A 63,035-nucleotide genomic window follows, 5' to 3' on the forward strand; every position below is an offset into this window, starting at 1 on the left:
GTGCTGCGGAGCCTGTTGCGTCCCTCTGCCCCTGGGCATCCATTTGCCCTGGGTCCCTAGTCACAGCCCCAGGGAGACACCCACGAGGGCCAGGTGAGAGCAACTGCAACCACCCAATAGTGCCCCGCTCCGGTGATGATTCGGCCCTGGAAAGCAGGCGCATAGTTGGTGCCCCCATTGGGTCCATAGATATTCCCCATGTATTCTAATCCTTTCTCAGGAGCCTGACGGTTCCAGGCCCAATGGTAGCCAGAAGAGATGGTGTAACCAGACACAGAGCAGGTGAGAGTGACGGTCTCTCCAGGCTTCACCTCCCCCAGACCAGACTTGAACAGCTGCAGCTGAATGAAGACACCTGGGAAAATCAAAGCTGAGGAAAGCAAGAAATAGCCACATAACTAATGTCTGGTTCTGCCCTGAATTCTCTTACGTGCCCCCACGGACACTGACAGTGGGGGGCGGCGAGCAGGGCCAGGAAAAGCAGCAGAGGTTCCATTCTCATTCCCAGGCACTGAGGGAAACTCCCCAGCGGGCTGGGCCCAGCGAGTCTGTGTCTGGCCAGAGACTGAGGCTCCTATTACCAGTGGCTAGAATTTAACAGGAACCCCTGTGACTTAGTGGGGGTACTTGCTGGGCTGTGGTGACCTCTGCTGTCTGGAGCAAGACCCAGCAGGGAAAACCTCATTATGCAAAGGTGACTCAAAAACCTGTCTGACCTGCGGCCCCCCATGGGGAGAAACAAAGGGAGGTGGAATGCTGCCCTGGCTGTGGGCAGGGCTGGAAGAGGGGAAGTTAGTTCCTGGCTGGAAGGCAGGGAAGAAGGAGCTGGGGAGGGGGCTGGGACTCCCCTATCTCAAGGGGGGGGGGCACTGAGGCCTCTTAGCCCCAGTTCCTGTAACCAGATTACATCTGTGCTGCGCTGTGCTGGAGGAACAATAAACAACCTCCATTCTACTGGCTGGTGAAGTCTGTTTATGCCATTTCCGGGGTGCAGGAGATGGGAAAATCCCGACGCCTCATCACAACCCCCAGCAGAGATTTGCATGCGGGTTCCCCCAGCGGGTATAAGGGACGGCAGAGGAGTGTGTGTTGGGGGGGAGGGGGTTAATGAGAGCTCAGTACATCGCGATGTCCCCGTGGCATCCTAGAGAGGCCTGTCGCTAGGCTCAGCGCACAGGGAATGGCAGGAGCGGGCTGTGAGATGCAGTTCGGAGGGGGCAGAGGACCGGGTCCCGCCGTGGGTCCCAGGATACGCCTGTGATCAGGTATTTGCTGGCGGGGACTCCTGTAACCCCCTTCATCTGTGGGGGGAACACTTGTTACCAGGCGGTGTCTCTGTCTCGGCGCATTGGCTGCTCCAAAATGTGCCGGGCACCTGCCATGCTACAGACGATGCCCAGTTGGTGCCCAAAGGCGGGAGTCTGTCTTGGGAGGGGCAGTTGGGGAAGGAACCGCAGCTGCAGGGAGAGAGGCTGGTTTCCGCCCCAGAGAGGGACAAACCGCTTTCTCGAAGGGGAGTCGGGGGGATTAAGTTGTGTCTCATGGAAGCTGCGGCAGAGAGTCGTAGGAGTGGAAGGGAGAGTGGGGGTACCTGGCTGGTTTCTATGCTGCTGGCTCTGGGGGAACCCCCACTGGCTGCCGTGGGTACCACGACCCAGCAAAACAGGATGAGTCACTATGCAAACCAGTATGGCCAGACACCCCCCATGGAGAGGAACAAAGGAAGGTGGAATGCTGCCCTGGCTGGGGGGCAGGGCTGGAAGAGAGTTACTTGGTTGGGGTGGCTGTCGGTGAGCATGGAGGAGGCAGCCTAGGGAGAGGAGCTGGAGTTTAGGGGCCCAGTCTCCCCCCAATTCAAGGGGGCCTGAGGCATCCTAGCCCAGCTCTGTGACCAGACTACATCTGTGCTGTGCTGTATCCTGGAGAGGCAATAAACTTCCTCTATTCCACCAGCTGATGCGGTCTGTTTGTGCCATTTCGGGGTGCAGGAGACAGGGGACCCCCAACGCGCCATCACACTGGTGTCAGAAGTGGGATGCACTGCACCCCGTGGATGGAGCTTCCAGCGGCAAGTGACAAGGCGCAGTAGAAGCAAGAACCCTGGAGCCAGGCGTGCTGGAGACAGAGCGAAGCGGTTCCTGGGAAGCATGGGGCGCTGCAGCACTAGACTGGTGAGTCTGCACCGAGGGGCCCAGCGGGCAGATGGCCTACGCCCAACTCTTGAAGGCAGAGCTGGTGGGACTGTGCAGAGAGAGGGGCTTGCCTGTGCGGAAAGCAACCAAGGCCCAACTGATTACCCAGCTGGAAGATAATGACCAGCCACAGGGCCAGGATCTTGTCCCCAGGGGAAGCAGCCAGACCCCCCCTGAGAGTGTGTCAGACTCAGAGAGGGGGAGGAGCGCTGGAACCCAACGGAGAGATGAGACAGCGTCTCCCGGGAGGCCTGCAAGTCATAGCCCATCTAGGGCAGGGGCCAGACCAGCGGAGCTACGGCGGCTGGAGATCCAGCTGCGGATCAAGGAATTGGAAGTAGAGGACCGAGAGAGGGACCGCCAGGACCGAGAAAAGGAGTGCCAAGATCGAGAGAGGCAGCGGCAGCATGAGCTGGCCATGGCAGAGCGGAGAACCGGCGGGGCACTGGCTGCACCAAGTGTGGATGGGCCCCAGGGTCCCAGGACTGCCAGACGCTTGGAGAGGCTCGTGGTGGCCCAATTGAAGGACATGGGCGACATAGACGGGTTCCTCAGCTCCTTTGAGAGGGCCTGTGGACTGCAACAGGTTCCCCCAGCTGACTGGCTGCAGGAGCTCATCCCCGCACTGAGCCAGGAGGCGGCCGGAGTGCTCAGTCAGCTGGAGGACCTACAGCCAGGGGATTACAACCGAGTCAAGGAGGCCCTGCTGCACAAGTTCGGGCTGACCCCCGAGATGTACAGGAAGAAGTTCCGGGAGGTACAGAAAGGGCCACGGGAGACCTATGTGGACCTGGCCTCCCGCCTGACGCAATACGGCCGCAAGTGGGTGTCTGGAGTCGGAGCCCAGACTGCAGAGGAGCTGCTCAAGCTGGTCAAGATGGAGCAGTTCTATGAAGTGTGCCCACCCAAACTGAGGCTGTGGCTCAAGGACCGGAGACCAGAGAACCCCCAGAAGGCTGGGAGACTGGCAGATGAGTTCACGGAGAGCCGGTCCGGATGTGAACGGGAGTCCCGGAGAGAAAGGGAACCGCGCAGAGACCGGATCTCGGCTGAGCGACGGAGGGAGTCAACTACGGGGCGAGACCAAGGAACAGGTCGTCTGCGCCCCAGAGAACCAGCCAGGGCCTGGACAGAGACAGCCCAAAGCCTAACTTGCCATCGCTGTGGGCAAAAAGGCCACAAGAGGGCTCAGTGCACCAGGTCCCAGGACCGGGGACTTTCCAGGGTTAACTGGCTGGGGCGGGAGGAAGGGCAGGCTGCCCCAGAAGCTGGGGCTGGCAGGCAAACCTCAGCTCAGAGAGAGGGGAAGGATGCTCAGTGCACCTCCCCTGGGAGGTCTGACCCTCGGGAGGCAGATTTCTCCGTGTACCGGGTGGGGGCAGGATGGCCCCTGCGGAGCGAGTGCCTCATACCCCTGGAGGTGGATGGTAGGAAGGTGACGGGCTTCTGGGACACGGGGGCGGAGGTGACTCTGGCCCGATCCGACATAGTGGCCCCAGAGCGGATACTACCCCACACGCAGCTGACCCTGAAGGGCATAGATGGGTCCCCGTTTAAGGTGCCTGTAGCCCGGGTGCATCTGAAATGGGGGGCGAAGGAAGGCTTCAAGGAAGTGGGGCTGCACCCGCACTTGCCCACCGAGGTGCTGATGGGGAATGACCTAGAGGAGTGGCCCCATGAATCCCAGCGGGCTCTAGTCACTACCCGGAGCCAGAGCCAGCGGGGGGCTGACAACGTGGGTCCAGGGAAGGACTCCTGGCAGCGTCCTCAGGGTCCCATCCCAGTGGACACGGGGTCCAGCCAGGCTGGGACTCCGGACCTAGGCAGAGGTGGGGGACAGGTCCCGATCCCTGACTCAGCAGCTGAATTCCAGGCTGAGGTACAGGCAGACCCCTCCTTGCAGAGGCTGAGGGACCAGGCTGGCCTCCGTGCAGCTCAGCCCCGTGGGAGAGGTGGCCAGGAGAGATTCCTGCGGGAGCGTGGACTCCTGTTCCGTGAGTGGCTTCCCCCCAGGAAGGCGAGGGCATGGAGGGTCCAGCGGCAGCTGGTCGTTCCCCGAAAGTATCGCCTCAAGCTGCTGTATTTGGCCCACGATGTCCCCGTTGGGGGCCACCGGGGGATCCGGAGCACCGGGCTGAGGCTGCTCCAGCACTTCTATTGGCCGGGAATCTTTACAGCCGTGCAGCGGTACTGCCGGTCCTGTGACTCCTGCCAGAGGGGCGGGAAGGCCCAAGACAGTAGGAAAGCGGCTTGGGGGTCTCTACCCCAGATAGAGGACCCTCTGTGTTTGCTGAGAGAGTTATGGGAGCGGAAGTCCTCCCTGGATGGAGCATCGGGAATGGAAGCCGCCCTGGCTGTCCAGAGAAGGCTCGCTGGGCTCATGGCCCCGGCCCGAGAGACCCTGGCCAGAGATCAAGGCCAGCGGAAGGGTGGGTGTGACCCCTGAGGACAGGCCTGTGCCAGTCTCCCCGGAGCGGGGTGGCGAGTGGACAGAGGGAAGCCAATTCATGTGGGGCCTCACCACGGCCGGCCAAAGTCAAGGGGAGCACCCATGTCCCCAGGGCGGGTTCCCACGCAGAGGACCCGAACTTCCCTAGGTCACGAGCGGAGTGACCCTGCTCAGTTCGCTCTCGGAGGGGGGAGAACTGTGACTTAGTGGGGGTACCAGGCTGGTTTCTATGCTGCTGGCTCTGGGGGAACCCCCACTGGCTGCCGTGGGTACCACGACCCAGCAAAACAGGATGAGTCACTATGCAAACCAGTGGCCAGACACCCCCCATTGAGAGGAACAAAGGAAGGTGGATGCTGCCCTGGCTGGGGGGCAGGGCTGGAAGGGAATTTGGTTAGTTCTGTCTGAGAGCATGGAGGAGAGCCTAGGGAGAGGAGCTGGAGTTTAGGGGCCCAGTCTCCCCCCAACTCAAGGGGGCCTGAGGCATCCTAGCCCAGCTCTGTGACCAGACTACATCTGTGCTGTGCTGTATCCTGGAGAGGCAATAAACTTCCTCTATTCCACCGGCTGGTGCAGTCTGTTTGTGCCATTTCGGGGTGCAGGAGACGGGGGAGCCCTAACGCGCCGTCACAAGCCCAAAGAACGCCCCGGGCACAGAGTCACTGACTGACTGCTAGAGTCACTAACATGCCTCCCCTCCATGGCGCCTTGGGCAGGACACACACGGGTACCGGCAGGGGGGGAACAGGACCAGAGTCGCCCCCAGGTTCACAACTTGCTCTGAACCCAAAACCCCACCGCGCTGGGGCAAAACCGCTTCCCCTTTTCTATCAGTCCCGGAGTGGCGCTGTGTCCCTGTGTCTCTCGGAGCAGCACTAGGGGGCGGTGTCCGCAGCTGTCAGCGAGCGGAGCTGCAGCGAGACCTGGTTCCTGGCGATATCCGGTGAGACGGTCACTCGGCTCTGCAGCGCTCTCGGATACTCAGTGAACCACCTACCAGACCGGTACCATGAGCACCCAGCCAATCCGGCCGCGGGCTGCCGGGCCCAGTCGCAGGCGACTCTGGTGCTGGAAACCGAGTCTCCGAGATGGTGCAAGTGAGTGTCAGGGACTCCCCGGGCTTCGCCGCTCCCGGCCCGTTTCCTTCAGCTGCACTTGGGAGAGGACACCTGGGAGGGAAACACGGAAATGACAGAGTGAGCCGGGCCCTGTCCTCTGGGAGCGGGGAACATGTGAAGATCAAACATCCTGACACTGCACCTAAGGGAGTGAGGCACCCAACAACCACAGAATTGCTTTCGAGTCCGGGCATCTCATTCCCTTAGGCTGCTTGAACAGCTCCTCTTCTGCAGTCAGTGCAGCAGGGATCAGCCCGGATCCCCAATAGTCACGTAGCTGAAGAAGCCTCCAGCAAGAAGAGGAAAATCAGTAGCAGGTTCATCTCCAGTGAAGGTGCAAACGGGCCCCCAAATTTAGGACCCGGCATTTTTCTGCCTAGGGGGAGACTGAGGCTCCACCCAGCAGAGGCCAAGGGCTCCGGGGAAAGGATTTGCATGCAGGTTTCCCAAAGTGACCATAAGGGATGACGGGGTGTGAACTGTGTCCACAGCTGGGGATCTGTGTCTCGGACGCGTTTTCCGCGGGGACAGGGAGCTCAGCTCAGCAGCGGGTGTGTGAAAATGTTGAAATTGCCTCAGGTACCTGGGAATCCGAATTCAGGGTGTGTAAATGGAATTCGGTAGTTTCACACTAAAATTCTCAGCCGCAAAGGCAAGCGCAGGAAGGACCCTTGTGCTGCATGAAGGTATTTACGGTACATGCCACCTCACTTGTGATTTTCGCTCGTGTTGGGAAGGAACACGGGGGAGTTAGGAACCCTGCGACACACAGTTAGAGTTCGGCCACCTAATGCACGTCTGTGGGCGCGGGGCGGGGAGAAGGATGAGGGGAGTGACAGAAATCAGGGGGGACATCACAAAACGGGTGACGTCACCGCAGCGACTCAGCGAGTCTCCTGCTTGTGCGGTGGATTTGCCGAGAAACCCCCCGGCCCCCTGCCGAGCCGCCGTGAGGAAGAGTCACCGGCCCGAAGTCTCATTGTCCCTGCGGTGCGGGAGGGGAAAGTTCTGGTGGCTGCACAGAGCCAGGGGGCTGAGGGTTGTCCCTGCCGGTCCCTCGTGGGTAGGGAGCGAGAGCGATTCCGGCAGGAAACACGCACTGGCCAGGAGCACGCTTGGGAGCCGCCCTGGACCGGGCTCTAGCTGGCGGGTTAGTTTGCCGGGCTCACTAGCAGGTGTAGAATGGAGGCCGGGAGGGCCTTGCCGCTAGAATCGATCAGACATGGACAAGGACGGATCCGAGAACAGCCAGCCAGGCGCCCGGCAGTGGATCTGGTTTGTGTCTGAGCTCCCAGCGGCTTCCCCTGCCTGTGTCCGGCGCAGCGGTAGCGGGCGGGGTCCTCGAGCTGCAGGACGGTCAGGGCCGGGCACAGAGGGGTTAACACGGGCGGGAGGTTTTTGTGACATTCACACCGGTGCCTGGTCCCCTGCCAGAGCTCGGAGGGGCGGTAATTCCGAAGCCTGAGTTTTTGCATGATCGCAGCCTGGTTTCGTGTCGCTGTGTCTCTCGAACAGTGATAGCGGGCGGTGTCCTCGGGCTTCAGGCCGGTCATTTGAAGTTGCACCGTGCTCTGGGAATTGTCCCTGGAGATGGTGAATCGGCCTTTCACGGAATCCGCGTATGCGGTACCTAAACTTGGGTTTATATGAGCGACCCATTCAAGCCCCTTCCCGGGAGCCTGCCGGATCCAGTCTATGTTGTAGCTAGTGAAGGTGAAGCCGGAGGGTTTGCAGGAGAGGCGCAGCGAGTCTCCGGGCTTCTTCACATCCCCTCCGGACTCCACCAGCTGCACCTGGCACCGGGCACCTGCAAATACAGACCGGATCTTAATGTTACTATAAAATCAGCCCTAACGCACCATTCCTCCAGCTGGGCCAGTGACTCAGAGGCAGAAAATACCTTCCAAAGCTGCTGCGACGAAACACAGAAGGAGCCAAAGTGCCATTGTCGCTAGTGCTGGAGGGGAAAGTTCTCAGCGTGGTAAACGCACAGACCCAGGGAGCTGCGGATTGTCCCCGCGGGTGCAGCCTGGGCAGAGGCGGGACAGATTTAAACAGGACGCCGACTCCCTCATTTGCATACCCCGCCTCATAAAAGACACGCGCTGCTCCTGCCAGGGATCTGAGTGACTTGCCCAAGGGCCCGGGGGTAGGAGTCAGACCGCCCAGGCCTGGGTGTGTGTTCGTAGCGCAGGGCACTGGGCGCTGGGACGCTCCTGACGCTTTCGGACCTGGAGGAGCGAGCAGCTCCCTGCAGTGACTGTGTCTCCTCACGCAAGGGAGGGAGGGACTGGTGACTCTCAGGGGTTGGGGGGTGATCTCTGGAGCCCCCTCCCATGCGCAGAGGGCCCATGGAAGGCCGGGCGGTGGCTCTGTGTCCGGGAAGGAGCCGTGCCCACGGAGCCACCGGGCCGACACCCCGCTGGAGAGGGGAGATTTCCAGCCCCACGGAGGCATCTCATTCCCTTAGGCTACCTGGAACAGCTCCTCTTCTGCAGTCAGTGCAGCAGAGACGCCCAATAGCCACGCACTTGAAGGGGCCTCCAGCTTAAAATGAAAATCAGCAGCAGCTTCATCTTCAATGAAGGCGCAAACTGCTCAGCAGCCAGGCCCGGCCAGGTCTGTGTCTGGGGGACACCGAGTTCCTAGGGCCAGGGGTTGGTATTTAAAGAGGAACTTCCCTGGAAAGGTTCCCCACAATGAACATAAAAGGGGGCAGGGTGTGAGCTGAGTCCACAACTGGGGTCCGTCCCTGGGACGCGACCTAGTCCCAGCCACTGTGTTCAGGTCAGCACAATGTGAAGCCACGTGAGGTATTTGGTCGCTCAAACTCAGTTAACAAACATTTAACCCTCTGAAGAGTCTTTGAAATTTTCCCCCAAATGTAAGCGCTGGGGGCGACTTCTTAGGAATGAAGGACATTTCTGAGAAGAGAAATTACACCCCTTCTCCTGTGGCTTTGGTGGGCATTTCAAATCGTCCCACGGAAATTAAGAACCCAAATGGCATCGAAATTCAGTAGGATCTGGGACTTCAACTCTCAGTCTCAGTTTTTAAACATTTTGTTCAAAATGTCTCCATTTGTGCATCCCAAAATGTCCAGGCAATTCACAATCACCATTCGGAAGATTTGGCCTCGGGTCCTTATCTGATCCCTACCGCTACGGGATCCGCACCCTTCACAGGCTGTTACGGGTGCAGGCTCGCTACACCCCAGCCTCCGGCGCGCTGTTACTCCCCTTCTGCGGGGAACTCCTAAGAAGAGTAAGGAATCGAACCCGAGAGCCTATTTCATGCACTAACCATTAGACCGTTCTCCCTCTCCCCAGGGCAGGGCACTGCGATGAGAGCCGTGCGTTCTATGCATGCTGGAAGAGGCTAGGACAGACATTTGCCAAGGCAAACAGTGTTTATTTGGAGCTGTCCGGAGTCTGCGCTTACTTTGCGCTCCAGTCACCTGATCCAACGCCCGTGGAACAGAACGGGGGTGCCTGATTCAACGCCCGGAGCAGCTCCCAAGTCGCAGAGGAAATGTGTGTGAACAGGTCTCCCCCCGCAGGGCAGAGCGGAGCGGAGCTTCCCCTGCAGCTGCCTGAGAGGAAACAGCCCGTGACTCAGCGACGGCTCTGCCAGGCAACGCGGGTTTCTGTACCAGCCCGGCGGGGCTGTCACTCACTGTGTCTCTCGCGCAGTAATACAGGCCCGTGTCTTCTGCCTTCAGGCCGGTCATCTGCAGGCTCAGCAGGCTGTTGGCGTTGTCCCTGGAGATGGTGAATCGCCCTTGGACGGCCTGGGAATAATATATATTTGATCCACTGGGACCACTAATGTAGGCGACCCAGTCCAGTCCTTTCCCGGGAGCCTGCCGGACCCAGCTCATCCCGTAGTCTGCGAAGGTGAAGCCGGAGGCTTTGCAGGAGAGGCGCAGAGAGTCTCCGGGCTTCTTCACATCCCCTCCGGACTCCACCAGCTGCACCTGGGACCGGGCACCTGGGAACACAGACCGGTTATAAATATTGGGATCACACAAGGGGAATGTAATATGCTCCCACCTCTGCCGTTATTCAGAGGAAGAAAATACCTTCCAACGCCGCCACAGCCCAAACTACTAGGAGCAAAAGATTCATTGTCCTCGGCGCTAGCGGACAAAGTTCTGCGGGGAGTAGCCGGTCACTGCCCAGACCCAGGGGGCTGCGGATTGTCCCTGCGGGTGCAGCCTGGGCAGAGAGAGGCACAGATTTAAACAGGAACCGCTCTCCCCTATTTGCATGGCCCGCTGCTTATAACCGACCCATCCTCCTTCCCTTAACTCTGAATTTCTGGCTCGGGGCACAGGGCGGAGTCAGATCCTCCCTCGCTGTGTCTGTGCAGCACCAGCTCAGGGGCGCTGGGTTAAAGGGGAGAGAAGCAATTGCCGGGAGTTCCGCGGTATTGAATTTAGGGCCCGAATGTCAACTAATTATCCCGTCGTGGGGAGTGAGTCCGGGACCCTGCCCGTGTGCTCATGGCGTCAGGGGCTCAGTGCCTGACGATGGGGGGTCGGGTCACTGGGTGGCTCGGCGCTGGGACACTCACCGGAGGGTTACAAGTCTCGGGCTGGCGAGCGCGGTGTGTCCGGCAGCCTGTCCCCAGGTGCGGGCGGGGAATGAGGATTTGGAATCAATACAGGGGGGTGACCCGGGTTCTCATAAACCGCCGGGGAAGGCGGCAAAGGGGAAGCAGCAGGAGTTGGTCACTGGAGCGGGGATTTGTGCAAAGGGGATTCGAGGGGGGAGGGTCTGTCCAGCTGAGAGGCCGCCCAGTGCGACGGGCAGAGCGAGACAGGCTGCATTTTTCCCAGTGACAGCTGCGAACAGCGGGAGGGAGGGGCGCGGTGAGGCTGGAAAGTTCTGGGCTGTAGCCAAAGGAGGCCTGGGATTGTGGCAGGTCAGGAGCGGGCCTGGGACACACACTGGTGTGGGTGGAGCTTTTGGCAGGGGTGTTAAACCTTTTCCTGCGTTGCTCGCACCTGTAACAACGCTCAAGGTTTCAGGAGGCAAATTAGCGATCAGAGCTGCCCCAGCGAGGCACAGTCGTCTGAATGACGGGACATGTATATATAGAGAAAAATATTGATATAGAATATAATAATGTATATTGCCCAGGTCCAGATTAAGAAAGGCGCTTCAGTGGCTTCAGCCCAGAACCCTGGGGGTGCGGTGGGGTGGGGAGAAGAGACATTTCCTGGCCAACAAAACTGCAGATCTTTTTGCAGGCGGCCCTTATGCTGGGTCTCTGGGCTGCAGCCACTAACCCCTAGAGCGCGCTGCAAGCTGGAGCCGCACGACCCGAGCGCCAGGATAACTCTGTCCCCTCTCTGCCCTCACCTGCAGGCTCCGCCCCCGCAGTTCCCATTGGCTGGGACTCATGGAGCTGTCCCGGGAACCACCTCGCACCTCAGCAACCTATCCCAGCCCTGAGCCCCCTCCCGCACTGCAAACCGCTTGGCCCTAACCTGGAGCCCCGTCTGCACATTAGAAATATCACCCCAACCTCAGTGCAGAGCGTGCACCCCCAGTCGGAGAACTCAGCCCCTCCCTCACACACCTTCTGAGACAACGCGGTTGGGGTTCCCCCATCCTGCACCCCCATAGCAGCGAGAACAGGCTCCATCAGCCAGCGGAATAGAAAGGGGTTTATCGATTTTCCAGAATACAGCACAGCACAGACGTGATGTGGCGATAGGAGCGGGGCTAAGATGCCCCAGACCCCTTAAGGCAGGTGCCTGAGCCCCTAGTCTCCAAGCCCCCTCCCTAGGCTGTCTCCATCATGTTTCCAGTCCCAGACTAACTCTTCCCCCCTCACATACTTCCTTTGTCCCAAGCTCCTTCCCTCACCCCAGCCAGAACCGGTCAAGCCAGTGTCTGGCCCCCCTCCTGGGCGTGCTCACAGACAGGACCAGGAAGGACAGCCCAAGCCTAACGACCAGCAAGACACCCCTCTACATCGCACCCTCCTCCCTCCAGCCACAGTCCCGTCTCTCTAAACCCCGCATTTTTGGCCTTCCCCGCAGAGCCTAGGAGCTCCCGGGAACTCGCATCGCCCCGGGCCCCAGAAGAGTTTTTCCTGCTCTGCCTCCGCCTGTCACGTTCTCACCGCCAGTCCGTGTATCACGTGGTGCGAGTGGGTAACTGGCCCGACCAATCAGCGAGCGAGATCATCCGGGCAGGTTACCCGGGTTGGTAAATAATCCGCTCGCCCCGCGTTCTAACAGCACGTGCTGCAGAGGGCGGCGGGAGACACGTTTTGGCGCCACCTGCCGGGCCAGCCCCGCAGTCTGAGCGACGCTGGTTTCAGCCGGGCTCTGTGGGAGACCGGGCCAGGCCCGATGCGCAGGGCGGAGCGTCTCAGTCAGACCCTCAGTGCGGGGCCCTGCTCCGAGACAGGGGATTGGGCTCCGCGGAGCTTGACTCGTCTCCTTTCCCTTCCCCTCCTCACCCCCTCGGCCAGTGTCTCCCCGCTTCTGATGCGGACTGAGTGTGACCGGGCCCCAGTGACCCCAGACAACGCGCCTCCCCTTTCGCACTAGCCCCGCTGAGCTCTGTGTCACTGTGTCTGGCTCAGTAACGGGGCGGTGTCTGCAGCTGCAGGGAGACCTGGTTCTTGGCGATCTCTGCAGAGACGCTGGTCCGGCTTTGGAGAGACGCGGCAAACCACTTGCTCCAGTCATCCGAGCTACCCACTCCAGCCCTGTCCGGGGGGCTGCTGGACCCAGTTCCATGCGGAGCTGTTGCTAGTGATAGAGACCCGGTCACAGCGCAGGTCAGGCTCAGGGTCTCTCCGGGCGTCACTGCGCCTGGCCTGATTCGACCAACTGCACCTGCGAGCGGACATGTGGGGACAGGGAAACAAGACCATGGAAGAAATGAGCCAGCCCATGAATCTCTGGCCCTGACCCCAGTTCTCCTGCTCCCGAACACACACTCACAGCCGGGGTCCGAGAGCGGGGAAAGGAAAAGCCACAGAAATTTCATTCTCGCTTTCGTGCACTGAGGGAAACTCCCCAGAGGCCTGTCCCGGCAGGTTTGTTTTTGTTCATTCCCTCTGGGGCACCTCGAACTGGCCACTGCGGGCAGACAGGACACTGGGCTAGAGGGACCTTTGGCCTGACCCAGTCGGGCCCTTCTCCTGTTCTTAAGAGACAGAATCTTGTCGCAGCGCGTATCACGGTGGGTCCCAGCGGGTGCAGTGATACGTGCCGGTGTCCTCAGCGCTCCGCGAGCTGAGCTGCAGGTAAAACTCGTTCTTGGCGTCATCCTTGGAGATGGTCGCTCGGGATTTCAGGGCCGACGCGTAGTTTGTGCCCCCAGAGAAATGGACGCGCCCGACCCATTGCAGCCCGTGGCCGGGCAGCTCCCGCACCCAGTTCCACCAGGCTTGGGTGGAGATGGAGTCCCCGGATACCGCACAAGTGACTGTCAGGTCCCCGCCAGGGGCCACCAGTGCCGGGGCGGACGGGACCAGCTGGATCCCGGAGAGGACACCTTGGAGAGGGGAGAGACACCGAGAAGTGAGGCCTCAGGGAGAATCCAGACTATAAGCAAAAAAACAGAAAGAAGGTGGAATCCTCCCCTCCCTGCCTCACCCCCTGCTCTCTCTCTCTCTCTCTCTCTCTCTCTCTCTCTCACACACACACACACACACTCACAAGGCCACAGCAAGGGGAGGAGAAGGGCAGTGACCGGAGCTTTCCTCATTATTCAGCACGCGGATGGAGAGAAACCTCTGGGGGTTTCTGTATAAACACGACCCCAGGTGGCTGATTTGCATGAAATGTTCGCGCTTCAGTGGCGGGTATAAAAACAGGCCAGTGACTACTTTGTGGCTACCCCTCCCGCCTCCTCCTTCTGTGCTTTATTGGACGCATCTGGGCCATTCCCAGGGAGACAGGGCTGGGGGTGGCTGGAGAAGGGGCCTAAGTCTCGTCTGTTCTCAGTGTGGTCTGGTGGCTCTGACCCGGGGGCTGGGAGTCAGAATCCAGGTTTCTCCTCCCGTCGGGGCTGGGGTCTCACAGAAACCTGGCGTCTAACTCCCTTGGAAAATTGAAGCTCTGATTTCAGCATACCCCCTGCACCACTCTCAACCTAACTTCCTAAGGTCCCTGGGAAATTCAAGCTCTGATTTCAGAACATCCCCTTCAGCACCCTCAACCCCCTGCCTTGGAGGATCTGAGCAATGCTGGATAAATACACCCGATTTTAAATACAGTGTTTAAATACACCCGATTTTCTTTTTTCTTTTCTTTTTTCTTTTCTTTTCTTTTCTTTTCTTTTCTTTTCTTTTCTTTTCTTTTCTTTTCTTTTCTTTTCTTTTCTTTTCTTTTCTTTTCTTTTCTTCAGAGACTACGTTTGAAGGAGGAATGTAGCCTGCTGAAATAAATGGATTTTGAAGATAATTAGTTCACTGAAAGCCTCTTAAGCCATTGCCCAGATATACACAAATCTAAGGTTAAAAATCTCAAAAGCATCTAATAAATTACAAGCCTAAATCACGTTTTCAAAAATGACCTTTCATTTCGGAAGCCCTCAGTGACCTAAAACACTTTGTCCCATTTTTCAAAGGTGAGTTTATGATTTAGGGCCTTAAATACCTTCGATTTATGTAAGAAACCTTCTGCAGAGCACCCCCGTGAGTCAGTGCTCTGTTTGGAAGGCAGGGGACTCTGGAGAATATGGCCTATGGGGTCTAGGATCTGGTCCACCAGGCATAACTGCTGCTGGGCCCGCACACTGCTGCATTTACCTGCGCCACTGCAGGTCTGGGGGAATTTGAGCCCCATTAGCCACTATCAGCCCTTCCCAGCCAATGGGAGCTGCGATCGGCCGTAGCACAGCAGCAGCGGACCACCAGGGGCTAACTCTGCTGAACCGCCGCCTTTTTTGATCCACTCTTTTCGCGCGGCCTGTTTTTGTGCTAACGCGCATCACTGGGGTTTATTCTGCCGGTAGGTGCTCCTAGCGCAGTAGTAGGTTCCTGTGTCTTGTGGAGTCAGATTCTCCACTCGCAGGGAGAACTCGTTCTTGGAAGGGTTCACAGTGATGGTCGCTCTTTTGTGAATGTCAGGGAGATAGCGGGTGTTTCCATACCTGTCTATCAATCCCAGCCACACCAGCCCTTTCCCTGGAGGCTGCCTGAGCCAATGCCACCAGTCTGAGCCAGTGGAGAGGGCAGAATCCGAGACAGCGCAGGTCAGACTGAGGGACCCTGAGACCGTCACCTCTCCTGACCCGGACTGGGTCATCTTAAAGCCCAAAATGGAGGCTGCCAAGAGAGAGAAAAGCGTTAATGGAAGAGGTAAGGAACCAGAAATGAAGGGGGTTTCTCTAAGGCAGACCCTCAAGGTCCCACTGCGACTGACTGGGAACCGGGCACCCAAGTCCTCGACACCCCGCCCAAGTAGCTATTCCTCACAGTCAGCCCCCAGATACTCACAGGCCTGGAAGGCCGAGATGAAAACGCAGAACAAGCACATGTTCATGGTGTTTCTTCACTGAAAACCCCACTTCTGCGCAGCGAGTAAGCAGCTCAGTTCCCTGGGACTGACTCGGGTCCTGTCATTCTGGAGTTTCTCTTTAAAGAGGGACCCGGGGGAGAGGTTTGCAGACAGGTTTCACAGAGCGTCACACCCCGGATGGGGTGGGGCTGAGCAGGAGAAATCGGTCGGTAAATTCCTCCAGAATCTCAGTCTCTCGAGGGGTGACACTGACCCCTGTGCTGTGTGCAGAGGGGCAGCGCAATGCTGGGAGGTTTTGCACGAGAGGCGCAGAGAGTCTCCGGGCTTCTTCACATCCCCTCCGGACTCCACCAGCTGCACCTGGGACCGGGCACCTGGAAACAAGGATACACTTGGAAATTAGATTAACAGCAATAACACCAGACCGTGCTCCCTCTCCCGGTAATTTATTTGCACTGGCTCGCACCCGCCTGAAAATCGATGACTCAGTGGGATCTCCTAGTTCCCAGTGGAGAGCCCGGTCCCCTGCCCCCGTCCATCCACCTTCTCCCAGCCCCTTCGTGCCGCCCTCCGTGTGCTGAGTTGAGCGCAGCATCTTTCTTCCGTAAAGGAAGGGCATAGGAACCAGGGCCGGCTCTAGAATTTTTACTTCCCAAGCAGAACATTTTTTGGCTGACCCCTCTTTTTTTGTTGGCTTTTACACGTTTGCACTTTCTAATTTTTTGACCGTTTAATTTTTTAAAAATAAAAACAGAAAATTTGTAGTTAGTGAAATAAATCAATTTTAAGAAATCACAATTATCAAAACCAAATTGATAGCCTGGAAAGGGAGGTCCAAAAGGCATGTTTACAGAAAATGGGCTAATAAGGAGACATCCTGTGGCATCTTAGAGACCAATAGATTTATTGGCACACAAGCTTTGCTGGGCAAAAGTGGGTCTTTGCCCACGAAAGCTTGTGCTCCAATAAATCTGTCAGTCTATAGGCTGCCACAGGATTTCTGGTTGTTTATGCAGATTCAGATTAACAGGGCTACCCTTCTGATTCTAATCTAATAAGGATTGTGAAACCTATTGTGTCAAATGTATTGGTAAACTCTGTGGGGAAGACTATATGGATTTTCTATACCTGGTACATACAGTGCCCAATAGAGAACACATCGGTAGATTATCAAGCACAACAATAACAGCAATCCATCATTGCCCATTAGAGGGCGATCAGTAAATCTACCGCCCACCTAGAGATGTTTGTAGGCGCAGCTCAGGATGCATTCAGTGGTTATAAAGTCCTGCAGACTAGCTGGTTTATCTTCTTGTTTAAAAGACTGTGTATAGGTTTTAGCTGGAAGGTTCCCTAGGCTGCGTAGGTGAGTTTCCCTGTATCCAGCTCTTAATCATTCGCAGGAGGAGTGATGTTTTCTACGGAGGGAATCGGCTTGCCTAGCAACCTTTTCCAGGTTGTGTAAGTCTGGAGAATATTTGGGCTTTTATTTCCGAACTCCGAGTAGTGAGAGAAAAAGGAACTCGGGGGTCCTACGGCCCGGGTGTGTCCTGGGACCCATCAATCTCTGTGCACCAGAGCAGAAAGCTCCTCTCTCTCTCTCTCTCTCTCTCTCTCTCTCTCCTTCGCGGCTGGGGATTCACTTTCACCCAAAGCAGCTCTGTGTCCGATACAGAAGGAGGGGGATGGCAAATAGGGGCGCAGGTGGGGTTTGCCGGTGGACACCGGTTTCACTCCTAACCTGTGATATTCATGCGTCGTTGCTTGTGTGAACTTTATGAAATCTGGACTCTTAGAGATTCGCCCTTCTCTGCTCCTGCCCCTCTCTGAGGAGAGGAAATTGAGGCGCTATGGCTGCGGAGAAACCTCTTCCCGTTTTTGTACGGGCCTTGCTGCGCTCTGTGTCACTGTGTCTCCTTGCGCAGTAATAGGTGGCGGTGTCCGCAGCTGTCAGCGAGCGGAGCTGCAGCGAGAACTGGTTCTTGGCGGTGTCTCTGGCGATGGTGATCCGGCTCTGGAAGGCCGGGGCGTAGTTCGTGCCCCCGCTGGGTCCATACACATACCCCATGTATTCTAAACCTTTCCCAGGAGCCTGCCGGATCCAGCTCCAATCGGAGCCAGAAGAAATGGAGGAACCAGACACGGCGCAGCTCAGGGTGAGGGTCTCTCCGGGCTTCACCGCGCCTGGCCCGGACTGGACCAGCTGGATTTGGGACCGGACACCTGCACAGACACGAACCGTTACAGTTAGATCCTCAGCTCGCTCCCTGGGGCTTTGATCATCCCCCGGGTTTCCCCTCCCGACTCACAGGGCGAGAGGGCGAGTAACAGCAGCAGCGACACCGCGGGGTCCATCCTGGGAAACGGAGCAACGAGAAGGAGGAAAAACTGAAACTCGCTTCAGCCTCTGGGCAGGCGGGTCCCGGGGAACCCAGGGGCTGCGATTTAACCCGGGCCCTGGCGGGGAGATTTGCATAAAGTCCGACACCCCGGTACCGCATGAGGGGGGTTTGGTTGGGGCCAAACTAATCTCTATTGGTAGGAGGATGGTGGGGAAAGTCCTTAGAGAGGGGTCACATGACACCTTTTACTTCTGGTCATGTGTCCATCTTCAGCCGGGGATATAGTGCAGGAGGAGCGGGGCGGTTGCTCTGGGCCCCATGCTTCCAGAGGCCCTGCGCATGCACTGTGTCAAGGGGGGGCTGGGAAATTGTGTTGTCCTGAGCCCCACAAAACCCCCATCTGCCCCTGTCCATCTTGTCCCAGAGTGTTACCTCCAGAGGGGCATGGTTAAAAGTGGTCAGGGGTGTGGCTAATGGGGGGGGTCAAAGAGTACATTTAAAAAAAATTCTTTGATTCTCAACCCATTTCCTGGTCCATGCCAGTGCATGTTGCTTAAGTACAAAGGCCCGACGGGGCTGGTTTCTCTGTGATGCTGTGGACGGAACGCCCGGTCCCAGCCTTTGGGGTGTTTCATTCTGAACACGATCCAGACATCCAGCCCCGGAATGAAAGCGAGGCTCGTAGGAATTATGGTCCCTCCTGACTGTCGATGTCCTTCAAAGGGACGTAGCCTGAATAGTGACACCGGAAATGACGTATTCGGAGCTGGCTGTGCTCTGGGAGGGGGAAGGGCTCCTTGACGTGTGTCATTCTCTGGATGTAAATTCCTGAGTCCAGTTTGGTGTTCTGAGAAATGACTTTGTCTCATTTCTCATCGTTCAGGTAATTGTGGTTCATGTCCACGTTCCAATAAACACCCTCTTGCACTGCCGGGTCTGCTCCCCTTCCCGTTCACACCGATGTTTGGAGGATTCGCAACCACTGCGCCTCTCTCCGCCCATCCCCGAGCATGGGACGCTCAGACGCTCTGCCTCTCGCTGCTGGTGGGAATGTGGCTCTGGGCACCAGCCCCTCCTATAGCGCTACGCCCTGAAATGCCGCAGGCAGCAGGTCCGCAGGAGATGGGGCTGCCCCTCTGCACAAGGGCTGTCGCGGTTTCATGCAGACAATTCTCAATGGGCAGGGGGTAGGAGGAAGCTGCCTGAGGGACAGTGACCCCACTTCCCTGTCAGCAGCCTTCACTCAGGGCTCAGCCCGTCCCCTGATTGCCCTAAGGGCCCCGCTTCCCCGCTGCCTTCCTTGGGAGGAAGGAGCCTCACACTGGACAGGGTCAGAGGAACGAGTCCCTGGGGCACCCACAGCTCAAGGCCGGATGCAGCTGTTAGTTCTCCCTGCGTCGGGAATCAGCAGCTGGGTATCGGCTCCCCGTGCTCCCTGGGGAGCTGGGCTCAGCAGCGCCTGTCTCCCCTCCCAGCTGGGCGCGGGCCCCGTTGGGAGAGACAGGGGGCACTGCCCCTGTTATTGTGCGGGTTGTGAGCGCCACCTCCAGGAAATCCCGACTCTGATGCTCCCTTCGCATTCATGTTAAAAGAAGAGAATGACTATTGGGTGGGGTAATTTATTCATTTAAACCGCGATCTTTTGATCCTAGGAAAATGCTCTTTGCCGGAAAAGCCGGTCCGGATGGGAATTATTCAGCCAACCCGAGAAACAGACAAAGCAGCAAAGCAGCGCAGGGAAGCAAACAAAGGCGTTTGGGGAGCGGGGAGTTAGTGCCCAAAGCGGAGAGATCAGAGTCTCTGCTGGGATGGGTCCGGCCGGGTGACAGGAGGGGGGATCCCAGCCTGGGGAATGGAGGAGGGGCCTGCGCTGAACCCCAGTGAAGCCGGTGGGGGAATCTGTGGCCGGTGTTACTCAGGGAGTCAGGCCAAATCCTCACACTGCTCCTTTCCCCCCTTCATCTCTGGATCTCCCCCCCTCCCCGCTCATCCATCGTCTCCAGGAGAGCAGGGGAGGGGGAGGGGCTCCCATAGGAACGCGCTGGCCTGGGGGGGCTCGTGTCCCTCTGTCGCAACAATCGCACCGGGGCGGGGGCAGAACGTGAGAATTCGAAGGGTTCGCTGCTGCCGGCGCGTCTCTCAACCCCGAGCCAGTTCTCACTCACGGGCCTTGGGCGCCCCCCGCGGCAAACGGCTTCTCCGGTCCCTGAAGGGAAACGTTTCTGCCTCGCTCAAACCGGCTTCTTCTCACTGTTGTGCCAGAACAAACAGTAACAGCGGGCGGTGTCCTCGGGCTTCGGGCGGGTCACTGGCAGGGACAGCAGGCTGTTGGGGTTGTCCCTGGAGATGGTGAATCGGCCTTTGCCTGTGTCTGCGCAGCTTGGACCCGACCCACTTGCCGGGAGTCTGAGGGGCTCAGATCATATTGTAGCTGCTGAAGGTGAAGCCGGAGGCTTTGCAGGAGAGGCGGAGAGAGTCTCCGGGCTTCTTCACCTCCCCCCCGGACTCCACCAGGGTCACAGGGTTCCAAGGGGCGGGAGTCGGGGTCTGTGAGTGGAGGCCTGAGGCGATAGGACCTAATCGCCCTGCTCTGCCTTGTAACCTTGGGAGCTGATCATCACAAAAAATATTTCCATCCCTACAGACACCTCCCCCCCCCCGGAGAATTCACCGGACACGCCCCGTTCCAGCCCCATCTTCAGGCTGTTCTATCCCCGGGCTCATGGTCACACGCACTGAGGTTCCCGTTCGCACTCATGCCCCAGCGTCCTTCTCACCCGCACGCACCTGCTCCGACCGCTTGTGATGGTGGTTTGGGGTTTTCCAGTCTCCTGCACCCCCGTAATGGCACTAACAGAGTCCACCAGCCAGTAGAATAGAGGGAGTTTATTGCTTCTCCAGGATACAGCACAGCACAGATGTAATCTGGTTACAGGGCAGGCCTAGGATGCCTCAGCCCCCCTTGAGATGGGGGAGACTGGGCCCCTAAATCCCAGCCTGTTGCCTAGGCTGCTTCCTCCGTGATCCCAGACAGAAACCAACTCTCTTGCAGCTCTGCCTCCCCCCCCCTCCCCCCCCCCAGCCAGGACCAGCTTTCCACCTTCCTTTGTTTCTCTCCCTGCGGGGTAGCTGGTCAGACAAGTTTGGAGCCCCCTTTGCATAATGACTCATCTCCTGCCCTGCTGGGCCGTGCTACAGACAGCAGCCAGTGGGGGTCACCCACAGCCCACTGCCCTGCATTGCCACCAGCAAGGTACCCCCCACCACGTCACACCCCTACCAAACTCCTCCCCTCCTCTCTCTCCGGATTACCGTCCCATTCCTGTCCACACGGACATTCCTAGGCCCCTTTCCACTCCGATTGCCAGCTCCACTGTAAGGATGTGAGCCTGGGTGTGTGATTCTGAATTAATTCTAAGCGCCAACAGCATCTGGGCCCGGGGTGTGTATGTATGGCCCGGGTAGCGCCACCAATAAGTTCAAAGGTCACTCCCGGGGAACAAAGTGGCCTCTTCGATAGGGTGCTGCACGGACCCAGAACAGCCCAGGTTGGGTTTCTTTGAAAGGGGTGGGATTTGAGGAGTCAGGACACTGTGTTAGGGCCAGGGAATTGCAGATAGAAGCAGTCTATACGAAAGACTTAACGTCCGGGATTGAACCTCTATATCCCTATATGCCATGCTCACCGACGGGCTGTGGACAGGCTGTTTTTCAGGGACGGCGCAGCGTGCTCAGACGCAGCGCTCAGCAATAGCTCAGGGCGGGCGAGCTGTCGCAGAGATAATGTGAAAGCCCCCAGGAGACCGGGCTGGGATATTCCGCATCGTTCGGGGGGATCTCAGGTCAGCGGCGATTTCAAGGACTCAGAAGATTTCAGTCCCCCCCTCCCCCCCCCCACACACAGAGACCCCGGTACAATGGTTCAGACCTTGATTCAGGGAAGCATCGAAGAATTTGCCGAAACCCGGCTCTGGGCGGGACAGTTTTACATTTCAGCCCAGTTCTCAGTCTCTGGCTGCACGTTGCACTCTGCTCTCAGCGGTGTCACTGGCTGCGGGAGACCTGCGGGAATATTTGTCTCGTGTCCCTAGAACACAGAGAGTTCCCGAAATATTCACCCGCTGCTCTGGCACCGACCTGCCCTTTCACACCGATCCAGGCGCTGACCGGTCAGAACAGCCTGGAACTGCGAGTCGCTGCTGCCCCCTGCCGGGCGCTGGCAGAGCGGCTCCAGCTGCAGCTCGGTTTGTGTTCTGGGCTGGGCAGCTTTCTGCTCGCTGTGTGCCCGGCGCAGTAATAGCGGGCGGTGTCCTCGGGCTTCAGGCCGGTCAGTTGCAGGTGCAGCAGGTTGCTCCGGTTGTCCCCGAAGATGGTGAAACGGCCCTTGAAGGCCTCGGCGTAGCTGGCGGAAGCCGAAGTTGGGTTTATATCCCCGATCCACTCCAGCCCCTTCCTCGCAGTTTGGCGAAAACATCGAATCCCGCATCTGCTATAGGTGAAGCCGGAGGCTTTGCAGGAGAGGCGCAGAGAGTCTCCGGGCTTCTTCACATCCCCTCCGGACTCCACCAGCTGCACCTGGGACTGGACCCGGCACCTACGAATAAGGGGATGTTAGAAGAACCGGTATAAAAGCAGCGAGAATTGCCTGGGCTTTTGGATCTGCCATGGGATCAGGGGGACAAAATACCTTCCAAATCCGCTACAATGAAAACCGTCGCGACCCAAAGTCTCATTGTCCCTGGTGCTGGAGGGAAAGTCCTCCGGGGACTGGCTGGTCACTGCGGATTGTCTCTGTGGGTGCAGAGTGCAGAGAGAGGCACCGATTTAAACAGGAACCGCTCAACCCTATTTGCCTGTCCCTCTGCTTAAAAGAGACCCAAGCGCCTTTCCCCCAGGCTGCGAATTTCTGGCTTAGGGTCCTGGGCGAAGTCAGACCCTCCCTTGCTGTATCTGTGAAGCGCTCAGCCCCAGGGCGATGGGGTGTCAGGTGGAAACGAAGCAGCTGCCGCGTGTGAGCCCAGTTTCTTGATCATAAATCGAGGAGTTGATTTTCATCAGCTCATCTGGTCCCGGAGAGGAAGGTTTCCGGGTCCCCGCCCGTGCGGAGATGGGGTCAGTGTGGTCACAGGGTTGCACGAGACTGGGACACTCACTGGAGGGTTACACATCAGGGGCTGGAGAGCGCGGTGTGTCCGGCAGAGACTGAGGCTCCTAGACCTGGGGGTTTGTATTTGAACATCAAGGCCTTGGCCGGGATTTGCATGCGGGTCGCACCCCGGATATATAATGTGATAAAGGGACGTCTAAGGGGATGGGGGAAGCGGTGGCTGGCGGAGCATCACGTGCGAGCTGGGCTGGGGCGGTCACAGGGCTGTAGGAAAAGCCTTTCCCCTGAGTGCCACGGGCCTTAGGACAGGGCTCCGCAGGGTCGGTGGATCCCAGCCCCCCAGCTCCTGGGAATGGACAAGAAACAGACACAGAAGCAGCCAGTCGGAATGAGCTGCCGCGGGGATGAGCGGAGGGGAAGGTGGTTCCTTCTGTGTAATCATAGAATCATAGAATAATAGGACTGGAAGGGACCTTGAGAGGTCATCGAGTCCAGCCCCCCCCCCCCCCCCCCAAGGCAGGATCAAGCTCCGTCTACACCATCCCTGACAGATGTCTATCCAACCTGTTCTTAAATATCTCCAGAGAGGGAGATTCCACCACCTCCCTTGGCAATTTATTCCAATATTTGACCACCCTGACAGTTAGGAATTTTTTCCTAATGTCCAATCTAAACCTCCCCTGCTGCACTTTAAGCCCATTGCTCCTTGTCCTGTCCTCAGAAACCAAGAGGAACAAATTTTCTCCTTCCTCCTGAATAATCCTGAAGGGCTCAGACCGCAGACACCGCCAATGGGAAAAGTGGGTGGAGGGCGGGGGGGCGCTGGGCACTCGGCAGCCGCTACAGACAAGCAGCTGCTGTGACAGAGGCGGAAATGGCGACTCGAAGGGGCGGTGCCGTTTGGGGGTTTGTGCCCTGAAGAGCTTTGGCTGCACCCGGGGAGGCGTAAGGGGCTTTCAGATTCTGCCCCTTCCAGTTTATGGTTTCGCAGGGACAGTTAGAACGACTTGACCTGACTCCCCACCCTCCCCCTGTCGAGAGCGGCCCCTCCCCCGCCCCCCGGAGAGCGGGAATCCCCTGGATAGGTGCTAATCGTGAGGCGAAGTGAATTCAGTCCCTAATGAAATCTGGGCAGTGAACTCACTCTGACCAGGTGTTTGACTGGGGCAATATGGTCCCGGCTGCAGAGCTGAGGGAATTGGTGGAGGTTCCATCATTAATGTAATGAGCGGCAGGGAGAAGCTTTCATGGGACACAGTTGGGAGAGTCCCCACTTGTGCAAGGGCAACACCAGCCAGAGATTTCCCGCTTGTCACAGCATGAGAGAGCAAGTGGAGCCCAGGCCAGTGGGACCCAGGACTCAGCAGCCCCATGGCTCAGGCTGCATCCCGGGCATCCCCTCCCAGCCTTTGAACAGCCACTGCAGATGTTCCCTGAGACAAGGCAGAAATGCGGAGCAGGAGCCTTCCAGGGCAGCAGGCATCGATTGCTCGGAATTCACACCCAGAGAGCAAAAGGCCTTTGGAAAGACACATCTGTTCCCAGCTCTGGCCCTGCAGGGCTTAGTGCTCTGTGCTCTGGCTGCAGGTTCCACGCAGGTATGTGGAGTTACTGGGTCTTTTCCTTGTCCCCATGTTTCTTAGGTGCCTCCTTCTGAGTCTTGAGAGGAGAAAACTGTTGGGATCTTTTGCCAACACTTGCCTTGCTGTGCACATGCAGAACTGTCTGATGCCTTAGGAGATGGAGGAAATGATGGGAAGAACAGACACATTTGCCCAGGCACCACTGGGTGCTGCATCCCTCCCCTCCACCTCACCTGACAGGTGCCTTGGCCAGCTTAGCCTGGTGCTGCCCTCTGGGACTTGTCTCCCACATGCTCCATGTGTTGTCAAAGAGAGGAGAGGAGAGTAACTCTCCATTGCTGCCCGATCTGCAGAGGTTGCGCTCTCAGGGTCTCTGGGCACTCACACCCCCAGGGAATCACAACGGTCTTCCAGCTTGACAGTATTCTGAGAGTATTTTGAAATAACTGTCTGCTGTGTACACTTGGACTAAATTATTTCAGAATCATAGAATCATAGAACCACAGAGCTGGAAGAGACCTCAGAAGGTCATCAAGTTCAGCCTCCTGCTCTAGGTAGAACCAATCCCAACTAAATCAACCCAGTCTTGTCAAGCCGAGACTTAAACACCTCTAGGGATGGAGACTCCACTACTTCCCTAGGGAACCCATCCCAGTGCTTCACCACCCTCCTAGGGAAATAGTTCCTAATATGCAACCTGGATCTCTCCCACCGCAACTTGAGACCATTGCTCCTTGTTCTGCCATCCATCACTACTGAGAACAGCCTCTCTCCATTTTCTTTGGAAACTCCCTTCAGGGATTTGAAGGCTGCTATCAAATCCCCCCCACTCTTCGCTTCTGCAGACTAAACAGGCCCAAATCCCTCAGCCTCTCCTTGTAGGTCATATTCTCCAACCCCCTAATCATTTTAGTTGCCCTCTGCTGGACCCTTTCCAATGTGTCCACATCCTTTTTGTAGTGGGGGAGGGGGGCAGAACTGGACACAATACTCCAGATGTGGCCTCACCAGAGACGAATAAAGGGGAATCATCACATCTCTGGATCTGCTGGCAATGCTCCTCTTAATACACCCTAATACGCCATTAGCCTTCTTGGCTACAAGGACACACTGTTGACTCATATTCAGCTTCTCATACACTGTGACCCCCAGGTCCTTTTCTGCAGGACTGCTACTTAGCCAGTCCTCCCCCAGCCTGTAACTATGCTTGGGATTCTTCGGTCCCAAGTGCAGGACTTTGCACTTGTCCTTGTTGGACCTCATCAGATTTCTTGTGGCCGAATCCTCCAATTTGTTCAAGTCGCTCTGGACCCTCTCCCTGCCCTCCAGTATCTACCTCTCCCCCCAGCTTAATGTCATTCGCAAATAGCGCTAGTTATTTCAAAGTAGCGTTGCAGTGTAGACCAACCCATAGACAAACCCTGGGGATAGAAACATCCCTTAATTCAAATTAATATTCAGAGTAATATATCTGTTCCCTTGCTGTAACAGTGCATGTCAGGGGAGATGCGACCTTCCAAAGCCGCTGGCATGAGCACTAAGTGGAGCCAAAGTCTCGTCCCAGGTGCTGAAGAGGAAAGTTCTCTGGGGACTGGCTGGTCACTGCACAGACCAAGGGGCTGCGAATAGTCCCCGCGGGTGCAGCCCGGGTAGAGTCAGATTTAACCAGGAAACTCGCACCTGGTTTGTGTATCACGTTCCCTATATTTCCAGCCCTCCAGCTCGATTCCGGGAAAAGCTTGGGAAATGGGTGTTTCGCTCTTTCCGAAATCCCACTAAAATCCTAGGGGAAATTAAAGCGGCTTCTATTTAAACGGAATCAGGTGCCACGAGTTTGTAGGGAGCCCTGCACAGTGGGAACGCGTCCCTAACCGGCTCCGGAAAGGGGCTGTCAAAACAGAAACCGAGGGAGGGAGAAATGGAGGAAGGAGCATCCGGAAAGAGAGAACAGAGGAAAGGACGCTGCAGCCTACGGCCGCCCAGCACCTCTTGGTCCCTGCGGATCGCTTTGGTTAGGGGATGCCGCAGAGAATAATTCCTTCAATTCGCTTTTTAAAAAACATATATTGTGCAGGTTTTCTCTTCCTATGCGAATCTTTCTCCCGCTCCCTGCTACAAGCTGGGAAGGGCGGAGGGAGAGTCAGAGAGGGGAACATGTGATATCGGGAACAGCGGATACATTGACTTGGACACCTCCTGTCTCTGCCGCGAGTTCTGCCTGTGAACAGGGCCGCATGTGTCAGCAAGAGAAGGCAACACTCCCTGTGAAACCGGCCTTGCCACGCTGTTCAGAGGCCGCTTTCACTTTTTGTTCGGGCCCCGCTGCGCTCAGTATCACTGTGCCGCGGTTCCTGGCGCAGCACTAGGGGGCGCTGTCTGCAGCTGTCAGCGCGCGGAGCTGCAGCGAGACCTGGTTCTTGGCGGTGTCTGCAGAGATGGTGACTCGGCTTTGGAGAGACGAGGCATATTCTGTTTCCCAGTTCTCGTTGCTTAAGTCATCGAACACCACCCCCATCCACTCCAGCCCCTTCCCTGCAGGCTGCCTGATCCACTCCCAACTATAGTCACTATCCACAGTATCTCCAGCGACGACGCAAGTCAGGGTGAGGGTCTCTCCGAGTTTCTGTTTGAGTGAAGAGTCACTAGGGGCCCCGTGGGCAGTGCTCCTGCCTCGGGGACATTTCCCCTTCTCTGTGTGCGCTGAACGGTTCCCTCCTAAGGGCCGCACGTTCCTTTGTCCTTATTGATTTTGATCCTCTGTATTTCAGACCACTGTTCACGCTGAAGTACAGTCCTCTCCGGCAAAGCACTCGCGACCCCCTTCTGATCTTGCCCTCGCACTTTATCAGCGCCCTCTCTCTGCCATTTTCTAAACCATTAATCAAGCAAATTAATCCGGCTCTGAAATTCATGGCAATGGCGCACAAAACTCAGCTGGTGCCAACTGCCAGTCATGTCTGAGCCTGGCACCCAGCGCAGTAGGCTCCGGCCCCGGAACCGTTAGCAATGCCAATATTTTAATTAATCCCAAGGCCCCTTCCACCCTATAGGGTGCTGAGCCGCTGCGGATAACACATCGACAGAGATTAGTCACCACGTCTGCCCCGCATCCTGGCTCCCAAACGAGGTGCCCACCAGGGAAGGGAAAGAAATGCGACTAATTAGAGAAATCCTTGGGGGCCTCATTAGACCTGCAGGGCCGGGACACCAGCAAACATCTGGATGAGCTCACTGCTGGAAACCACGAATGTCGGGACACACCCAGGAGAAAGCTGTTCTGGACTCACAGGCCTCCAGCCCAAGCTCTGGCCCAGCCTCTGCTATTTCACTCCACGGGGGGATTCTCTGGCTTGTGTCACGGGGCAGCAGAGCCCAGACGAGCATCAACGTCCCAACCCCCCTTACAGCGCAGGGCGTGGAACAGGCATCTCCTGGCTTCGATTTCAGGTGGAAACCTGCCCGGCTCCTTCGGTCCCGATGGCGTTTCTCCTGCCTCACCCCCGTGTGCAGCGCTGGGGAAAACAGCCCCGGTGAACCCAGCGGAGCCTCTAGGTGCCAGGCCAGGGGGGCGAGAGCAGAATCCGGGCCCGGTGGAGCTGGGGATCGGGCCCTGCCAACTCCATGGCCCTGCCGGTAATTACCGGTCTGAGGGCCTGGCCCCGGGGGTCTCTGGGCGTCTCCAAAATGAGGCTGAATCTCTGTTAATTGGCGACTCTGCCGAGGGCTGAGCCTGGAGCCCGGCGGGGATTCAGGGTTGGTCCCAGGGGCCCCAGAGGGGTTTTAAGGCCCAGGCGGAGCCAGGAGACTGCGGGAAGCGGTGGGAAACTGTGAGCTTGGCAGCAGCGCGGGGGCAGCTCTGGCCACCTTGGCAGCGGTTTAGGATGGCCAGGTGTGTCCTACTTTCCCCGGCTGGGCCCCTTTCCCGGGCGCTGGGCTGGGCTGGGGAGGACGCAGGATGGGACCAGGGGAGTCCCGGCCGGGGCAGAAGGGAAGAATCCCAGTCAGCTGGAGCCGCCTTTGCCCCTGCAGCCAGTGTAAGGCGCCTGCTTTGGTACCGACCATCTCGGTCTCTGTTTGTCTCTGGCCTGGCCCTGCCGCCCCCAGGGCCTGTCAGCCGGGGGTGTTCTGTAGAGAACGATCCACCCAGCCCCCTGGCCCGGTCTGTGCAGCGCCTGCCTCTGGGCTGCGTCTCTGTGTCTCTGATCTCTCGCCATGTCAGAACCCCGCCCTGCAGCCCTGCTCTCCCGCGTGGGGAATGTCCCCGCCAAACGCCACCAGACACTGCACCATCGCCCCTCAAATCTCACTGTAAAAGTCCCATCTAAGGTGACAGCTGCAGAGCCCAGCACAGCCCATCTGACCACAGCGGAGCAGATGAGGAGCCGCGCCCGGAGCGGGGGAGGGTTGTTGGAGGGGAGGGGGCGCGGCTGAGACATGCTGAACCCAACTGTGAACGTTGCATTTGATGGGAACCGCATCAAGTTAGCGTCTCTCTCAGCAGCCCTGGATCCAGCCCCTCTGGCTGGGGCTGCCCCCTTTTCCTTCTCTCTCTAACCTCAGAATAGCCCCCAAGACTCGTATCTTCCCCCACCCTGGGGCAATTGTTCCCCACATTCATCGGTTTGCATGTTGCCTCCTCCTCCCCCTCCTCCTTAGCAGGGCCAGCCCACAACTTTTGGGCACCTGAGGCAGGGAGCTCAAATGACGCCCCCATGCCCCCTTTTCTCCTGCCTGCATGTTGTGTTTCTTGTGCCCTCCTTCCTCCAGCACAGCCCTCCACCCTCTCTGTACCTCTAGGGCAGAGAGAATACATAGACACAATGTTTTACACTCTGGGTCCTAGTGGTGCCCTCCCCCAGTCTGGCACCTAAGGAAGCCGCCTCAGTTCGCCTCATGGTAAGGCCAGCCCTCCTCCTTAGCACCGACTCCTCACAGCGTGTGTGCTTCTTCCAACAGAACCTTGCCCTAGACAAACCGTCCGCTGTGCACCAGGGCCAGCCCTCTGGGGCAGCTCTGTTGGTCTGTGTCTGCAGAAATGAGGAGTCCTGGGGCTCTGGGAAGACTGTCCAATTTATTTGGGAATAAGCTTTCGTGGGCAAAAACCTCTTCATTGAATGCATGGAGCCCCTGTGGGTGTTTATCTCTGTCAAAGGGATTGGATTGGAGAAGATGCAGTTGTACTTTAGTGCTTGGCTGTAGACAATGGATCATGGGATGTGTCCTAGCTGGAAGCTACAAGCATGTAGATAAGAAAAGTGGTCAGTAGTTTTCTGGTATAGGTTGGTGATTATGTGACCATCATTTATTAGTACTGTACTTCATGCATTTGACAAAGTGATTTTTACCCCCAAACCACAGGTATCCCTAAATAGCTACCCCGTGTCTTAACAAGACCCCTTTTACTTTGAAATATTTTTCAAATTAACAGGCACATTATTTTACCTTCCCTGTAACCCTGATTCCACAAGGGTTAAGGGATATCTCAAAATAGGGCATTATTTCAAAATGTGGGCCTCCTTAGTTGCACCACATTTCAAAATAAGCTATTTGCATATCTTATTTTGCGTTTAGGGTGTTTGAAGATGCACTTCAAAGTGCCTTGGGCTTCTAATTGGGATTGGTCCTGCTTTGGGCAGGGGGCTGGACTCGGTGACCAGTCTCTTCCAGCTCTATGATTCTATGATAAGCAACTGGGGGAGAGAGAAAACTGCTCCCCAAAGGTTCGCCACAAACAGAAGGCTGCAAGATACTGTTGGGAACAGGCTTAGAGAGAACATGACTGAAGAAATTGTAATTGCACAAGGAGAGAAGAGAAGAAATTTGCACAGAGCAGACCAGAAGAGATTCTAATAGAATTGGAAGATCCACTTTGTCTGGACTGTGTTGACTTCCCAATATCCATGACAGGCGTGTTCTCTCACCGTGCTCAGAGCCAGTAGAGTGAGGCCCTGCCCCCAATAGGCATTACAAGGACAAGGAAAGTGATTCCTGGGGACAGTGGATGGAAGGGGAGAATTGTAGCTGGAGGGTGACAGGTTTTTTTCTTCTTCTGTAACTCACTGGCTATATTTCTCTCCCTTTGCCTCAGGAATGAGACCCAAATGGGGCTGGTGAACCGCACCGAGGTGACTCATTTCATCCTCTTAGGGATCCCCAACACCGATGGCCTCCAGACCATCCTCTTCTTCACCTTCTTAGCCTTCTACCTCTGCACCCTGCTGGGCAACCTGCTCATCTTCTCAGCCGTCCTCGCTGACCGCCGCCTGCACACCCCCATGTACTTCTTCCTCTGTAACCTCGCCGTGCTGGACATTGGCATCTCTTCCATCAGCGTCCCCAAATTGCTGGACAACCTCTGGGCCAAGAGAAAAACAATCTCACTGGGTGGGTGCATGGCCCAGGTCTTCTTCTTCCACTTCCTCGGTAGCACCGAGTGCCTGCTCTGTACTGTCATGGCCTTTGACCGGTACGTGGCCATCTGCCACCCGCTGCGCTACCTACTCATCATGAACCGCAGGGTGTGCGCCCTCCTGGCCGCCAGCAGTTGGATCGCCAGCTCCTTCCACGCCACCATCGTCACCAGCCTGACCTTCACGCTGCCCTACTGCGGGTCCAACGTGGTGGACTATTTCTTCTGCGACATCTTCCCAGTAGCCAAGCTGGCCTGTGCGGACACGTACATCTTGGAGATGGTGACCTTCACCAACATTGGGGTGGTGCCCATGAGCTGCTTCGCCCTCATCCTCGCCTCCTATGTCAGGATTGTCTCTTGTATCCTGAAAATGAACTCAGGTGAAGGGCGGCGCAAAGCGGCCTCCACTTGCGCCTCCCATCTGGTGGTGGTGACCATGTTCTTCGGGCCCTGTGCTTTGATCTACACTCAGCCACAGCTGAGCAAAGTGCTGGTGACCCCGGTGGACATTTTTGGCAACCTGGTCACGCCCATGGTGAACCCGGCCATCTACACGCTGCGCAACAAGGAGGTGAAAGCGGCTCTGAGAAAACTGAGAGGGGGTCAGATGCCCCCACGTTGATGTGCAGAGGTGCAGGAGTATCATGTGAGTCTGTTTGGAAACTCACCTACAAGTACATCGGCATGGGCCCTTGGCGGCTTTTGTGGTGCATCAGAATTTATGGGAATCAGAGACTCAGACTTTGGTCTTGTAGAAAATCTCTGCCTAATAAGACAGGTCTACAGGGCTCAAACTCTTTATGTCCATCATTATAAGGCAGGATTTCCACTGCCAGGATTCTCATGGCTGCTGTGCGAATCCGCTCCGAGCAATCAGCCCCTGGCTTGAGTTGTGCACACTAGACTTGGGCAGAGGATTCAACCAGTGCTCGCAGCAGTGCCAAACAGCAAAGTGAAACCCCTTCTCTGCTTGTCAAAAAACTTCCTTTGTGTGTCCCGTGGCCACATTAGCTGTTCTGGCGACAGCGTTCTACTGGGAGCTCACGTTCAGTGAATTCTCCACCACAACCGCGAGATCGCTTTCATTGTGCCCAGTCATAGAATCCTAGGGCTGGAAGAGACTTTGGGATGTCATCGAGTCCTGCGAGCCTCCCACCCCAGCCCTTTCAGGGAAGCCTGGAGGACCCAGGTCATGGGGTAGCTACTGAAGGTGAAGCCGGAGGCTTTGCAGGAGAGGCGCAGAGAGTCTCCGGGCTTCTTCACATCCCCTCCGGACTCCATCAGCTGCACCCGGGATTGGGCGCCTGCGAATAAAGGGATGTTAGAAGAACCGGTACAAAGCCAGCCATAATTGTCTGCACTACTGGTTGTGCCATTTTGTCAGGGACTCAAAATATCTTCCAAAACCGCTACAATGAAACCCGCTGTGACCCAAAGTCTCATTGCCCCTGGTGATGGCGTGGAAATTTCTCCGGGGACTGGGTCACTGCAGAGACCCAGGGGGCTGCGGATTCTCTGCGGGTCCAGTCTGGGCACAGGGAGGGACAGGTATTAACAGGAAACTCTCACCCTGATTTGCATCGCCGACTGCTTGTAACAGACCCCAGCGCCTACACCTCAGCCTGCAAATTTCTGGCTCGGACAGGGCGGAGTCAGATCCTCCAGTGCAGCGCCCAGAGTTGGGGCGCAGGATTAAAGGGGCGAGAAGCAGCTGTAGGGGTTTGAACCCAGTTCCCCGGTTGCGAATTTAGGGCCCGATTGTCACCAACTTATCCCGTCGCGGGGGAGTTGTCTGCGAATCCCTGCCCGTGCGGAAATCGGGTTAGTGCCTGGGGAAGAGGCGGGTCACAGGGTTGCACGGGGCTAGGGTCGGGGGCTGAGAATGGAGGCGTGAGGCTCTAGGACGTAATCCCCCCCACCGCCTAGTAACCATGGTAACTAACAGGAACCCCCATGGACACGCCCACCCCAGGAGAATTCACCGGACACCCGCGTTCCAGCCCCATCTCCAGGCTGGCGCAGGGTCTGTGTCCTGTCCCCGGGCTCATTGTCACACGCGCCGAGGTTCCCGTTCGCACTCACGTGTCCTTCTGCCACCCCAGGGCCCTTGTCACCAGCGCGCGCCTGCACCGCTCCCCTGCCAAACCCCGCCCTCCTCTCGCTCCGGATCCCCGTCTGGTTCCTGTCCACATGGACATTCCTAGACCCGTTCCCGCTCCGCTTCCAGCCCCACTGTAGGGGTGTGAGCCTAGGGATTGGCCCTGAATTAATTCTAAGCGCCAACAGCATCTGGGCCCGGGGTGTGAATGTGCCCCCGGTAGCGAAAGGTCACCCCCAGGGAGCAACGTGGCCTCTCAGATAGGATGCTGCACAGACAGCGAACAGCCCAGGCTGGGTGTGTTTGGGGAGATTTTTGGAGGGATTTGACGGGTCAGGACAGTGTCTTAAGGCCGGGGATGTGTAGCTAGAAGGAGTCCGTACGATGGACTTAATGTCTGTGATTAAACCTCGATTTCCCTATGTGCCCTGCTCACCGACGGGCTGGGGACAGGCTGTGTCTCAGGGGCGGGGCAGCGCGCTCAGACCCAGCGCTCAGTGATACTCAGGGCGGACGAGGTATCTCAGAGATGCTGTGAAACCCCCCAGCAGCCCGGGGTCGGGATATTCCGCATCGTTCAGGGGAGGTAGCAGGTCAGGGGAGATTTTCCAGGACGCAAAGGACTTCAGGGGCCCCTATTGCAGTGGCTCAGGCTTTGACTCAGGGAAGCATCTAAGAATTTGCCGAAACCCGGCTCTAGGCGGGACACAGTTTTACATTTCAGCCCATTCTCAGTCTCGGGCTGCACGTTGCACTCTGCTCTCAGCAGTGTCACTGGCTGCGGGAGACCTGCGGGAATATTTGTCTCGTGTCCCTAGAACACAGAGAGTTCCCGAAATATTCACCCGCTGCTCTGGCACCGACCTGCCCTTTCACACCGATCCCTGCACTGACCGGTCCGAACAGCCTAGAACTGCGAGTCGCTGCTGCCCCCTGCCGGGCGCTGGCAGAGCGACTCCTGCTGCAGCTCGGTTTGTGTTCGGGGCTGGGCCGCTTTCTGCTCGCTGTGTGCCCGGCGCAGTGATAGCGGACGGTGTCCTCGGGCTGCAGGCCGGTCGGTTGCAGGTAGAGCAGGTTGCTGGGGTTGTCCCTGGGGATGGTGAATCGGCCCTTGAAGGCCTCGGCGTAGCTGGCAGAAGCCGAAGTTGGGTTTGTTTCCCGGATCCAGTCCAGCCCCTTCCTCGCAGCTTGGCGAAAACAGCTCACGCAGTAGCTGCTGAAGGAGAGGCCGGAGGCTTTGCAGCCCCTCGAGACTCCTGTCCCTGCGTCCAGGCATTCTCAGTTCCCCTCTCCTTCCGCTGGCACTGCCTGGGCAGGCGCACGCGGGGGTTTGGCCGCGGAGGAGACACGCGCCGGTTTCCCTCGGTGCGGAGGTGGGGGGCGAGAATCCCGGGAGGAGGCGGGTGCAGGGCGCTCTCTGCCCCCAGTGGCCTCCTGTTCCCGCTCCCCTGCCAGCCCCCTGCTCCCTCTCCCCATTCCCCAGTTCCTTCTCCCCACTCCCCAGCCTGAGAAACCTGTCCCCACTGGCACCCCGTCCCCTGCCCTCCTGACACCCTGTTCCCACGCCCCTGTCCCCAGCCACAGAACTCTGTCCCCACTGGTACCTTTTCCCCTGCTGAAGCTCCCCCTAGCGCCCTTCCCCAGTACCATGTCCCTTGCTCCCACCAACAAGGTTGGGGGGGCCACGTTAGTGAAGCTTGGGGGGTGAGGTTGGAGGAGGTTTTTTTTTGGCATCTCAGTTGTGTGGCCCCAAATGTCTTTTCTGTGGGTCAGTGACCCCTGACTCAAAACAGGTTCCCTGCGCTTCTCAGAAATAAAGACAATGCAAAAACTTTTGTGTTTGACATAATATTTTATTTAAAAATGAAGCCTGGCTGACAAACCCCCAATGGGGGCCAAGCCCCCATCAGGTCACAGCATCATAACACTCCTGCTCTCCCCTTTCCCCCAGAACCTACATCTGAGCCTGTCATACACTGGAACCCCCTTCCCTGAGCCCCTCACATATCCCAACCCAAATTCCTGAACCCTCACATCCTAAAGCCCAATGTGTGTAGCTTTGTATAGCGTGGGGTGCAGTTGTTTATTAGCTCAGACATTTAGTCTCATTGGCCCTTATGGGGGAGGGGTTCTGTCCCTTCCTTACATGACCTGTGCAAAACTCAGAAAACGGCAGCACCTGTGTGTGCAGTGTTTTGGGTTTTTTTTTTCCCTCAACAAAAAATCCTGGTTGCCAGGGCCCCATCAAAACTGTTCAAATTGGGCCCCCACACTTCCTGAAGCCAGCCCTGTCCCAGGTTTCCCCCTTCCCTCTCCCACCCTCTCTGCTTTCCTGCCCCCTTCCCCCAGTCTCACCAGAGTTCCCCTCCCCCCCCCCCCCCAGTTTTGTTAAATGAAGAGAGTTTGTGTTCATGAAAATACATGTACTTTATTTGACATCAGGAAGGAGGACGTGAGGGAGGAATGAGGCACAAGCACTCAGTGGGGCAGACCAGGGAGGCTCCTCAGGGTGGAAGCTCTCCCACAGGGCTTTCTGGATACTGACAGACTCCCAATGGACCTCCCAGATGGCAGCCTGCAGAAAGTGCAGCCAGGCTCACAGCAGCAAGTCCATGAGTAGCATCAGAGTGCCCAGGGGCAGTTCCGGCTCCATGTTGCACACTGTGGTGTCCTGAGTGAGGGCAACCAGAGCACGAAGAGACAAAATGCTTTGCTGTCCCTCATTGAGGTAGGCAAGCAAGCAGGGAAGCCTGAGAATCGCCTGTCCGGGGGGCGGGGGGGGGGTCCCTTTAAGCACAGGCCTCAGATAGCCTCAGGCAGCAGCCACACAAAGTAAGTCCTGACCTGATGCCCTGCTGGACCTGGCTCTGGCTGGCCTTAAATGCAATTCAGCATCCACTCAGTGCGGACGTGCTATTTCGAAATGCATTTTGTGTGTAGACGTGTTAATTTGAAATAACTTATTTCAAATTAACTATTTTGAAATAAGATATTTCGAAATAACACTGTAGTGTAGACATACCCTGAGGCAGTGTTTCCCAAACTGAGAGTCTCAGTTGTGAGCAATTTACAGAGGGTCACAGCTGGATCCATTTTTTTTCTTGAATTTGTGTCTCCCTGGCATCTCCAGATAGTTCAGTGTTTGCGGGCTCCATCGGGTCAGTTTTCCCTGCCGTGTCTGGCGGGGGGAGTGCCGCAGTCTAGTGAAGGGGGGGCAGGAGGGGGCCGTTGCCGGGCTCCGTGCTAGGGGGGTGCTGGGCTGGGTGGGAGCGGAGCACGTGCTGCTCTGGCCCACCTGACCAGCAGAGACTGACAGCTGGCCACCTGATGCCTCCCCTACCAGCTGCGAGATGAGGCAGTTGGTCTGGGAGGCAGGAGCAGCCCCTTTTCAAAGTAAAACTCTTCCTCCCTGCCTGGCTCTGCAGGAGGGAGATTTGATTGGAGCGGGGCTCCTGATGCTGAGAATGCCTGCCTCAGGGGCAAAATGCAGGACAATGTAGCACTTTAAAGACTAACAAGATGGTTTATTAGATGATGAGCTTTCGTGGGCCAGACCCACTTCCTCAGATCAAATAGTGGATCACTATGCCTCAGGGGGAGAGGGGAGTGCACTTGCTCGGGGAGGCGGAGGGGGGGGTCTTCCCCTTCGAGCCCCTCCCAGCCATTGCAGGGCGCAGCCAATGGACACACAGTCACCTGCCGTACAGCAGTGAGGTGGTGTGTGATGAGCTGCAAGGCAATGGGCCGGGGGCGGGGCCAACAGAACGGGGATATCCGGGGAGGGTGTGACGCAGAGTTGCGCTGTTCTGTCTCCTGGCAGGGGAGTTCGAGGCCGGCTGGACACGGAACGTCCCGCTGCTGTTTACTCAGCCCGCCGGCCAATGGGCAGCTGGGAAATCGCTGAAGGGCGGGGTCTGTCTGTGTCTGTCACACACCGTATGACATAAGGACATGAGAACAGGCACGCAGCGTGGAACTTTCCCTACCGGGTCCGACCGCCAGGGCCGGATTAAGAAGGGTCAAAAGACCCGGAGCGACCGATCCCCCTTTAGAACCGCGTACCCCGAACGGCTCGGAGTCAGGTCCCGCAGGCTGCACTCCCCACAGTGGGGCCAGACCTACACAAGCTCAGCCATGGCCCAGCGCACAGCAGCTCCCCTTGTCACGCCCACTGCCTGCTTCACCCAGCAGCCGAGCCCCGACAGGCTACAGTCAATTCCCTGCGAGGCGGCTGCGGGTTCTGCAGCCTGGGTTTTTGTAGGAGCGTCAATAGGTTTCGTGTCGCTGTGTATCTAGCACAGTAATAGCGGGCGGTGTCCTCGGGCTTCAGGCCGGTCATTTGCAGGTGCAGCAGGTTGTTGGGATTGTCCCTGGAGATGGTGAATCGGCCTTTCACGGCATCAAGGTAGTTTGTATAGCTCCCATCGCCACTGATAACAGCGACCCACTCCAGCCCCTTTCCCGGGAGCCTGCCTAACCCAGTGCATGTAGTAATCGCTGAAGGTGAAGCCGGAGGCTTTGCAGGAGAGGCGCAGAGAGTCTCCGGGCTTCTTCACATCCCCTCCGGACTCCACCAACTGCACCTGGGACCGGGCACCTGGGAACAAAGGCGCGACAGAAGCATTAATATCAAACATGCAAAACAAAATCTCCGTCCCTCTCTCCAGTGTATTTAGCTAGAAAATACCTGGCAAAGCTGCCACCACGAACACTAAATAGACCCAAAATTTCATGTTCCCAGTTGCTGGGGGGCAGAGCTGGCAGGTAACTGCACAGACACCGGGGGCTGTGGGGTGTCTCTCCGGGTGCAGCCTAGGCAGAGAGAGACCATTTTAAGCAGGCGTCTGTCACCGCTATTTGCATATTCCCCGCCTTATCAGAGACACAACCGCCTTCCCTGAACGAGCCGAGTCACTGCCATGGACTCTCCGGCAGGAGTCTCCGTCCCCCTCCCGGTGTGTTTGTGCAGCGCCTGGCACAGCGCGGGGGTCCCGACGGGCTCTCACAGCTCTGGGGAGACACCGAGAAATGACGTCACTTAGCTCGTCATGAATGTCTAGGGGTTCCTGGGGATTGGTTGTGATGAAGGGAAATATTTTCCCCGGCGTTAGTGGTTTCGGCTCACTGGGGGGGTGGGGGGGTGGATCCGTGTTTGTTGGGAGCCCGGAGGTGCGAACATTTCTCCTCTCGGGTCAGGTTCTGCGGGATTTGCAGCTCCAGAACTGGGGGCTCAGGGCGGTTCAGTGCGATTCTTCCTCCTTTACGCCGCTTGGGACACGCGAGCCCCAGTTCGCACCGTGTCTGTAACTCCCCCCCCCGATCGCTTCCCGCTGCGCTCGGTGAGTGGCCCAAGCCGCTGGCCCATTTCTGGCCGCTCACCCTGATTGGGATGCGCAGCGGCAGCGAGGCACCTGCGTTGTCCCCGTCACACTCCCCCTCACTGGGGAACCCACATTTCTACCCCGGCCCCTTCTCTGCGACGCTCCCAACGCCTGCCCCGTGCGGACCGTGACTCACCAGCGCCCCCTGCCAGAGAATTTCTCCCCCGCAGCCGTAGGCGGGTTTTGTCCGGGCGCAGGTAGGAATCAGCGATCAGTCTGCAGGAGTGAGGGGTCAGCGAGTCTGGGACTGTCCCTGCTCCCCCCCTTCGACCCCCAGTCAGTGTCTGCTCAGCCAGGCCCTGGGAGCAATGGCCCCGGCTCACACGCCGGGCGGTATCAGCCCGGGGAAGGGCGGTGTCTGACGGCGCTTTGCTGCCAGAAGCGTTTTCCAACCCACGTGGCATTTCTGCTCCTCAGATCACTAGTTCCTCCTCCCTTGGGACTGGAATCTCCGCGGGGGACGTGGTGGGACGGGGCAGCGGGGCAGCGCCTGGCTCCCTCGGGCACCTTTGAGATTCCAGACCTAATTCACTCGGGGAAATCCAACGTTCTCCGCCTCCCTGAGCCCCCTAGAGACCAAGGGGCGGAATCAATCCCGGAGCCAGGCCCGATATGGGACTGAGCCTCCCCCGTTCCCTGCCCGGCTCGGCTCCCCCGGAATTCTGCAGGCGCCCGAGCGCACCTGGAACCGACATTTGGCAGGAAACGTTCCCCGGGCACCGACCCGGACACAGAGACGTGCCCCTGCCCGGCGATTGCAAAGTATCTGGCAAGCGGGGCGGGCCACTTGCTAATTCCCGGTTGGGTTCATTCCTCCTGACGCACCTGCCATTGGCCGCTGCCGGCAAACAGGACTGTGGGCTAGAAGGACCTCGGGTCTGACCCAACGTGGCCACTCCCATGGTTGCAGCTCTGGGCAGGGGATGGCGTTCCACTCACTTGTCAGAGACATGAGAGAGGGAGTGCGGGACATAGCAGCCCCGAAGGGCTCTATAGCTCAGGGGTCAGTGTATTGGTTTTCTAAGCCAAAAGGCATAAGATCAAATCCTTCTAAAGCCTCAGGGACAGCGTCTACTTTTAAGTGCACCTAGATCCCTAGTGTGCAACAGGTTCACCTCTAATCTCTCTTCTGCTGCTTGAGTGTGGCTAGGTCGCAAGTTCAGAATTCGTTGGACACCGCGGATCTAGACGGTGCTTGGTCCTGCCGTGAGGGCAGAGGACTGGACTTGAGGATCTTTGCAGGGCCCTTCCAGTTCCAGTGTTCGAGTCTATGGGTCCCGCTCCAACCTGGCGAGGCGAACACCTCCTGCGGCAGAGGGACGCTGGACTGGCGGCTGCTCCTCCGTGGGGCTGGTAACGCCAGACCGGTTCTCCACGCGGTTAGTTTCAGTCCAGCCTTTCCTAGGCTCCCTCTCGCTGTGTGTATCCGGCGCAGCGATACAGGGCGGTGTCTGCGGGCTGCAAACCGCTCAGCTGCAAGGACACTGCCGCACGGTCACTGCTGCCCCCAGGCGGCGCAAGGCGGAGGTGCAGGCTGGGTTCTTGTAGAATCTCTACTAGGTTCTGTGTCGCTGTGTGTGCGGAACAGTAATAGCGGGCGGTGTCCTCGGGTTTCCCTAACCCAGCCCGTGCTGCAGCTATTCCATTTTCACCTACGCAACCCTATGGGCCAGAATCTTAGAACCCTTAACTGAGTACTGAGCACAGATGTAGTTGCCTCATCTCAAAAATGATCTCTCGGCATTAGGAAAGGTAAAGAAAAGGGCAACACAACTGAGGAGGGGCTTGGAATGGGTCCCATATGAGGAGAGATTAAAAAGACTTGGACTTTTCATCTTAGAAAAGAGGAGACTAAGGGGAGATATGATAGAGGTCTATAAAATCATGACTGCTGTGGAAAAAGCGAATAAAGAAAAGTTATTTACTTATTCCCTAAATATAAGAACTAGGGGTCACCAAATGAAATCAATAGGCAGCAGATTAAAACAAAGAAAAGTTTTTCTTCATTCAGCACACAGTCAACCTCTGGAACTCCTTGCTAGAGGATGTGGTGAAGGCTAGGACTTTAATAGGGTTCCAAAAAGAGCTAGCGAGATTCATGGAGGTTAGGTCTATGAATGTCTATTAGCCAGAATGGGTAGGAATGGTGTCCCTAGTCGCTGTTTGTCTGGAAATGGGTGAGAGGGGAAGGATCAGTGAGGATTACCTCTTGTGTACTCTCCCTCTGGGGCACCTGCTACTGGCCACTTTTGGCAGACAGGATACTGGGATAGATGGACATTTGGTCTGATCCAAAGTGGGTGTTCTTACGTTCTTAATTCTCTGCAAGCTTTGCACAGGGCCTCTTGGACCTCTCTGTTTCTCAGGGCGTAGATGAGTGGATTGACCAGGGGTGTCAGGACAGTGTAGGAGACAGAGAGAACTTTCTTGAAGTCGCTCAGGAGGTCGGTGGTTGGGAACATGTAGGCAATCATGAGAGCTCCATAGTAAATGCTCACCACAATGAGGTGGGAGGAGCAGGTGGAAAAGGCCTTTTGCCTCCCGGTGGAGGAGCGGATTCTGAGGATGGTGCTGAGGATGCAGATGTAAGACGCCAAGGTGAGCAGGAAGGGGACCAGTGCGAAAATCAAGCAAATTGAGAACGCCAGCGTGTCCATCAGCAGAGGATGATTGCAGGAGAGTTTTAGAAGGGGAATAAAGTCACAAAAGAAATGGTCGATACCATTAGGGCCACAGAAGGTTAACTGGGACAATGGCAATGCTGTTATACTAGAAGCAATGAATCCACCTATCCATGACCCCCCGGCAAGCTGGAGGCAAGACCTGCTACTCATCCGGGCTGTGTAGTGCAGCGGGTTGCATATGGCTAGATACCGGTCGCAGGACATCACTGATAGGAGGAGGCATTCTGAGCCTCCCAGAGCACCAAAGAAATAAAATTGTGTGAGACACCCTGTAAAAGAAATTGTCCAGTCCCCAGCCAGGAGCCCGGCCAGCAGCTGGGGCAGGACGGTGGAGCTGTAGCAGATTTCCAAGCAGGACAAGTTGCCCAGGAAGAAGTACATGGGGGTGTGGAGGTGTCGATCAGCCACAACCAACACTATGACAATGACGTTTCCAGCCATGGTCACCAGGTAGATCACGAGAAAGAGCAGGAAGAGAGGAACCTGCAGGCCAGGAAGATCCCCGAATCCCAGGAGGATAAATTCTGTGACAGACGTTTGGTTTCCTTGTTCCTGGGTTGCCATGGGGTGTGTCTGTGGGACAGAGACAGGGTCACTGGGAGCAATAACTAACATTCATTGCAATATGGCAACCTGTGGTGCTGGACTTGGACAGGGGGTACAGACTCCTTGACAGATGTGACAGAGGCTGGTTCAGACAGTCACTCCCATCACTGCCTGGTGGCTAAAAGCTGAACAAGGGAGGAGGAGATCGGCTGGAGGGAATATTTGACAGGGAGCTCTGGCAGAGAAACCAGCCAAGCAAGCGGGCCTGAGACTTGTAAGGGACGGGTGAGGAGCTTCCCTTTGGCCTGGCCCCCGGTTCTCCTCCTTTGGATAGAAAGCAGCAGGATACATGTAAGAGAGCCTGGACGGCCCTTCCTTAACCAGAACAACAATGTCTCCAGTGCCAGCCTCATCCGGTCCTTGGATCTCTCACAAAGCAAAGCCTGGGTCTGACTCAGCTCTGGAGGACTCATGGACACATACAAACAAGGCCAAAGAGGGTGGAGGAGAGTCAGGAGTGCTGCCCAATCAGCATAGCTTGTACAGGACAGCGAGGCCAGGGCACTTGGACCAGAAACAACCTGGTCCTAGTGCATCCCATTTTTATAAGAAAAATTCCAGAGACATCCGGAAAACTATTAATTAAGCACTTTTGCAATATTTTGGCACAGCAAAATGTATCCTAAATATTGGCATAATAGGTATCATACACGATATGCAGTTGATTGGTAGATATGACTAGAACCACCAAGTCTCGCTTTGCTATAAATTGGGTTTAGTAAGAAGAATCGATGGGAGGGAATAAGCAGGAATGACCCACAGGTTTTGCTTTTGCTGTAACTAGAAATAATGGAGCCCTTCACCATACCCAGCATTCAAAGGAACCTCCTGCCTGGTACTGTAGGTAGCAGGTACAACCAAACTAGGCTTAATTATTGTATGTTCATCTCCACCTTGAATGTGCAAGCGGGTGTGGTTGTCCTATCCCAAAAAATCCATACTAAGTATGGAAAAGGTGCGGAGAGGGCAATAAAACACGAGGGGCTTGGAAACAGTTTCAAAAGCGGGGAGAAGAAAAACATCAAAATTTCGCAGTTATAGATAGTCCGTGAAATCATGAATGATCATCTCCTGCAGGGGTGGGCACTAAAACTGGGCCATTTCACCAGGGTCAGCCCCTGCTGGGCTGCCGCCGCCATGTTTACCTGCACCGCCCCTGGTCCTGGAGATCGCAGCTCCCAGTGGCCAGGAACGGCGATCCGTGGCCAATGGATGCTGTGCTCCCCGTACCTGAGGAGGTGCAGGTAGATATGGTGGGGCCGGGGCCTACAGGGGTTAACCCCCAGGGACCGAACCCAGCCACAGGCCAGTATTTGCCCACCTCTGTCCCAGAAACACGTCCAGCCTTGATTTAAATCTCAGCAATGAAGGAGAATCCCCCACATGACTCGGCGGGCTATTCGGATGGCTCACTCCCCTCAGTATCAACACTGGGAACCTTTGCTCCAGTCTCTGTTTTTCTAGCTTCTATTTCCAGCTATTTCATCACGTGACATTTCGGTTTGCTGGACCCAGCTCTGTGTTCCCCGGGTAGGTACCTACAGGCCAGGATCAAATTACCCAGCCAGCTTCTCCTTGCTGAGAGGAGCGTATGGAGACTGTTACTGCAAGGAAACTTCCCAGAGCTTCAGCCACTCTTGTGGCTCATTTCTGAACACACCTTAATTTCTCAGTAGCTTTTTTCAGATGGGCACCGCAAAACGGGACGTGGGATTTCTGCATGTGCCAAACACAAGGGAGAATGGACACCTCTTCTCCTAGTAACTATTCCCCTGATTTAACAGCCAAGAAAGTACTCAGCCTGTTAGGTCACAGGCTGACCCCCGCACCTGCTGGGTGTGGTTCATTGTCCCATGTAGTGGCACCGACACCACCCACTGTGAGTGAGCGAGAATGAGCTCGCTCTACAGTCTCAGCGGGGACCCAGCTGTTCTTTTCCTCAAGCAGTAGCTGTTCTGAACCTTTTTCGGTCCACATACCCCTTGGTCTCACCAAACACATCACCTATCCCGCTGGGTGATAATATTTTTTATAACTAAATTAAATAAATTACCTATACTTGAACATACGCGAACATCACGTACCCCCTGACTGGGCTTTATGCGCCCCTTGGGGGTCCATGGACCCCAGGTTCAGAACCCCCGCAGTAGAGCCTCATGCCCAGGTTCAGTTCTGCCTGTCGGAGTCTCGTGTTCTGCTGGTTTTTCACCAGGACCCTGGAGATTTTTTTTCAAACCCACTTTTCCTTAAGACTCATCCTAGAACATCTCACACAAAACACTTTCAAATGCCCCATTGCCGCTCATGCGCTTTACACGGAACAATATTTTTCAGCATTTCAAGGCTGGCAAACCTTTCCATGAAAATATATTCAGAATCCCACCATGATAGATGTAGAGAATAAAATATTTTATCAGTGACAACAAGAAACCTGTTTAATACAACCACTGTGTGAGCTCAGAAACTCTGAAGCTTTTAATGATTCCAAATTTATTCTAAAAGATGTACTTTCATTGTATCAGGAAAACACGGGTGTAAAAATATCAGTGCCCTACAGCTACCCCTCTCGGATTGCCTTTCATTTTTTCTGCCCCCAAATTAGTTGCCAAATAAAGATCGAATATGCTCTCAGCATCACATAAACCATACCACTGTATGGTAATTTCACAACTCAACCCACAACTTGGATTTTAAATAGAGGATATATTCAAGAAAGACATCCAGACTCAATGTAAAGAGTTCATGTGACGGCATATTTACCACCTCTCTCATCCCAACCCTAACCCTAACTCAATTGTTAACAACTCCCACTCTTTAAAACATGCACCTTACCTCTTGTTTCAATGTGTCTAACTTCAGTTTCCAGCCAGGGGATTTTTTTTTCTGCTAGATGAAGCAGTTTTGAACTCTCAGAAATCTGTTCCCCGCAAAGTCTTCTCTCCGCCTGTTCTTAAATAATCTGTTTGGATTGAACTTCACTGCTACATTTTTTCCTCCGCCTTTCTGTGTTCCTTGCTAGATTCTTTTTCTATTTCTCTTTAATTGAGCAACAACATCAACACAGCAGCCGAAGCGCCACTTACGTGTGCCTTCTAGTGACAGACTCAAGGAACTCAATCCATTCCGAAATGTCTTGGTTGCTCGTACGTAGCACCTACATCAGGAGTAAATTGGCTCTTCTAACAGAGACATTCAAAAATGCCGCACTGAATGGTGGTTGAAAGAAGACAAATTCACACTAGACATAAGATGCACGTTTTAACATTGAAGATAATTAACAATTTACCGAGGATTGTGATAGATTCCTCATAATGGACTGCTTTTAAATTAAAAGTGGATTTTTTTCTAAAAGTTCTGCTGTAGGAGTTTTTTTCCAGTGAAGTGTTACACAGGATTTCAGCCAAGAGATCAAAACGGTCCCTTCTTGTCCATGAAATTGTGAGCCATGGAACATCAAAGCGTAGGAATAGGTCTGCATAGTTATACAGATCTCACCTTTTCAGACTGGCTGTGATTCAGATGCTGTAATCACAAATTAAGTAAATGCCTCTCTTATTTTCCAAATTACTCTGTCAGTCTTCATTGCTCTACCTATCATGTTGCCTCTGCCCATCTGGGAAATAAACTTTGCCTGCATCCGTTCTATAAATACGTTTTTTAAAGTGGGATGGTTTCATCTGGGCTCTGCCAATACCAGTGGGAAATTACAAATGGAAAAAGTTTCCTAGGACTTGTTGAGCTATGTAAACAAATTGAACAGAAAAATGGTCATCTTCTTTAAGGATCACATTTTCAAAAAAACCTAAAGAAATTATGTACAAACCTCCCATGGAATTCAGATGCTCAAATCCCATAGGAATCTTTGGAAATCCCACTCTGTAATTTTAAAACAGACGTCGGTGATTAATTCATTTTTTTAATTTCTCACTTTTGATGTATTTTTCATTATTCCCCCCCCCCCCCATCAAAGTTTGGAAGGATGTTCTGAAAACACACTGGAAAGTATTTCCCTTCAACAGTCACCAATTCTTTATTCATTTTGCAAGCACTTCTATGGATTGCATTCTTAAACACACAAACTGTATGAATTGTAGCAAATGAGTGTGTGTCAGTGTGCCAGTGTGAATGAAGGTGTTCAGTGACCTTGCAAATGAAAAACATATTTGAAGTTGAAAAAAAATTAATTTACCTTTGTGAAAGCAAAAGTTAAAAAAAAACCCTCCCAAAACTCTTCTTAGATCATTTTCACCCCTGAAATGCATTGCTTCAAGTTTTACTGTTTTGAGAAACAACAATCAGTTTCACACATACTGAATAGGAAATGACCCAAAAGTAATGGACCACAAGCCAAATATGAGCCAGCAGTGTGACATGGCAAACATGATTCTGGGATGCATGAACATGAGTGTTGTGAGCAAGACACAAGAAGTCATTCTTCCGCTCTGCACTGCACTGAGACAAATTGTTCTCCTTGGCCTCTGATGATAGGAGAAGAAGCAATAAGCTTAAACTGCAGCAAGGAAGGTTTAGGGTGGACATTAGTAAAAATGTCTTAATTGTCAGGTTGGTTAAACACTGGAATAAGTTGCCTAGGGAAGCTGTGGAATCCCCATCTCTGGAGATATTTAAGAGCAAGTTAGATAGACACGTGTCAGGGACTGTCTAGAATGTACTGGGTCCTGCTGTGAGGGCAGGGGACTGGACTCGATGACCTCTCGAGGTCCCTTCCAGTGCTAGAGTTCTATGAAGAAGGGGTTGGTGCAGGACAGTGGAGCAGCCTGGGACAAGACTCTCCCAACATGTAAACTGGTGTTTAATTAGGAACTGAACTATTTTCCTCATGGGGGGAAGGGAAAGAGACAATTAGCCAAGGCACGTGGAATGCAAGTGCCTCTATGCAAGTCCCACTGGGCATTGTTAGCTCCAAAGCTCTGGAGACAAAACCAGTCAGCGGGGGAAAGGCTGGCGCTGGGCAGTCATGAAAAGTGTGAAGACATCAGAGGATACAAACTTCAGGACACGCTGAGTGGGGTCCCAGTAGGCCAGGCTGGGATTGCTCTGCTGGGGCAAATGGCAAAGAAGGGGGCAGACAGTCCCCCAAACTGTCAGTCTGATATTTTGATTGTTCAAACGGGGGAGCGAAAAGCTTCTGCAGGACTTTGCTGGTACCCAGGAGCCAGAAACACAGTTCCCTTAAATCACTGCTGACCAACCAGTCCATGGGGATGTACCAGTAGATCCTGGAGCCTCTGGAAGGGGATCCCGACTGGTTTGGCCAGGAAGCTGTCAAGTGCTGGCACTAACATTGCTCTTCCACCCACTGTCGTGCTGCTCCTGCCCTCTGCCTTGGAGCGCTCCCTTGGGAGCCTCCTGCTTGCTGGGCAGGGTGTGGGAGGGGGAAGAGGAAAGGAGCTGATGTCAGGGTGTCCCTCCTCCCCCCTCTCTGTGTGGGTTCAGGAGAAGGGGATGGCGGGAGCTTGGCAATGCAAATCTCTGCCACGCTCACAGTCTGTGTGTCTCTGTCATTTCTCTCTCTCTCACACACACAGACCCTGCCCTTCCCTCTCGTCTCTGGTCCCATCATGTATGCAGGGGAAGGGGGGGAGGGGAGAGGGGAGGTTACCACTTTCACTGCTTGCAAAGTGGGTTAGTTTGGGGTTTGACTGGGCTGTGCAGACATCACTTTCATTTCTCTGGGTTGTGTAAATGTGATTCTTGGAGCAGTGAGCTCTAAAATGCCGAACCTGCCACGTCTGGAGTCATTATCCCCGTGGTACCTGCTGCTCCTGGGTGTGGCTGGCATGTCCCTGCAGCCCCTGCGAGGCAGAGCAGGGGGTGTCCACATGCCGCCCTTGCCTGCAGACACCGCACCTGCCCCTCCCATTGACCAATACCAGGGAACTGTCTGTAGATGAGGGGCAGCACATCAAACCGTGAGGCCACTGCAGTACGTAGCAGCTGCTCTCAGGAGCACTGTGGGGCTAGGGTGGGTGAAGATCAAGCTCCAGGCCCTGTGCTCTCTGTGTGAATGCTCCAGCCCTTGCACAGCCCAGCACCCCTCCATAACGTCAGGGGGTCCCTTATCCTGCCTCCTAGAGCAGGGGCCAGCTGGTGAGGGCCCCCCAGCCACTCCCAGGCTGTGTCTACACTTGCTACAAACACACCCTCACTGCCACGTGCTTTTGTGCAAGAGCATCCATGGCGTGTGTGTGCTCTCAGGGCGTCCTTAGGATCCATGGTGCCCTAGGCGGGATTGTTAAACTGGTGCCCCTAGGCCTGACTTGCTCTTCCACCCCCTTCCCTCAGACTGTGCTGCAGGCAGAGCATTCGGCTCTCTCTAGGACCCAGCCCTGCAGTTACATGCCCCACTGCGTCCCGTCACAGGCATGCGCAGCACATCTCATTAGGCTGTGCACCCAGAGAATGTTTTACATGTTCTCTTTGACCCCCATTAGCCAGGCCCCTGACCCCTGTTAACCACGCCCCTGGCCCCCATTAGCCTCTGCAGGCAACACTCTGGGGGCAAGATGGACACGTGACCAAAAGTAACTGCTGCTCCTGGACGTGGCTGGCAAGTCCCTGCAGCCCCTGAGAGGCAGAGCAGGGAGTCGCCACACGCTGTCCTTGCCTGCCGACTCCGCTCCTGCAGCTCCCATTGATCAATATCCGGGAGCTGTGGCATCAGTGTCTGTAGCCGAGGGGCAGCACCTCAAACCATGGAGCCACTGCTGTAATTGCCAGCTGCTGTGAGGAGGGCCGTGGGACCAGGGCAAGTGTGAGTCTGACCTGGCTCTGCTGCTCCATCCCTGGGCCAGCTGTCCCCAGCCATTCCCAGGCTATGTCTACACTGGCGGGTTCTTGCACAAGAACACGTCCACACTGCCATGTGCTTTTGAGGAAGAACATCCTTGGCAGTGTGGATGCTCACTTGTGCAAGAAAGCTCTCGTGGCCATTTTAGCCACAGGGATTTCTCACGCAAGAAACCACTGCCACGCGTCCACACAGCCCTCTTGCACAAGAGCTTTTACACTTGTTAGAACAGAGTGTAGCTCTTGCACAAGAAGCCCTCTCTTCCCACACTTTAAGCTATGTCTAAACTGGTGGGTTCTTGCGAAAGAAGAGCCGTTCTTCTGCAGAGTGTCCACACTGCCCACCCACTGTTGTGCAAGAAGATTTACACTACGGCTTAGTAAAAGACGACCTCTTGCACAAGAGCTATGCTCTTTTCTTACAAGTGTAAGTTTTCTTGTGCAAGAAGGCAGTGTGGTTGCACAGCAGGGGTTTCTTGCACAAGAAAGCCCTATGGCTATAATGGCCTTTCAGAGCTTTCTTCTGCAAGGGTATGTCTACACTAGCCTCCTAGTTTGAACTAGGAAGGCTAATGTAGGCATTCAAAGTTGCAAATAAAGCCCGGGATTTAAATATCCCGGGCTTGATTTGCATCTTCCCATCTGGTCGTCATTTTTCAATCCCCCTAGTCCGAATTAACTACCCACGATTACACACGGCAGTGAAACATTAACTTGAACTAAGTCCTTAGTTCAAGTTAACTGTTACATCTGGTGAAATGAGGTCATCCATGTCTAGTCCCTGACAATAGAGGCTAGAGACAACATCCCTGCCTATTCTGTATAATAGCCAATGATGGACCAATCCTCCATGAATTTATGTAGCTCTTTTTTTCAACCCTGTTAAAGTCCTGAGCTTCACACCATCCTCTGGCAAGGAGTTCCACAAGTTGACTGTGCCTTGCATGCAGAAAAACTTCTCTTTGCTTGTTTTAAACCTGCTGCCTATTAATGTCATTTGATAGCCCCTAGTTCAAGTGCAAAAAATTCTTTGGGAGTTAGTTCCCTGGCGTACAGCCCAGTGGCCAATACCAGAGTGATGGAACAGGAGCTGCAGACTTGGTGTGGTGGATCCAACTTCCCTGCAAGAGGCTTTGTCAGAGCTGGGCGAACAGGGCCAGGTCCACAAGTTTCTCTTCTCACTTCTTAGGCAGACTCCTGACCGCAGGCCTCGCTTGGGTGTGGTGCTGAGGTGTGGCAGGAAAAACTCCCCTTTCCTACAGATCATGGGAAGCGAGTTTCATTCCTCAGCCCGGGACAATTAACCATTCAGCTGCCGAGTTGCCACTTGACTTCAAAGTGACTCATGGACACTGACACTGTCACAGCCAAGTCCTACCCGGTCACAGCCCCTTGTGGGTCTTGGAACCAAGAGCACAGAGCAGGGACAGAAACCACCTGGGGACATCACTGACCTCCAGTGAAGTGCAGGGACCCCAGAGCAGCACAGGCACTAGCGAGCAACCAGCCTGCCTGTCAAAGCGCTGCTGTGTCGAACGTGGCTCCATTCGCCACCTCTGGTGACCGGCTCTAATGGCCATTTATACCCCGTTCTAATCTGCCTTTAGTGGCTGAATGTGGGTGATGTAGCCTAGAAGTTTCCTGTCCCTTCCTGGCTCAGTATCAGCGTCTGTGGGGAACATTTTCACACACACTTCAGTGAATCTCGAAAGTGTCTGATGAATCAGTTGAATTTCAGCGAGGCAGAGACTGCTCAGCCTTAGCGATGAAGCCCCTTTGAAATTGGGATCCAAGCTCCCCAGTCGCTTAGATGTTCATTAAAATGACACCTGAACTGAGCTGTTACAGACGCTGACAGGACAGGGACCTGGCTGTTCCTTTCCAAGGGCAACAGGAGGTTTGTTTCCAGACGGGGCAAGCTCAGCGAACCATGCTGAGATTGTCAAACCCGCTTAAGGGAATTGGATGAGAATTTTGTGCCTAAACCACTGAGGCAACTCTGACAAACTCAGCCACACAGCGTGTTCCTGGGATCCGTGTGTTATTTCTTGAGAGCCAGCGCAGCCCTCGCCCGCCACAGAGGGATTTGCTTTAGGGCTCAAAGTTTCTCCCCTCCCTGGGATTTTGCCTTTGAGACTAGAAGTTTGCATCTGCTGATGTCATCTAGAAACAGACCAAACACCAACTTTCCTCGCCGGTGACGTTCCCCGTGGGACTGGCACCTGGGGAGGCGGCCCCTGCCCGCACCAGGCTATACAGCTCAGCAGAGAAGATTTTCCCCAACTGACGCAGGGCTGTGGCTCGGGGCACGTCACTGGACAAGGAGAAGGAGCCTCAGTCGCTGCTCTGGGCTCTGATGTTCCATTGACCGGGCCGGGGCGCAGGGGAACGCGCCGGGCAGAGTTGGGCGGAGGAACCTGCCTCTGGCCCTGAGACTCTGCGTGCGGAGGTGGGAGCCGGGATCCCGTTGCTGCCCGACCTGCCTTGGAGGTAAATCAGCCGTTTCCTCCCTGCAGCCTGGTGCTCCAGGGTTGTGGAGCAACGTGGGTTTGGTAGGACACTAGTGGGGGGGGGGGGTGTTCATGGGGCACAGGACTCTGGTCTCTAGCAACCCTCCCACCCAAAAGGAGAAGATTTCAGATCAGCCAAGAGCTTTTAGCTCACAACTTCCCTTGTTCCCATCACCGTGGGATCTGGGCACCGCACTCTCTGGAACGTGTCTCTCCTCCCCCACCCTTTTGCACTGCTACCAGCCCAGCTTGGCAAGGGGGTGTCCGGCACACGGTCCCCTGCCCTTGCGACAGGGCCCGGTACTGTCTAGACCATCCCTGATAGATGTGTATGTAACCTGTTCTTAAATATCTCCAGATAGGGAGATTCCACAACCTCCCTAGGCAACTTATTCCAGTGTTTAATCAGCTGCTTTTCTGGAAAAACTTGCCAGCTGTCTACACTGGCCACTTGAATTTCCACAAAACCACTGACTTCCTACTGTAAGAAATCAGTGCTTCTTGCGGAAATACGATGCTGCTCCCATTCGGGCAAAAGTCTATTTCCGAAAAACTTTTGAGGAAAAGGGCCAGTGTAGACAACAGAGATTTGTTTTCCACAAAAAAGCACCCATCACAAAAATGGCGATCGGGGCTTTTTTGCACAAAAGCACCTCTAGATTGGCAACAGACGCTTTTCTGCAATAAGTGCTTTTGCAGAAAAGCATCCTGCCAATCTAGATGCGCTTTTCCAAAAATGCTTTTAACGGAAAACTTTTCCATTAAATCATTTCCGGAAAATCATGCCAGTCTAGACGTAGCCTGAAAGTTTAAGCCCACTGCTTCTTGTCCTATCCTCAAAGGCAAAGAAGAACAATTTTTTCCCTCTTCCTTGTGACACCCATTTAGATACCTCAAAACCACTATTATGTCTTTTCTCAGTCTTCTCCTTTCCAAACTAAACAAGCCCAGTTATTTCAGTCTTCCCTCATAGGTCATGTTCTCTAGGCCTTTAATCATTCTTGACGCTCTTCTCTGGATCTTCTCCAGTTTCTCCACAACTTTCTTGAACTGTGGTGCCCAGAACTGCATAATCACTGCAGAGAAGAGTGGAAGAATTACTTCTCCTATCTTGCTCACAATACTCCTGTTAATGAGCCCAGAATCATGTTTGCTTTTTTTGCAGCACTGTCATAGTGTTGACTCATATTTAGCTCGTGGCAGAGTTGTTGACTCAAGTCTGACTTAAGTTGCCTCGGTGACTCAACTTGAAACTCGACTGGGGTTCATTGTTTGTGACTTGACAATGATGACTTGAAGACAACACTGGCTTGTGGTCCGCTATCACCCCTAGATCTATTTCTGCAGGAGTCCTTCCTGGACAGTCACTTCCCATTCTGTTTGTGTGAAACGGATTGTTCCTTCTTCAGAGGAGGACTTTGCATTTGTCCTATTTACCTCAGACCATTTCTCCAGGTTGTGCAGATAATTTAGAATTATGATCCTATCCTCCAAAGCACGTGCCACCCCTCCCAGCTTCATATCATCTGCAAACTTAATAAGTATACTCTCTGCTGAGTTTACACTGGGCCACTTATTCCGGAAAAGCAGTTGCTTTTCCAGAATAAGCTGCGAGCTGTCTACACTGGCCCCTTGAATTTCCGAAAAAGCAGTGACGATCTACTGTAAAATTGTCAGTGTTTTTCCGGAAAAACTATGCTGCTCCCGCTTGGGCAAAAGTCCTTTTTCCGGAAAACTGTTCCGGAAAAGGGCCAGTGTAGACAGCCCAGTAGTCTTTTCCGGAAAAAAGCCCCAATCGCCAAAATGACGATTGGGGCTTTTTTCCGGAAAAGCATCCGTGGCCAATGTAGACGTGCTTTTCTGGAAAAGCATCCTGCCAATGTAGACACTCTTTTTCCGGAAATACTTATAATGGAAAACTGTTCTGTTTTAAGCCTTTCCGGAAAAGGGTGTCATTGTAGACGTAGGCTCTATGTCAGTATCTAAATTGTTGATAAAGATATTGAACAGAACCAGTCCCAAAACAGACCCCCCCCCCTTCTTATGCCCTTCCAGCAGGATTGTAAACCATTAATAACTACTCTCTGAGAACAGTTTTCCAGACAGTTATGCACCCACCTTAGAGTAGCCCCATCTAATTTGTATTTGGTTTTCTCCAGATTTCAGTTGTGTTGATGTACACCCCAGACGTCTCTCACGTATCCCTGAAGGTACTCGTACCACTGGTTGTGAAACACTATTCTAAACTACCCCACTCCCACTAGTATTCACTATGTCAGGCATTCCTTCATTATCAGACTTCTCGGTGAAGAGTAAAACAAAGAAGTCATTAAGCACCTCTGCCATTTCTAAGTTTCTTGTTACTGTTTCTCCCTCCTCACTGAACAATGGGCAGTCCCTGTCCTTGGTCTTCCTCTTGGTTCTAATATATTTATAGAAAGTCTTCCTGTTTCCCTTTATGTCTGCAGCTAGTTTGAGCTCATTTTGTGCCTTTGTCTTTTTAATCTTGCCCCTGTATAGCTCTATTGCTTGCTCATATTCATCCTTTGATTTGTCCTATTTTCCACTTTTTATGTGACTCCTTTTTAATTTTTAGATCATGGAAGATCTCCTGGTTAAGCCAAGGTGGTCTTTTTCCGTAATTTCTATCTTTCCTATGCAGTGGAATAGCTTGCTTTTGGGCCCTTAATAATGTCTATTTGAAAAACTGCCAACTCTCTTCAGTTGTTTTTCACCTCAGTCTTGCTTCCCATGGGACATTATCTACTCTGAACTTACCAAAATCTGCTTTCCTGAAATTCATTGTCCCTATTTTGCTGTTTTCTCTTCTACCATTCCTGAGATTCATGAGTTCTATGATTCCATGATCACTTTTACCAAAGCCACTTTCAAATTCTCAACCAGTTCCCCCCTATTTGTTAAAATCAAATCTAGAGCAGCTTCCCCAGTAGCCTTTTCAACCTTCTGAAATAAAAAGTTGTCTTCAGTGCAGTCCAAGAACTTATTGGCTAATTTGTGCCTCTCTGTGTTAGTTTCCCAGCTGATATCCTGCGCCCAAGGCAGCCCTGCAAACACTGGGCCTGCTTTCCACTCCCCTCCCTGCGGCACAGTGAGAGTCCTTCCCTGCCTGGTGGCCCTCGCAGGGCCATGAAGAGGGGGCGGGATGAGACAGGGAGCACAGAGCTGGGAATCGCTGCTGTCTCAGGCCTGGGAGGAGACCTTGGCTGGGGCCGGCCTGGCGGAAAGCATTTCCTGCAATCTTATGGACTAATCTTTGATCTTATGTCTTTTCCCCATTTGTAACCAGTTTAATTGTTTACCTTTGTGGGGAACCAGCCGGGGCAGGCGGTAGGGGATGGGCAGGTCAGTGCCAACACGGGGCTGTGAGGAGACCCCACCTGTGAAAGCAGAGATACAGCGAGTCCCTTGCAACACCGAGGGGGAGGGCACAACATCGTGGGCTAGGTGCAGGGATGGAAGCTGCTCTAGCTCAAGGCAGGGTCCATCCAGAGCCAGGGCTAGGAGGAGGAGGAGGAAGCTCCAGCCCCTTGATCATTTTGGTTGTCCTCCACTAGACTGTCTTCAATACCCAGCACCCTAGAACAGACTGTAAATGTCAAAGGGCGGGAGGACTGGGAGCTGCTGTTTGCTGCCTAGTTCAAGGAGGGGTTTCTCCCCCCCCCCCATTAGCATCTGAGCCAGTTTGTGAGTCTGAGAGATTCTTGGGGGTTTAACTTTTGAGACACTTGCATCCCCCCTCCCCCCAGACGTGTGCGGGACAAAGGCAAAAGTGATGTGGTGCCACGTTCCCACCACCAGGCGGAGCCTGTGGGCCCACGAGGCAGACCTGGGACAGAGCTCACAGTGTGACAGGGACCGGTGGGATGGCACTGCCCGACTGCCCCACGTCTGTGTCTCAGATTCAGGCCCTGCAGCCACATGGGAGGGGCAAGGTTGGCGGGGAGCTCAAAGACTCAGTGACCAGAGAAATGCTGACCCACTCAGCCTCCCTCCTTCTCCTTCCCACGGTGGGATGCAGATCCTAACTCATGGCCCCTCCGAATGGAACATGGCGTCTAGCAGGTGTGACTGGGGGGTGCACGGTGGGTGTTTCTGGGCCTGTGAATAAGGAGATGAAAGAGTGGGAAAGGGGTTGGGAATGGGGGGATGGGGCACCGGGAATAGGGAACTGAGGAAGAGGGACCCAGGCAGGGCTCTGCAGCATGGGAGTTTGAAACATAGCAGAGGGACGGGGGAGCCCATCGGTGTCTGCGGCTGGGGGTTACAGGAAGGGGTCTATTGGGTGAATCGCAGTAGCTGGGGGAGAGGGAAACTCTATCGGCCCACAGAAATGTGCCTGACTGGTGCACAGGGCTTGGAAAACCCACTGTTTGTACGATGGCCCAATACAAGTCTCTCTGTCTGCTCTTCAGACTGTGCCCTGCTGCTTTCTGCCTAAAGGAGCAGAACCAGGGGCCAGGCCAAGGAGAAACCCCTCACACCAGCCCTTACAGGTCCCAGGCCCACTTGCTTGGTTGGTTTCTCTGCTGGAGCCCACTGTCAAATATCCCCTCCTGGCCCAGCTCCCCAGTGAAACGGCCCCTCCCTCACTTGGCTTTTACCCACCAGGCAGTGACTGTCTGAACCAGTGTCTGTATCCCCTATTCAAGCCCACCTCTGCAGGGTTTGTGTGCTCGATGCTATCTCTTGAGACATTCCCGGTGTGGAGAGACACTGTCTGTTTCACCCACCCTCTCTCAGATACTCAACCTGTCCCTGGGGCCCACAGACGGTGATTCCCTTCCCTGCCCTACATTCCTCACTCCGCTACCATGCCGGGGCTGGCAGAGGCAGGCGATGAAGACAAGGCTGCCATATTGTAATGAATGTTGCTCGCAGTGACCCTGTTTCTGTCTCACAGACACACCCCATGGAAAACCAGGAACAAGGAAACCAAACATCTGTTACAGAATTCATCCTTCTGGGATTTGGGGATCTTCCTGGCCTGCAGCTTCCTCTCTTCCTCTTATTCCTCATGATCTACCTGGTGACCATGGCTGGGAATATCCTTATCTTGGTGCTGGTTGTGGCTGATCAACACCTTCACACCCCCATGTACTTCTTCCTGGGCAACTTGTCCTGCTTGGAGATCTGCTACAGCTCCACCCTCCTGCCCCGGCTGCTGGCCGGGCTCCTGGATAGAGATTGGACAATTTCCTTCACTGGGTGTCTTTCACAATATTATTTCTTGGCTGCTCTGGCAGGCTCAGAATGCCTCCTCCTATCAGTGATGTCCTACGACCGGTATCTTGCCATATGCAACCCGCTGCACTATGCAGCCCGGATGAGTGGCAGGTCTTGCCTCCAGCTTGCTGGGGCATCTTGGCTAAGTGGCTTCATTGCTTCTGGAATAATCACAGTGTCAATATCCCAGTTAACCTTCTGTGGCCCCAACGGTATCGACCATTTCTTTTGTGACTTTATTCCCCTTGTAAAACTCTCCTGCAATGACCCTCTGCTGATGGACACGTTGGCGTTCGCAGCCTGCTTGATTTTAATACTGGTCCCCTTCCTGCTCATCTTGGCGTCCTACATCTGCATCATCAGCACCATCCTCAGAATCCCCTCCACCACCGGGAGGCAAAAGGCCTTTTCCACCTGCTCCTCCCACCTCATCGTGGTGAGCATTTACTATGGAACTATCCTGGCTGCCTACATGTTTCCGACCACCGAACTCCTGAGCGACTTCAAGAAAGTTCTCTCGGTCTCCTACACCGTCCTGACGCCCCTGGTCAACCCACTCATCTATGCCCTGAGAAACAGGGAGGTCCAGGAGGCCCTGTGCAAAAGATGCAGGAAATTAAGAGTTCCAAGATACTGGCCCATTGGCTTATTTAGGTGAAAATGGAATAGCTTCAGCATGGGCCAGGGTAGGGGTAGAGTCAAAGCCTACCAAATAGAAGGTTCTATTTCCACTTGTGTCTCTGACCTTCCTGCCCTGCGCTTGCAGAGTCACAGCCCTGGGAGCAATGGGCGTGCAATGGACCTTTTCAAAACCCTCGGTCCATGATATTTAGGACCAATAACCGATGGCCCCAGGAAGGTACCAACAGGCTGCAGGGGCATGATGTGGTGGCTACTCAAAATGAAAAGATGTGGAAAGATTGAGCTCAGAAAGAGGTGCAGGTGTTTGTTGCGTGATCTGTGCGTTGGGCCGGCTCTGCGCTGAGAGCCAACCAAGCAATGCATGTGTCCAAGCAAGAAGGCAGTACACCGAGGTGGTCAACCCATTCCAGACAAAGAGCCACAATAGCAGTAGAGACAATGGGTACGTCTAGACTACAGGGTTTTGTCGACAGAAGTTTTGTCAACAGATACTGTTGACAAAGCTTCTGTCGACAAAGAGCGTCTAGACTACATCCAGTTCTGTCGACAAAGCAAGCCGCTTTGTCGACATAACAGTGTGGACACAAAGGACAGTGTAGATGCAATAATGCCTTCTATTGACAGAACTCTGTCGACAAAAGGCGTTATTCCTCGTAGAATGAGGTTTACATATGTCTACAAAACTGCTGAGTTTTGTCGACGTTATGTCGACATAACTCAAAGGCAGTGTGGACGCAGGTTTAGTTTTGTTGACAAAAGTCCACTTCTGTCGACAAAGCCCTGTAGTCTAGACACACCCAAAGTGAAGTGCTGGGACAAAGCTGTTGAGAAAAAAAAACCCATAGCTGTTCTGGAGGAAAATAGATGATAGTATATCCGTACCAGGGCACAGCTTGTGGGTGTTTTTTGGTTTTTTGTTTTGGTTAACAACTTTGCCCTGGGCCCTTTTTGGGGGGGAGGGAGGGAGAAAAGGGGAGGGAAAGGGAGCTTAATGACTTTGCGCTGGCTCTTCATGCTGTCGCCTCTGCTGTTGTACCTCAAAAAAATACACGAGGAAGGGGTGAGAGGTGCAAACTCCAGGAGGGAATCTGGATGCAGAAGGAAGTATAGAAGAGGATGCTGGCCGAGGGGTCCCCAGGCTCGACAGTTTTGGGATTAGGGGAAGGGCTGAGGTTGTGAGCAAGCTGCAGGCTTGTAGCTGTGAGGGTGCAGGAGTTCGGGCGGGGGTACATGAGGGGCTCAGGGCATGGAGTCTGGAGAGTATGATGTGCTCAGGACACAGATTTGGATGGTGGAGGAGTGTTGTGATGGAAAACTGGGGATGTGGGAGTGCAGGATTTTGGGGATGTGAGAAGCTCAGGACACGGGGTTCCAGTGTATGATAGGCTCAGGTTTGGGGGGGGGGGTGCCAGAGCATTATGATGCTGCAGCCAGATGGAGAGTTGGTCCCAACTGGGGGTTTGTTGGCCAGGATTCATTTTTAAATAAAATATGTCAAACACAAATGCTACGTCTACATTGGCATGATCTTGCACAAATACTCTTTAACTCAAGAGTTCTTGTGTTAAAGTATTTGCACAAGAGAGCATCTATATTGGCCAGGACACATCATAAGAACAATGAGCTTTCACTCAAGAGCATCCGTGCCAGACTCTGGCTATGTCTAGACTGGCATGATTTTCTGCAAATGCTTTTAATGGAAAAGTTTTCCATTAAAAGCATTTGCAGAAAAGAGCGTCTAGATTGGCATGGATGCTTTTGCGCAAAAGCACTTTTTGCTGAAAAGCGTTCGTGTCAATCTAGACGCCTTTGCACAAAAAAGCCCCATCGCCATTTTAGTACTGTGCTGTCTACAGTGGCCCTCTTGTGCAAATGATTTGTGCAAGAGGGCTTTTGCCCGAATGGGAGCAGCATAGTATTTCCGCAAGAAGCACTGATTTCTTACAGTAGGAAATTCAAGCGGCCAGTGTAGACAGCGGGCAAGTTTTTCCGCAAAATCAGCTGCATTTGCGGAAAAACTTGCCAGTCTAGACACAGCGGGGCTACGTCTAGACTGGCATGATTTTCCGGAAGTGCTTTTAACAGAAAAGTTTTCTGTTAAAAGCATTTTCAGAACAGAGCATCTAGATTGGCACAGATGCTTTTCTGCGGAAAAGCATCCGTTCCAATCGAGACGCCATTTTCGCGATCGGGGCTTTTTTGAGCAAAACAAATCTCAGCTGTCTACACTGGCCCTTTTGCGCAAAAGCTTTGTGAAAAAGGGATTTTGCCCGAACAGGAGCAGCATAGTATTTCCGCAAGAAGCATTGATTTCTTACAGCAGGAAGTCAGTGCTTCTGCGGAAATTCAAGCGGCCAGTGTAGACAGCAGGCAAGTTTTTCTGGAAAAGCGGCTTATTTTCCGGAAAAGCTGGCCAGGCTAGACACAGCCAACAGGCTATGTCTAGACTGGCATGATTTTCCGCTAATGCTTTTAACGGAAAAGTTTTCCGTTAAAAGCATTTGCGGAAAAGAGCGTCTAGATTGGCACAGACGCTTTTGCGCAAAAAGTGCCTAGCAGCATAGTATTTCCGCAATCTTGATGTGCTTTTGCAAAAAAAGCCCCGATCGCCATTTTAGCCATTGGGGCTTTTTTGCGCAAAACAGTACTGTGATGTCTACACTGGCCCTCTTGCACAAATGATTTGCGCAAGAGGGCTTTTGCCTGAACGGGAGCAGCATAGTATTTCCGCAAAAAGCACTGATTTCTTACAGTAGGAAGTCAGTGCTTTTGCAGAAATTCAAGCGGCCAGTGTAGACAGCTGGCCAGTTTTTCCTGAAAAGCGGCTGATTTTCCGGAAAATTGGCCAGTCTAGACACAGACAGGGAGCAGAACAATGGGAAGAAGGGGAGTGGAGCCCTGGTTGGGGGCAGGGCTGGAAGTGAGTTAGTTTTATGTCTGGGAGCATGGAGGAGACAGCCTAGAGAAAGGGGCTGAAATTTAGGGCCTAGTCTCCCCCATCTCAAGGGGGGCTGAGGCATCCTAGGCCTGCCCATAACCAGATTACATCTGTGCTGTGCTGTATCCTGGAGAAACAATAAACACCTCTATTCTACTGGCTGGTGCAGTCTGTCCGTGCCATTACGGGGGTGGAGGAGATGGGAAAACCCGACGAGCCGTCACAACCTCCTCCACTGTAACTTGAGACCATTGCTCCTTGTTCTACCATCTGCTCCCACTGGGAACAGCCTCTCTCCATCCTCTTTGGAACCCCCCTTCAGATAGCTGAAGGCTGCTATCAAATCCCCCCTCACTCCTCTTTTTTGCAGACTAAATAAGCCCAAATCCCTCAGGGTATGTCTACACTACCACCCTAGTTTGAACTAGCGGGGTAATGTAGGCATACCTCACTTGCAAATGAAGCCCGGGATTTGAATTTCCCGGGCTTCATTTGAATTAGCCGGGTGCCGCCATTTTTAAATCCCAGCTAGTTCGAACCCCGTGCCGCGCGGCTACACGCGTCACGGAGTAGCTAGTTCAGATTAGGCTTCTCCCAGATCCAGTCAGCAAATCTCTGCCACGCTCACAGTCTGTGTGTCTCTGTCATTTTCTCTCTCTCTCTCTCTCTCACACACACACACAGACACTGCCCTTCCCTCTCATCTCTGGTCCCATCATGTATGTGGGGGGGGGGGGGAGAGGGGAGAGGGGAGGTTACCACTTTTACTACTTGCAAAGTGGGTTAGTTTGGGGTTTGACCGGTCTGTGCAGACATCACTTTCATTTCTCTGGTTTGTTTAAATGTGATTCTTTGAGCAGTGAGCTCTAAAATGCCGAACCTGCCACGTCTGGAGTCATTATCCCCGTGGTAACTGCTGCTCCTGGGTGTGGCTGGCATGTCCCTGCAGCCCCTGCGAGGCAGAACAGGGAGTCGCCACACGCTGTCCTTGCCTGCGGACTCCGCTCTTGCAGCTCCCATTGATCAATATCAGGGAGCTGTGGCATCAGTGTCTGTAGCCGAGGGGCAGCACCTCAAACCATTGAGCCACTGATGTAATTGCCAGCTGCTGTAAGGAGGGCTGTGGAACCAGGGCAGGCGCGAGTCTACCATGGCTCTGCTGCTCCATCCCTGGGTCAGCTGTCCCCGGCCATTCCCAGGTGGTGGGTTCTTGCACAAGAACACGTCCAAACTGCCATGTGTTTTTGAGGAAGAACATCCTTGGCAGTGTGGATGCTCACTTGTGCAAGAAAACTCTCATGGCCATTTTAGCCATAGGGATTTCTCGTGCAAGAAACCACTGCCATGCGTCCACACAGCCCTCTTGCACAAGAGCTCTTACACTTGTTAGAAAACAATGTAGCTCTTGCACAAGAAGCCCTCTCTTCCCACACTTTAAGCTATGTCTAAACCTGCGGGTTCTTGCAAAAGAACAGCCGTTCTTCTGCAGAGTGTCCACACTGCCCACCCACTGTTGTGCAAGAAGATTTACACTACGGCTTAGTAAAAGACGACCTCTTACACTTTTCTTACAAGTGTAAGCTTTCTTGTGCAAGAAGGCAGTGTGGTTGCACAGCAGGGTTTCTTGCACAAGAAAGCCCTATGTCTAAAATGGCCTTTCAGAGCTTTCTTCTGCAAGGGTATGTCTACACTAGCCTCCTAGTTCCAACTAGGGAGTCTAATGTAGGCATTCGAAGTTGCAAATGAAGCCGGGATTTAAATATCCCAGGCTTGATTTGCATCTTCCCATCCGGTCGCCATTTTTCAATCCCCCTAGTCCGAATTAACTACCCACGATTACACACGGCAGTGAAACATTAACTTGAAATACGTCCTTACTTCGAGTTAACTGTTACACTTCGTGGAATGAGGTCATCCATGTCCAGCCCCTGACAATAGAGGCTAGAGACACCATCCCTGCCCATTCTGTCTAATAGCCAATGATGGACCAATCCTCCATGAATTTATGTAGCTCTTTTTTTCAACCTTGTTAAAGTCCTGAGCTTCACACCATCCTCTGGCAAGGATGACTGTGACTTGTGCCTTGACTGTGCCTTGCATGCAGAAAAAAATTCTCTTTGCTTCTTTTAAACTTCCTGCCTATTAATGTCATTTGATGGCCCCTAGTTTAAGTGCAAAAAATTCTTTGGGAGTTAGTTCCCTGGCGTACAGCCCAGTGGCCAATACCAGGGTGACAGAACAGGAGCTGCAGACTCGGTCTGGCAGATCCAACTTCCCCGCAAGAGGCTTCGGCAGAGCTGGGCGAACAGGGCCAGGGCCACAGGATTCTTTTCTCACTTCTCAGGCAGGCTTCTGACCCCAGGTCCCACTCAGGCGCAGTGCTGAGGTGTGGCAGGGAAAACTCCCCTTTCCTACAGATCATGGGAAGCTAGTTGCATTCCTCAGCCATTAACCATTCAGCTGTCAAGTTGCCACTTGACTTCAAAGTGACTCATGGACACTGACACTGTCACAGCCAAGTCCTACCCGGTCACAGCCCCTTGGGGGTCTTGGAACCAAGAGCATAGAGCAGTGACAGAAACCTCCTGGGTTCATCACTGACCTCCAGTGAGGTGCAGGGACCCCAGAGCAGCACAGTCACTAGCGAGCAACCAGCCGGCCTGTCAAGCCCTGCTGTGTCGAACGTGGCTCCATTCGCCACCTCTGGTGACGGGCTCTAATGACCATTTCTACCCCGTTCTAATCTGCCTTTAGTGGCTGAATGTGGGTGATGTAGCCTAGAAGTTTTCTGTCCCTTCCTGGCTCAGTATCAGCGTCTGTGGGGGACATTTTCACACACACTTCAGTGAATCTCGAAAGCAGTCGGTTGAATTTCAGCGAGGCAGAGACTGCACACCCTGGCGATGAAACCCCTTTGAAAATATGATCCACTTAGATGCTCATTATAATGACATCTGAACTGAACTGTGTGACGTCGTGGGGGTACCTGGCTGGTTTCTATGCTGCTGGCTCTGGGGTAACCCCCACTGGCTGCCGTGGGTACCACGACCCAGCAAAACAGGATGACTCACTATGCAAACCAGTGGCCAGACACCCCCCATGGAGAGGAACAAAGGAAGGTGGATGCTGCCCTGGCTGGGGGGCAGGGCTGGAAGAGGGTGAGTTAGTTGCTGTCTGGGAGCATGGAGGAGACAGCCTAGGGAAAGGGGCTGGAGTTTAGGGGCCCAGTATCCCCCGTCTCAAGGGGGCCTGAGGCATCCTAGCCCAGCTCTGTGACCAGATTCCATCTGTGCTGTGCTGTATCCTGGAGAGGCAATAAACTTCCTCTATTCCACCGGCTGGTGCAGTTTGTTTGTGCCATTTCGGGGTGCAGGAGACGGGGGACCCCCAACGCACCATCACAAACTGTTACAGACGCGGATAGGA

General features: G+C 54.6%; 3 protein-coding genes and 2 pseudogenes across 3 annotated transcripts; 2 read left to right on the forward strand and 3 right to left on the reverse strand.

Annotated features, from left to right (window-relative positions):
* Nucleotides 1-12,962: 12,962 nt before the first annotated feature.
* Nucleotides 12,963-14,577, reverse strand: LOC149521091 (immunoglobulin heavy variable 4-4 pseudogene; annotated as a pseudogene).
* Nucleotides 14,578-14,721: 144 nt separating this feature from the next.
* Nucleotides 14,722-15,276, reverse strand: LOC149521092 (immunoglobulin heavy variable 4-4 pseudogene; annotated as a pseudogene).
* Nucleotides 15,277-30,385: 15,109 nt separating this feature from the next.
* Nucleotides 30,386-31,318, forward strand: LOC149521093 (olfactory receptor 10D3-like). The gene has a single exon (XM_089774446.1). The coding sequence runs from the start codon at nt 30,386-30,388 to the stop codon at nt 31,316-31,318; it is 933 nt and encodes a 310-aa protein (XP_089630572.1).
* A 9,163-nt stretch (nt 31,319-40,481) lies between these two features.
* LOC149521094 (olfactory receptor 10A7-like) lies at nt 40,482-41,423 on the reverse strand. The gene has a single exon (XM_089774346.1). It carries the CDS (start codon nt 41,421-41,423, stop codon nt 40,482-40,484), a length of 942 nt encoding a protein of 313 aa, XP_089630472.1.
* A 14,292-nt stretch (nt 41,424-55,715) lies between these two features.
* Nucleotides 55,716-56,690, forward strand: LOC149521095 (olfactory receptor 10A4-like). Its single transcript, XM_089774445.1, has one exon. The coding sequence runs from the start codon at nt 55,716-55,718 to the stop codon at nt 56,685-56,687; it is 972 nt and encodes a 323-aa protein (XP_089630571.1). The 3' UTR covers nt 56,688-56,690.
* The last annotated feature ends 6,345 nt before the right edge of the window (nt 56,691-63,035 follow it).

The sequence above is a fragment of the Pelodiscus sinensis genome, chromosome 30 (genome assembly GCF_052426305.1).
Source record: "Pelodiscus sinensis isolate ZL-2025 chromosome 30, ASM5242630v1, whole genome shotgun sequence".
In the NCBI taxonomy this organism is placed as follows: domain Eukaryota; kingdom Metazoa; phylum Chordata; order Testudines; family Trionychidae; genus Pelodiscus; species Pelodiscus sinensis.

Bases quoted from the DNA above. Each gene is read 5' to 3' on its own strand.
- LOC149521095 (XM_089774445.1), top strand. From the start codon at position 55,716: ATGGAAAACCAGGAACAAGGAAACCAAACATCTGTTACAGAATTCATC.
- LOC149521093 (XM_089774446.1), top strand. From the start codon at position 30,386: ATGGGGCTGGTGAACCGCACCGAGGTGACTCATTTCATCCTCTTAGGG.
- LOC149521094 (XM_089774346.1), bottom strand. From the start codon at position 41,423: ATGGCAACCCAGGAACAAGGAAACCAAACGTCTGTCACAGAATTTATC.